This window comes from Mytilus californianus, unplaced genomic scaffold (assembly GCF_021869535.1).
Source record: "Mytilus californianus isolate M0D057914Y unplaced genomic scaffold, xbMytCali1.0.p SCAF_6, whole genome shotgun sequence".
Lineage (NCBI taxonomy): Eukaryota > Metazoa > Mollusca > Bivalvia > Mytilida > Mytilidae > Mytilus > Mytilus californianus.
The window spans coordinates 28,856,654-28,920,386 of NW_026262712.1; the positions used below are offsets into that span (position 1 = coordinate 28,856,654).

General features: G+C 33.1%; 2 protein-coding genes across 5 annotated transcripts in view; one reads left to right on the plus strand and one right to left on the minus strand.

Annotated features, from left to right (window-relative positions):
* LOC127704394 (tetraspanin-7-like) overlaps positions 1-6,975 on the minus strand; it is an 8,457-nt gene extending 1,482 nt beyond the window's left edge. For 2 of the 3 annotated variants that reach the window (XM_052208433.1, XM_052208435.1), the window contains exons 1-8: positions 6,877-6,975; positions 5,556-5,648; positions 4,500-4,560; positions 3,483-3,692; positions 2,914-2,988; positions 2,254-2,361; positions 1,349-1,414; positions 257-352 (exon numbers count right to left, since the gene is read on the minus strand). In XM_052208433.1, coding sequence (XP_052064393.1) covers positions 257-352; positions 1,349-1,414; positions 2,254-2,361; positions 2,914-2,988; positions 3,483-3,692; positions 4,500-4,559 — 615 coding nt within the window. In that variant the 5' untranslated portion in view covers position 4,560; positions 5,556-5,648; positions 6,877-6,975. The remainder of the gene's footprint in view (positions 1-256; positions 353-1,348; positions 1,415-2,253; positions 2,362-2,913; positions 2,989-3,482; positions 3,693-4,499; positions 4,561-5,555; positions 5,649-6,876) is intronic. The other variant, XM_052208434.1, reaches the window with a different exon arrangement.
* Positions 6,976-15,640: 8,665 nt separating this feature from the next.
* On the plus strand, positions 15,641-58,617 carry LOC127706280 (low-density lipoprotein receptor-related protein 6-like). 2 transcript variants are annotated; one of them, XR_007984354.1, is made up of 17 exons: positions 15,641-15,843; positions 28,090-28,483; positions 29,069-29,469; positions 34,583-34,720; positions 35,840-36,040; positions 37,138-37,333; positions 37,675-37,925; positions 38,764-38,904; positions 39,958-40,250; positions 41,753-41,979; positions 44,037-44,221; positions 45,727-45,930; positions 47,171-47,311; positions 48,243-48,457; positions 49,556-49,755; positions 54,828-58,316; positions 58,376-58,617. XR_007984354.1 is itself a non-coding variant. In XM_052210790.1 (16 exons), exons 1-16 carry the CDS (start codon positions 15,789-15,791, stop codon positions 56,365-56,367), a joined length of 4,782 nt encoding a protein of 1,593 aa, XP_052066750.1. In that variant the 5' UTR covers positions 15,641-15,788; the 3' UTR covers positions 56,368-58,617. The 2 variants fall into 2 exon arrangements, 1 of the variants encoding a protein (XP_052066750.1); XM_052210790.1 differs by having other exon boundaries at positions 54,828-58,617.
* The last annotated feature ends 5,116 nt before the right edge of the window (positions 58,618-63,733 follow it).

Consider the following 63,733-nt stretch of genomic DNA (forward strand, 5'->3'; position numbering starts at 1 on the left):
CCTCAACTTCATATTTATGGTATTCAAACTAAAGTCACAATGCAACATGTGTAAATCCTCAACTTCATACTTATGGTATTCAAACTAAAGTCACAATGCAACATGTGTAAATCCTCAACTTCATATTTATGGCATTCAAACTGAAGTCACAATGCAACGTGTAAATCCTCAACTTCATACTTATGGTATTCAAACTAAAGTCACAATACAAACTATGTAAATCCTAAACTTCATTTGGACAATTGATCAAACTTACCTCGTAATACAAGTTTTTATATTTTTTTGGTTTTGTCTTGGCTTCATTTTGGCATTCCTGTTTATTTGATCCGCAGCATGAATCCGGAACTAGTTTCTAAAAAAGTTTTAAATATTTCAGTGAGAATCGTAATTGTTTTCAATGTTATGAATGCTTTTCGAATTCAATAAAACTTCAGATATAATTGTGGTATCTATGAGGATGTAGCTTGGGGTTTCCAGGATAGAGAATAATGGGCGAAAAATATAAAGAATAGAGAAAATGGACCAAAAAATAAAGAATAGAGAACAATGAGGTGCTAAGATATAGAGAATAATGGGCAAAAAGTATAAGAATAGAGAAAAATTTCCTAAAAAATTAAAGAATCTCATCTACCGAGTTAATTGTAAGTACCATCATATAGATTTCTTGTGATTAAGAGCTAAACATATTCTATGGTGTTACAATTCAGCATTGCTGAATCATTTGGGATTAATAAAGACGTACTTTATTGAACTATTGCAACAACTATTTCAGGGGGTAATGAGGTGACACGTTGAGTCAATATTCATCAGAATTTCCATTGGGGGGTCCAGGGGGTGTTTCGGTGGTGGAACCCCCTTTTATTTCCTCTATTTTTTTTTAATTATGCGAACGTTTCATGGTGTTCCGGGGGTTGGAATTCCTCCCCCTTTCACTGAAATGGCTGTATCCGCACCTGGCTCCAATTTCGAGTGGCAGTCGAAATTCCCGGCCTATATCCCGGTCGACACACTTCGTAGAACCTGATTATTGGATTTATTGTTAACTTGTTTGTCCTGAATATGTATGGAGTATTAGCCACTTGATATTTTGTAACAATCAATCAATCAATCAATCAATCAATCAATCAATCAATAATCAGAGTTTATTCAAGCTTGCTCAAGGAGCGATAATAACTCCTCGTTAAAACTATTGTATCTTTTCAAGAATATCAGACAAGCGATTATGGACTCGGCAGATCAGTAAATGAAAGGTGCTCTTTTCACATTAAAAATGAAAGAAAAATCCTGCTCAGTTGAAATAAATGGTATCATATAACAAATAAAGTTTTAACAGAATTTTTTAACTTACGTTATCTGCAAGCGGTATTTTCATGACAGCATAGTCTGTAAAGTTGTGTACTCCACAACATTGTAACTGAAATAGAAAAATGGAGGTGTCGAGAAAAATATTTGGGCATCCTTTTCTGTCATTCAACATAAGTCAATGACCATTTAAATTTCGACCATCAAAAAGTTTTGATTTGCGATGACGCTATTTCACAGTACATATGAATATACTGTAAAGTTTCAGTGGTAGTTTTTAACTTTGTGTGTCCTTGTGAATCAGATAGTATTTCAATTAGCCATGAAAAGTATATACAAAAATGTCCATCAACTTTCCATTATAAAACCTTGATTTATCAAAGGAATTATACCCATGCATATAGTATATCCAAAAGAAATGCATCGAACATGCCTATAAATGATACAAAATACTACCTAATAAAAGTATCAAAATAGAAATATTCCATATTCTTACAATTAAAGAGTACAAAAAAAGTAAAACAACAAAAATACCGAACTCCAAGAAAAATTCAAAGCGGTAAGTCTTTTATAAAATGGCAACATCAAAAGCTCAAACACATCAAACGAATGGAAAACACCTGTCATATTCCTGACTTTGTACAGACATTTCCTTATGAAGAAAATAGTGGAGTTAAACCTGGTTTTATAGCTAGTTAAACCTCGCACAAATATTCCCTAGTTCAAGGTGTTAACGATATGCATGTTAACTTCTATGTCATTTGGTCTCTGGCGAAGAGTTGTCTCATAGGCAATTATACCACATCTTCTTATTTTTATATGTCTTATATTTCTGAAACCCTCAATAAAGATATTTGGTGATTTTATATCATATCAGGTTTAGCTAAAACTTAAAGAAGCGAAAGTTTACAATTATTTTTGTGGTCTATATGCATTGAACTTTGAACTTACCCAGCCCTGTATACCGTCCCATCCTTTATTTATTATTTCACTCGTTTGATTTTTCGAATCATACTCCAACAGAGATTCTTTTAATATATTCTGTAGCGTATCGTCTACCTAAAAACCAAATAAGCTAAGTGTAGTCAAAGTTTGACACAATATAATATGACTGTGTGGTTTTTAACAACCTTGACTGGCTGTTAAGGCCTCGCATTGTCGACTAAAACAATATTATATGATATATTTTAATAGTTATTTGTTTTAATGCATTCATTTATAGGAGTGAATCGTTCTTCATTTGTTAAAATTAATTGTTTTATAATTATTTCATTTCTTGATTCATAACTGATTGCAATAGCAAAGAACATTTCATTGGGAATATTCCAAAATAACTACTTGTAGTGACTGTGATCCTGTGTACTCATTCATTCATTTATTCATTCATTTTAGGTCGGTGGTTTTCTCCGGGCACTCCGGCTTCCTCCACCAATAAAAACTGGCCGCCACGAAATAGCCCAAAAGCGGTGCTTAAAAGTGGCGTTAAAACACCAAAATTCAAAAATCAATTATTCATTCATTTTATAACTGTTCTCTTTTCATTTATTTATATGTTTTGCTTTTTATTTATTTACACATTATTTATCTACCAATTTAACGTGTTAAACTTACTTTGCCTTTGTAAACGGCAGCAATTATTCCTGCAGAAAATTCACCAAGGAACACAAGAACCACGCATCCCATATACTAAAAATAGATCATACAAACAAGAATAACAGTAGATGTCCAGATGCGAATCCCGTATTTTGAAAAAAAAGGGGGAGGCAAACAAGGCAACTTTAGTAATGGGACTTGAAAAAAGTCTATGAATTGACCATATAATATGTTGCTTCATAAATTATTATCATACTACGTGTTAGTCCTAGCTGGTTTAGCTGCATTAAAACACACTTATTAGTATTCACAGTGTGTCATTTTTTAAATATATATTCAGTAACGATATAAAAAGATCTGTTCTTTTCTGAATTTTGTACAGAGGCAGGTTAGCCAGGATTATTCAAACAGTGACCGTATTTGTCGTGCTGAAATCGTAAATTAGATTGTATACATATTGACCCGAGGCAAAGTCGAAGACGAATTTCCAGAATACGTAACTTTTTTACGTATTTTGCTTAAATTTTCAAAAAAGTGTGCATGTATTATTTATTTGTTCTATCATTTTATATTGTACGTTGACTTACCAGTGCCAAAAAGAATTTGATCTGTTTGCATCCACCAATAAAACCAAACAGACCGACAAGCAAAACAAAGACACCGAACCCTATTAATATGTAGGCAGCAGTAGATATATACTTGTCTCCAGAGTTCAGTTCTATTACATGTTGTATATTTAGTAAATTAGGATTTACTTTAAGAAATATTCCTACACCAAGTACAAATATGCCTGTGAGCTGAAACAGAAAGCAATTGATAAAATGTGGTGATTTTTGTTACTTCAAGTGTACAATAATATAATAACGGAAACTATTAATAATGTGAATATTCATATCTAAAGAAATATATTAGAACCCCTTTGTATCTTTTATACAATTGGCAGTGTTTAAGATCCTTCTGCATACAATGGAAAAAGTCATGAGTGTATCTGAGACAACGATTTTGTAAAATACCGTTTTTATTTTGGTTATTCAAAATGAGCTGAAGTGTTCACATCTTATGAAAAGACTAAGACGTTCCCTAGCGTCGACTTGCGCAGTGCTCTTTGGTACACAGAGAGAACTGATATACGATTTTTTTTTCAAGACTTTTATGTGGATTATAATCAGTAAGTAATTTCGAACACACAACAAGGACTCTCACAAGTTGCCCGACAAAAGTCACGATTAAGCATCGACGATAACGAAAAGGAAATATTTGTTGTATTTTTGTTTCCGTGTCTGTAATGTCTACTTTTATAATTGTTATGTCACCTCACTTCTGTGTAGTTAAAGCATCGCTCAAATACAATATATCCACATTCTCCCATTAGAAGTTACCTGCGCGTAGTTGTTATTCCGATTTGTATCGTCGTCAGTGGCGGATCGGGGTGGGGGGGGGGGGGGTGGGGGGGGGGAATCCCCCTTTTTTGACGATCAATACATTTGAATGGGGACATATAGTTGGAACCCCCCTTTATCCTGGGTTAGGACCCCCCCTTTTATAAATGGTTGGATCCGCCCCTGACTCATTGTGCGTCTAATGCTTCAAACTTAAGTACTTACAACAAAAAGTATGTTGAATGTCACAAGGACACAACGAGCAAATCCATCGCAACAACCCATTCTGGAAATAAAATTAATACACATGTTTCAATAACTTTACGAACATGTAATTTGTTTTGTATGATAACATAGTTGATGGGACACAAACAAAGAAACAAGAATAAAACGCTGATTATATAAATAATATAAAGTTTGAGTTTTCAACAACTTCGAATTGTTAATTTGTATGCAATCAATCAGAGTCTCTCTGCCGCTTCGTTACTCAATCATTAGGTGCAGTATTACATTTTTTCTTTTATACATCGTTTTGTTTTTGTTTCCGATCCTAATAGTATACTTATATAATTAGCATTAATGATCTTTTAATGTTTTTCAATTTGGGGAATTTGGTGCTGAGGGTAGATGTATGATTGTTTCTGCTTAATTTACGTAAAAAAAGTTCTCTTAGTGCAAAAACTTATACCAAAAATGGCATTTCAAAAAAAAAAGTAATTAACATATACACAGCACTGATAGAACAAACATATATATGTCTGGTCCCTCGATATTTCTTGCTCATCTCAAGGTTCTGTCGAATATGTTTGAGATACCGAAATTAACGAACATTTATGAGTAGAAAAATGGTGTATGATACACGTTTATAAATTGTGTTTTTTCTGTCACAGATATAAAAAAAGACATGTAACGAATGTCTTTTACATATATATTTAAAATACTTATACATGTACATATAATTCGAATTAAATAAAATTTTAACTTAATTAACTTTCCCCCCTTTTAAAACTGGATATACTTACCCGTTTCCTACAACTTTCTAAACAATAATTCTAGCAAATATGATTTTTTTTTATTGATATAATCATCAGACATAACTAAAGTCCAATGTCCTTATTAATGTACGTAATACGCGTACGCCCCTTGCACTTTTTTCACGAAAGGTAGAATTGCAGGAGTCCATTAACATTGATAAAATACATGTACATTACATGTTTTTCCAAGAGATAAAATTTTTATTCGGTAAAATTAATTTATAATTTTAAAGTAACCAATACTTACCTAAAACTTATACTGAAAAGACCAGATGTCCGTAAAATTCTCTATATAACCAATTAATCAGGTCAACACTCCGAATTATGTCGTCATTAATATCTAATCATAATTATACAGATATGAATAACTATCCGGTGGTTTTTAATCAGAAAATTTCATATTTGCACATATATAGGGTTCACAGATAAGTTTAATATGGCGCATTATCTAATTGGTCCCCTCTCCATAGGTAAACGGACAAAAAGTCATAGGACAGAACGTCACAAATTTTATAGGACAAAAAGTCACAAACAAAATCTTTATAATTGTTTGAATACATTAGAGAAAGTTCTTGAAATCATTCCTTTTATTACATATATTCTTTTTAAAGTTTAGGAAATTGTTCATAAGCCTGGCTAAATGAAGATTTATCAAATTTTAATCATGCAAAGGATATTTTTTGGCATCATGAAGCCATTACTAAATTCCACGCAACTTTGACAAAATGTTTTCTTAAGAAATTTTTATCAATATCGATTTTTTTTAGAAAAAAAAATAGTTTACAAAGTTGCTTTATATATAAAAGTTGAAGAAAAATACAAAAATGTTTTAGAAAATAAGTGTTTCTTATTAAAAAAAATAATCTCAAAACTGGATTGTGACTTTCTGTCCTGTGATGTTTTGTCCGTGACTTTTTGTCCTGTGATTTTCTGTCCTACATACATGTGGACCTAAAAAAAACCTTTAAAATTTCAACTGTATTGGCTATTGGCTATGAACTAGCTTTCAGTTACTTCGAGTACTTTTATTTCGGTGCTTTGCGTCTATTGTTATTATGTTACTTGTTTTTGTACCTCGTATCACTCTTTTGAGTTAAGCCAATAGCAACTGATTTTACAGTTTGTTCTTACACCACGGGCGGGTTGGTCGCTAACAGACATGTTTAAACCCGCCACGTTCTTTATGTGTCTGTCCCAGGTAAGAGCCTGTAGTACAGTGGTTGTCGTTGGTTCATGTCTGTCATTCTATTTTCGTAAATTTTTTTGTAATGAATCAGGCTGTTAGTTTTTTCTGCTTTGAATTGTTTCACATTTTTCATGTCGGAGTCTTTTATATCCAACTATACGCAGTATGGTTTTTTTTCTCATTGTTGAAGGCCGTACTGTGGCCTGTTATTGCTTACTACAACTTAATTTTAACTCTGGTGGATAGTTGTTTCATTGGCATTCATACCACATCTCCTCATTTTTATATACATGTAATACAAAATTTTAAATAAAAAAGAAATTTTAATAATTAGAAAAGTAAAGTGTGCAGAAAACAACTAAGCAAACAAACAAAATCTTACCGTAGCAAGGTTTTTGTTTGACCTCAATGGTCAATGGCCCTGACTCCCGTCCGTATTTCAAATATAAGTCTCTATAGTCACTTTGGTCATTGACTGTACGCACTCAAACGAATGAAAAATAGATCATTATAAACAACTTGACTTATATCGTACTAAGTAGGAAACGGAATCATATGACAAATTAGGCAGAGTTTGAAGGTAAAGCAATATAAGAACTACAATTAGATGATCATTTTTGTAATTTTTATCCGCGTTTCACTTTACTTCTTTTTCCATCTCTCACTTTCGTTAACTCCTATATCCCACATCCCCACTTTTTACCTCCTATAGCCAATATCTCAACTTTTCTACCCCCTATATCACACAACTACACCTTTTTCTACCCCCTATATCACACAACTCCACCTTTTTTTACCCCCTATATAACACAACTCCACCTTTTCTACCCCCTATATCACACAACTCCACCTTTTTCTACCCCCTATATCACACAACTCCACCTTTTCTACCCCCTATATCACACAACTCCACCTTTTTTTACCCCCTATATCACACAACTCCACCTTTTTTTACCCCCTATATCACACAACTCCACCTTTTAAACCCCCTATATCACACAACTCCACCTTTTTCTACCCCCTATATCACATAACTCCACCTTTTTCTACCCCCTATATCCCACTTCCCCACTTTTTTTACCCCCTATATATATATATTCCATATCTCAACTTTTTCTACCCCCTATATCACACAACTCCACCTTTTCTACCCCCTATATCACACAACTCCACCTTTTTCTACCCCCTATATCACACAACTCCACCTTTTCCTATCCCCAATATCACACAACTCCACCTTTTTATTTACCCCTAATGTCCCACAGCCAAAAAGCGTGTCATTCTCCTTTGGCGGTCAGAAACAACCGCCTGCATCATTACTCTATAGTCAAAGTCGAACTTGACCTGTATATCATGGTTCACGACATTGAATTTAGATTTTTAAGAAAAATAGAACGATTGAATATTTCCAATAATCCAGAAACCATTAAATCCTATTTTAAGCTACCTGTCAAAACCTGTAGCATATGGTCCTTGTCGTCATGGTAAGATTTATAACGATTCTATCAAGAAGGAACTTTAGGTCCCAGCCGGAAACAGTTTTTTTTAAAGATAAATAAGGGGAATAATCATTTATCAGTAAATGTCAAAATAACACTTCACCTGTTGTTTATAATCTTTTGCATCATGATGATAGTTATAAAGATTATGTCAAGTGTTACTTTAGTTATCACCATGCAATAAAACATTTTTTATCAAAGATAATTAAGGGACATAACTCTTGGACGGTTGATGCAAAAATTGCCAAAACCGAACTTGACCTGTATTTAATGGCTTTACCTGTGTTTAAAGTAATTGCAAATGGCTGATATTTTTGTTCAAGCATATTGTTTTTCTTAAATTGTTTAACATTTCACAGCGGTATAACATGCTTCTTTAATTATTCTTCCCTTAGTTTATTTATTTTGTATTTACAGTGCATCATAGATCAAATGTGTTTGTTCAGTGTATGTTCACTGGTGTTAATATGTCTTTTGATTGAGTTAAGCCATTTTAATTGATATTTTATAGTGTGTCTTTCTATGTTGTGATGTTACACTATTGTTTCAGATAAGGGTGAAGGTTTGGTATCTTTAAAACGTTTAAACCCGCTGCAATTGTTTGCACCTATCCTAAGTCAGGAATCTGATGTTCAGTAGTTGTCGTTTGTTGATGTGGTTCATAAGAGTTTCTCGTTTCTCGTTTTTTTATATAGATTAGACCTTTGGTTTTCCCGTTTGAATGGTTTTACACTAGTAATTTTTGGGGCCCTTTATAGCTTGCTGTTCGGTGTGAGCCAAGGCTCCGTGTTGAAGACCGTACTTTGACCTATAATGGTTTAATTTTATAAATTTTGACTTTGATGGAGAGATGTCTCATTGGCACTAATACCTCATCTTCTTAATCTATTTGATACAAATAAGGTTTTACCGTAGACGAATTGAAAATTATATAAAAGGACCACTGGATTCGTAGATAATCAACTATACTCGTGCTAATGTTTTTCGATGACATAGCATATATGTCAGGAACTGTAAGGTAATTGGTTTATTGGTATTGCTGTTGTTTGCGTAACGTCCAGTGGCAAATGTTTCATGGATATTCAGGAAGAGAACAAATTAAACAATGAATTCGATATTTAGATTATACAAAATGGGTGGCCTGGGATATAGGATGCTTAATATGAATTTCGTTAGCAGGGTCCCACAACGTACAGAAAGCACACTACCTACTAGTACACGAGTCTTTAGATTTAATTCCCAATTCCGATCGGACGAGGTTGTGTGTTTATACATGTATATCCCCAACTGCCAAACGAACGTACTCAATCTCTGCATAGGTTTTACTGCCGAACGGGATCAATATAGAAGACCATATTTCTATGTTCTAGTCAACTCTTTGAGTCTAGCAATTGCTGACTGATTATTTTTTTGCGATTTCTTTTATTCATTCCTGTCAAGAGCGAGAACCAATTATATATCAAATCAAATTAAAGTAAGGAAGTTTATCAAAAGAGCCATAAAGAAGAATTTTAAGTGTTACCGGCAAATCAGGGCATGTTTGGTATGTTATATTTTGTCACGCAGCCGAGGGCTCCTACGGAAAAATTCGAAGAGAGACTGCTGTTGAAAGGGTTCGTTGGAAATATACCGAAATCGCAATGAGTAACGGATTTTACCCCTGAGTATCGAGAAAGCACTTCACATGTATTGTTCGTGACTGTATATCGTCCTCTAGATGTATTTTGCTTGGTTAATTTTGACGTTGGGTTGCTGTCCCATTGACATTAGCTCCTTATATTTATATAGTTTTATTTATATATGACTGCTATAGATTATTTTGCCTTGGTTTTTTATTCGTCCTGAATATGCATTGAATATTTACCACTTGAGGTGGGGCAAACAACAATCAATCAATTAAGAATAATCTTGTTTGTTTGATTGATTCATGAGGGTGTGGATGGGGTTTACAGAATATAGTACCAGATCAGACATTATGTAAGACCAAAAAACAATCATAAGTTACAAAGTACGAAACAGTCTGAACATGCATTATACATTTATCTTTTATCAATATAAAAAGAAGAAGATGTGATATGATTGTTATGCAATGAGACAACGCTCTACCAAAGACCAAATGACGTAGAAGAGAGGCGAAAGATAACATGGATAACAAAGGGACATTCAAACTCGATCATTAGTCAAAAATAAACTGACAATGCCTTGGATTAAAAAGAAAAAGACAAACAGACAAACAACAGTACACAAAACACATCATAGAAAACCAAATCAGGGCATGTTTGGTATGTGATATTTTGTCACGCAGCCGAGGGCTCCTACGGAAAAATTCGAAGAGAGACTGCTGTTGAAAGGGTTCGTTGGAAATATACCGAAATCGCAATGAGTAACGGATTTTGCCCCTGAGTATCGAGAAAGCACTTCACATGTATTGTTCGTGACTGTATATCGTCCTCTAGATGTATTTTGCTTGGTTAATTTTGACGTAGGGTTGCTGTCCCATTGACGTTAGCTCCTTATATTTATATAGTTTTATTTATATATGACTGCTATAGATTATTTTGCCTTGGTTTTTTATTCGTCCTGAACATGCATTTTAATATTTACCACTTGAGGTGGGGCAAACAACAATCAATCAATTAAGAATAATCTTTTTTGTTTGATTGATTCATGAGGGTGTGGATGGGGTTTACAGAATAGAGAATAATGGGGGAAAATATAAAGAATAGAGAAAAATGGACAAAAAAAGTTAAGAATAGAGATTAATGAGGTGCTAAAATATAAAGAATAAAAAATAATGGGGGGAAAGTATAAAGAATAGAGAAAAATGGCCTAAAAAAATATATAATAAATAAATATAGAAATGAAAGACCCCCCACTAATCCAGACCTTCATTCATTGCGATTTAAGGATCGCTTTAGTGTCGCTCGTCTCAACAATAATGGTTTGCTTTTGTTGCAGAATACACGTAAAACTATAAGATAGATAAGATAAGATAAGATAAGAATTTTATTAATCTAATCAAGAACCCATAAAGGGCATCATTTACAACAATATTAAGCACAATATGATTGGAAAAAAGAAAAACTATATCCTAATATAATACTATCATATATTGGACAGGATCAGAGCCTAACACATCATGTGTCTTACATAACATTAACAATAATTGCATAATAATTTTATATATTTTGTATCCACCTGGATCTTATTTCTAAACACTTAATTATATAATTGCCTAGGCACATAAGAGTTGGTAAATGCTCATTTGTGAACAGCCAGAAATATTTTTTATCCTAAGGTAATTCTTTAAAATTATTACAAAAACTGTTTACTTTATCCCATAATAATTTTCTCTGTTCGTTATATAAAGGACAACTTACTGTGAAATGGGTCTCATCTTCAATAGAATTTGATCCATGTGATAGGCAGTGATGACATAGACGCTGACTTCTCTCTATGTATTTTTTACTATACCTATCTTTCTCAATTTTAAGATCATGTGCACTTATTCTCAATTTACATATAGCTCTTCTTATATTAAAATCTTTAATTGATAAATAAGCCTCCTTTACGAAGTCAGTCTTGAGGTTGAAATAATTTTCTAATTTACTATTTCCTTGTGATAAGGTATCAGATCTTTTGACCCCCCAAAATGTTTTAAAACTGTTACAAAGTTTACATTTTACAAATTTAATTAATCTATTGAGCTTTGTATTCAAATTTTGTATATCAAGTGATTGAAGGACATATCTCATAGATGAATACCAACAATTAATGTTTCCTGCATCTAAAATTTTATTACAAACATAAGCATGATAAAGTAACCCATCATCATTTTAAAAAGACTATATGTTTAGTCTTTTTAAAAAGAAGTTATAAATTGAAAAATATTTTTCATTTTACCTTATAATTTCATTTATACATTGTGCAAATATAGATGTGGTAATCACAATCAGCCGATTGAGTCTGAAAGAAGACAGAGTCCGATAGAAAACAGAGTCTGCCGTCTAAGTCACCCAAACGACATTTGTGACGAGTACCATTACATAATGAATTGTAGAACTTTTGAGTTAGAAAGATACAATATATTTACCACAGTACTGTTGGTCAAACCCTAATATCTATAAATTTGATCAACTGTTTAACTCATCAAATATTGCGATATTATGTCAAATTATCAAAGTTATAAATGTAAAAATCAGTCCTCCTTTCATTGTATTGTTCACACATGCAGGGCCGTAATTACATTGAAGCAAATGGGGCAAATGCCTCGTGTTGGAAATTTCTAAAAAAAAATAATAAGTTGAAACTAAAGCTTTTGTCTATATTTAAAAACTACTTTAAATTGTAAAAATATTTGAAATTAGCTCTCGCCTTTTGTTCTGAGGCGGCGTTAAGCGAACACCAATCAATCAATCGATCTATATGACTATGGCTGCAGTTGTCTAACATTCCTTGTTGTGAACGTTCATTTTCTGCTTTGCGTAGACTAGTGAACGGTCATGTGTGTTTTGGCAATATTACATGCCCACCGATGTCCAGATATTGTTCGAGAAAATGTCTTGAGAAGATACGATGCTACTGGACATAGAAAAAATTGTCGTTTTTTCATGGAAAATTAAACTTTATATAAAAGAATACAAAACTGGCTCCTTTTTTCTGTAAATAAAACTAAAAAGCTGACATGGATTAAATTAAAGTAAGACAGCCCAATTTCCAGAAATTAAATCATTTAAAAAGAAAATAATGTACTGTCATATGACCTTTTACATTGAAGGGATAAACTTGCTTTAAGCCGTGTTCAAGCTCTAAATATAAAATAAAGGGATATGGGGTACATGTGCATGGGACAAAATCGCAGACAATGCATAGAAAAAATACAAATTATCAATGAACAGGGCTGTATTCCTATTCTTCATCTTGACAGTCGCTGTAGTTTCTTCAAACATGAACCAATCATTGATACCCTATAAGTTCAAGACAGCCCCTAGTGTCGACTTAAGCGATAAAAATATAATTGCCAGGTATAATACGTTTTTTCTGCAAGCCAAAATTCAATAACAAAAAAAAAAAAAACATCCACACACTTGACTATGTGATTTACAATTTTATTTTTTATCCTACATATCGGTATTCTGATGCTGTCCCTAAAAACTAAAAAGTCTTACACTGAATCTATATATATTTTGCTTTGAGATCATTTTTTTCAAGAGCTTCTGGGGGCCTTCAGTGACCCCAACACCCCTTGTCGATAATTTTTTTCGCCTCGCTCCGCTCAGCGAATATATATTTGCCTCACTTTTAAAAGAGTCCAGTTACGGCCTTGACATGTATGTAGTAATTGTACCTTATAGTTATGTTTATATATGTTCTCCATAACTAGTATGTAATTGTAGTTTTGTGAGAAATTAATTATTCGTAATCGTAATCGTCCTGCGTTTTAAGTTGATTTACGTCCCTTTGTATATGTATAATAGACTTTCACTAATCTTGAATTATAGTCCGATTTCTCGTGGTAACGTGCTTGCCTTTAACGCTGGACTGTGTTCTGTAACAAATAATAGGAAGAAAAGGTGCCTTTTCCATTAAATGAACACACAAGGAGCATATAGTACCAGATCAGACATTATGTAAGACCAAAAAACAATCATAAGTTAAAAAGTACGAAACAGTCTGAACATGCATTATGCATTTATCTTTTATCAATATAAAAAGAAAAAGATGTGATATGATTGTTATGCAATGAGACAACGCTCTACCAAAGACCAAATGACGTAGAAGAGAGGCGAAAGATAACAAAGGGACATTCAAACTCGATCATAAGTCAAAAATAAACTGACAATGCCTTGGATTAAAAAGAAAAGGACAAACAGACGACAATGCCTTGGATTAAAAAGAAAAGGACAAACAGACGACAATGCCTTGGATTAAAAAGAAAAGGACAAACAGACAAACAGCAGTACACAAAACACATCATAGAAAACCAAAGACTGAGCAAAACGAACCCCACCAGAAACTGGGGTGATCTCAGTTGCTCTGGAATTATAAGCAGATCCTGCTTCACATGTGACATCCGTCGTGTTGCTCGTGTTAGTACAAACCCGGTGATAAGTCTAATTTGGTAGGTCACATTTCCGCCATGAGGAAAAGGGGAAGGGATTGTAGTTACGACAATTGGAATATATCCGTTGTCATCTGTGAAACGGGACAACCAACTCGTGATGGCGTCCGTAAAATTTACGAAGGGACGATTTACACGTCCCCACTTGGAACTCTTGGTTAAACCAAGAAACGTCACGGGCAAAGCAGTGCTTTACATAAAACAAATCATCAAATATACCAGGCTTGTAAATATGTACGTCAGACTCGCGTTTGGACCAGTGACACTTGATTCCAAAAAGTTAACAAGCCTAAATTAAATGTAGGAAGTTGAAGAGCATTGAGGACCCAAAATTTCTTCAATTTCTTAATCATTTTTCTTCGACTTATAGTTATTGGTTGCCCCTTTTGGAATCTTCTATATCCTTCTATGAGGGTGTGGATTGGGGTTTAAAGGATAGAGAATAATAAGAATAGAGAAAAATGTCGGTTCCAAAAAAATAAAGAATAGAGGATAATGGGCAAAAAGTTCAAAGAATAGAGAAGAATGGCCTAAAAAAATAAAGAATACAGAAATAAAAGACCCCCCCCCCCCCCAAATCCAGACCCTCTTATATACTTAGTTCGAAAAAAATATTTTTTTTGCAGATTAGTAAATAAAGCAATACAAGTCATCTCTTCGTGTTGCACCAACTTGGACTGAGACTCTTGGGAAAATGGACTGAGACTCTTGGGAAAACAGTGGCGGATCCAGAACTTTTCATAAGGTGGGGGGGGGGGGGCGCTGACTGACCTAACGGGGTCCCGCTCCAGTCATGCTTCCGTGATTCCCTATATAATCAACCAATTGTTACCCACAAAAGGGGGGCCGGGCCCCCCAGGACCCCCCTGGATCCGCCTATGGAAAATCGTACGTTTATTAACTGTTCAGAGTTTACATTAATTAGGGGATTGATGACCCCATGGGATTCGGCGAGGGGGGTGACAGGAGGAATGTAAATAGGCCTGGTACGAAGTGGAAATAATGTCCATCCTCGTCCGGATAAAAATCTTCCTTTATTGGATTGCTCATTGTCTGTTAGGGTTTTTTTTTATAGTCATCCTAGCTTTGTCAATCTATTTTTGTCCAACCCCACGGTTCCTTTTATTAATTGAAAGTGGCAACGAATATCCTATAAATCTGTTTTCACATGCAAAAAATATGTAATAACACATATGATAAATATGTGACTAAATCTTTTTAAGTAATTACGATTTTTCTATAATCTGATTTCAAACAAACCCCCATTCTTTATTTTTTGACAGGTGCCAGTTATGATTAACCTTTTCTTAGACATGCAAATAGTTCTAACTAACTAGCTTCCTTTTTTGACTGACTTTTCTTTTTGATTCTCGTCTGATATTTTTTCTGTGTGCATTTAATAACAAAAAATGTAATATTTGACTTGTTTTCGTTAATGGATTGGAAACAAAAATATTTACTTAACGGTTTACAACAAAGGCGAATCACGGGCACCTGCCAAGCGCAGTAATACACAACATGTTTTATAGTTCCGGTCAATTTTGTAATGGCTGCCAATGATCTCAAAAAATACAAATGTGACCTAAATAAGTTTACCGTTCCTAAATTTATGGACATTATTGATGTCTGGGACCGGACTTTCTTGTTTTTACAGACATTCATCTGTCCGTAAGGATGGGGATGGTGTCAAAATTATATTTAATAATAGGATGTCTGTCCATAATCAAAGGTAAGTTCATCACCTGAGATGTACACAAAACATCAAAGATACCGTGTGTATTCCGTCCTCTTGTTAATTTAATGTTAATTAGATAATTAGTGATATTACAGAATAGATCGTTCAAAGTTAAACATTTAAACCATTGTATTTTACCAATCACTTTATTCTTGCAATCAAAATACAAATACGCAATCAAAGGGTTTGACCGTTCCTTTGATCTCGCCGCCATAATGAGAACTGTAGTGATTTTGTGTATTCGCTATGAGCTTCGATCATTTTAACCAGTTACACTTTTATCATTTTACAGTGTTTTCTAACTTTATTGTGTTTGTAAACATCAAAGAATTCTTAAAATGTGGATTTGAAAAGTAAACAAAATGTGTTTTAGGGCAATACACAAATTCCCTGTTTGGTCACGTGACCGTTCTCTGTCCCTCTTGATTTATTTAAACAGTGAATTAAGATATAATTGACAATGTTTTATTTTAAAATGAACCAAAAAAATGAAATTAAATAACATATTTTTTTTTATTCAAAATTTATGCAGAAATCAAAATGAAACAGGAATGCCAGATTTTTTTTTGTTACCTTGACTCCTACTGACCCCTCATGACCCCTCAATAGTTCATTCAAGGGTTTTTTAAGCATCCAGATACAGTTGTACTCTCCCTTAATGATGCATCAGATTTGAAGTCTCCATTTAGTCTAAATTATTACGACATCTTTTAGGCCAAGTAAATTTAATTAGTAGATTTTCATCCAAATTTTTGAAAAAAATGGGGTGGGTGGGAGGATTTTATTTGTTATTAGATATGAAATGCTCTTGTGACGTGTTCTTCATATATGCAAGTGTAATAATAAGGTTCTATCATGTATATACATGTATAACGAATCAAACACAAAGAGAAATGCAAAAACCAAAATTTGAAACAGGAAGTTATTAATGAAACGAAATTATTGCGGTTACCAGTAACGAAAATGAACAAAATCCGGAAATCATAAATTTTTCAAAATAAAAAAAATTGGGGCGAAACGATTTCAGAGGGGCGGGCGGGGATGAAAATCTATCAATTAATTTTAATTGGCCTTAACAGGCTAAAGTATCTTATTTTTTTGCTGTGACAGCTTCCTATATAGCTAGGACATCATAACATGGAAGCCATCATTTTCGGCCTGAATAACACAGGAAACTTCAGTTTTGAGACCTAATTTTGCCATGAAATCTTCACTGAAGGCAAGAAATTTTTGCATATTTTAAAATATTTACCGTTTGTGTGCTCACTCAAGTGCTGGGGTTTGTGGGTTTGAACCCAGGCTATGTCAAACGGAAAGACTTGAAAATTAGTATTTGCTGCTTCTCCACTGAGCACACAGCATTTAGGAGTAAAAGCAAAGACTCGTACAATTAGGCTCAGAATCAAAATAATGTGTCCTGGAAGGGTGACATATCTTTCTGCAGACTAGCTGTTCCCCTGTGAACCAGCATGTTAATAATCTGGCTCAGCATCTCAGTTTAGTACAAAGCAGAGTTTGTATTCATATCACATTATCTTGTTCTCGGCCTGTATATGCATTTAATTTACTACTGGATGTTATACAGCCAGCCATCCTTCCATCCATCATCTGGTAATAAAATGATAACTTATAGACAGGTCATAGAAACTTGTATGTGTGACCATATCATTGTATTTATTAACTACAGTTGCAATGTAACTCAATATCTTAGTACTAACAGTCACTCCTAGAATATATTTGAGGACTTGTAAAAAATTGTATATATGCAAGGCAAAGAGCAAAGGCATAACTTTATAGCTGCACAAAAGAGTCGGTGAAAAAGACCTTTTGGATTTTAAGATACATGTATAATATATTCTATTCTAATGCAATTATTTTGTATCAATGGTTCTGATTGGATGGCAATAATTGTAAGATTCTCTATCTCCCTGTTTGTAACAAAGAAAGCCAACATTTTGATTTCCTGAATGTATTGACATGTAATTTCTCCAGTAATAAGCAAAAACTCACATTTTGCACCTATAAATCATCTTTTTATCAAATTTTATTACACTCTGGAGTGGACAAGAAGCCAGAAAACCTGAAAGCCTGGAGTTTACGTTTGATGCCAGTAGCATACCTATGATGTCACATAATTTAGGCGCCAAAGAAGATAACATTATTTTGCGGAATTTTCGTTTAATGAAGATTTTCATTGAAATAATGACTAAAATTCAATGATTTGATTATTTTGCATTAGAATAGAGATAACTATATTGTATTTGAAGGTTTGCGGACGTCCATTAGTAGTTTTACTGTCGCAAATATCCGTTTAACTCAATTTGCGACAGTAAAACTACCGATGGACATCTGCAAAGCTTCAAATACAATACAGTTATCTCTAAATTCAAAGCTACTTTAGCTAATATCTTTACAAAACTGTATAAGCCAATAATTTTTTTGTATTGTTCAACTTGTTAAGATGTTGTCTCATTTATTTGTCGAGCCTTCGACTTTTGTCGAAAAAGCGAGACATAACGATCCTACATTCCGTCGGCGTTGTCGTTGGCGGCGTCCACAAATATTCACTCTGTGGTTAAAGTTTTTGAAATTTTAATAACTTTCTTAAACTATCCTGGATGTCTACCAAACTTGGACAGAAGCTTGTTTATGATCATAAGATAATATTCAAAAGTAAATTTTGTAAAAAAAAAATTCCATTTTTTCCGTATTTTACTTATAAATGGACTTAGTTTTTCTGCCAGGAAACATTACATTCACTCTGTGGTTAAAGTTTTTAAAATTTTAACAACTTTCTTTAACTATTCTGGATTTGTACCAAACTTTGACAGAAGCTTGTTTATGATACAAAGCTAGTATCTAGAAGGAAATTTTGTTCCATTTTTTCCGTATTTTACTTATAAATGGACTTAGTTTTTCTTCCAGTTAACATTACATACAGTCTGCAGTTTAAGTTTTTAAAACATTTATTAGATTCATAAACTATCCTGGATTTTTACCAAACTTGGACAGAAGCTACTTACAATCAAAAGATAGTATAGAGAGGAATATTTTTATTATTTTTTTTCCTCATTTTTGTTGAGTCTGTGATAAACAGCAAAAGTAGGCGAGACACTGGGTTCCACGGAACCCTTCGAATTTTCTAAATGTATACCACGCATCTTCTTTAATTCAAAATTATTTAGACTAGTACTAGTGCACTTGAATTGTTGCAATTTAGAGGTCATGTCTAATTATTGGCATGACTTGTATAAAACTTACATTTTGATACAGGTAGTACCTTTTTATGCCCCACCTACATTGTACTAAAGTAGAGACTTATGCTCCTTCCTGTCTGTGCGTATTACTGTCCTGTTATAGGTTATGTCTTGTTTTGTGGTAGTTTATGGTTACATACATCGACTTGTGACTTACGTGTAGTACACATGCACATTATAAAGTGAACTGTTAAATATATATGTCATGGCTTTTGATTTTATATGCAATACACTCTCCATGAATTTCCTGCTATAAAGGTCACCTCTCTTCAACAAAAACCTGTTTGGTTAGGTCATCCTAATCTTGTGGCTCTTGTCCCATTTTCTATAATACCCTGTCTGGTTAGGTCATCCTAATCCTGTGGCTCTTTTCCCATTTTCTATAATACCCTGTCTGGTTAGGTCATCCTAATCCTGTGGCTCTTGTCCCATTTTCTATAATACCCTGTCTGGTTGGGTCATCCTAATCTTGTGGCTCTTTTCCCATTTTCTATAATACCCTGTCTGGTTGGGTCATCCTAATCTTGTGGCTCTTGTCCCATTTTCTATAATACCCTGTCTGGTTAGGTCATCCTAATCCTGTGGCTCTTGTCCCATTTTCTATAATATTCTGTCTGGTTATGTCATCCTAATCCTGTGGCTCTTGTCCCATTTTCCATAATACCCTGTCTGGTTAGGCCATCCTAATCCGGTGACTTTGTTCCATTTTCTATAATACCCTGTCTGGTTAAATAATGTAGGTCAACCTAATATTGTGGCTCTTGTCCCCATTTCATTGTACACTACAATGTTTCAGTCATCTTGGTAGTAAATGTTCACAGTGAATGGTGATGAATAGGGGTGTTTCACTCTGAAGTATTATCTGTAGATTTCATATGTTTCATACTTGTATACATGGTATATGGATAATTCTAGATAATAAAACAATTGATCCTGAGCTTACTTGTAAATGTTATCCTAAAGATGTCAAAGATAAAAGTAAGCCTTCAGGCTTGGTGGCTGAGTGGTCTAAGTAGTTCAACTACTTGATCGCTAGCCGGTTAACACTGAGGTAGTGAGTTCAAATCCAGCACATGGCAGGTGTTCTCGACCCCAATCTAAATTGATAAAGATTGTCAGTTTTCCTACCTAAGGTTGTAATTTTTTGGAGCACTCTGGCTTTCTCCATCAACATAAACTGACCCCTACAAAATTGCCAATAGTGCTGAAAGTGGTGTTAAACTTTAAATCAATCAATCAGTCTTGCATGTTTTTTTTATTTTGGTTCATTTATATGTTTCAGAGTTTAGTGTGACATCCATTTTCGCTGAACTAGTATATAGTACGTATATTGTTTAGGGGCCAGCTGAAGCCCGCCTCTCGCTGTGTTGCCTTGAGCTGTTTTCTGCTCTTTGGTTGGTTTGTTGTCTCTTTGACGTATTCGCCGTTTCCATTCTCAATTTTAATCTTAAAAAGAACAATAGGAATCAACGAGTTCTTGAATCTGTTGTAGCCTGCATAGTGGTAATTAGGACCACTTAGACAACATTGTAGCCTGCATAGTGGTAATTAGGACCACTAAGACAACATTGTAGCCTGCATAGTGGTCATTAGGACCACTAAGACAACATTGTAGCCTGCATAGTGGTCATTAGGACCACTAAGACAACATTGTAGCCTGCATAGTGGTCATTAGGACCACTAAGACATCATTGTAGTCTGCATAATGGTCATTAGGACCACTAAGACATCATTGTAGCCTGCATAGTGGTCATTAGGACTGCTAAGACAACAATTTGAGTACACATCTGGTAGTCCCATTGGTAATCTGATGGTCCTGTATTTGAAGTAAAATTCGTTTGCTATAGATTTAATTCCACATGTTTACTGCACCAAAACCTTTTCCAACTACCAGATTGGAGACCAATATGCAGACATTCTTCTTCTGTCTAAACAAATTTGTGCAAATACTTACTAGTTTAATTGTATTAGTCTGGGGCATCGGACTAGTCATTCTAGTGGCTAACGGTACAGACTGTTCAAATTAGATAAGGCCTATTTGCACAATAATTACATGGTTTCTTATCAAATATTGATATATATGAATACCGGGTACATTGTGATTAGGACCTTTCTAAATACAGGAAAGCCTAAAAAGGTCTAAAACCATTACAAACTTTTAGTCAGACATCAGAACCACCACTACATTCAAAATTGGTGGACCTACATGTACTTTGGTCTATGGTGGACATGACCAAACTTATCCAGTACACCAACAATGACCGAGGAATTGCAAAAAATATACAACAGACCTTCCACCACCCCAGACTCCTCCAAGAAAATAAGACATAGATTGTACAAATAATGACAACAATGAACAACACATGGTCCAGATACCCCCACCCTATCAAAACCATACATGTCATAAAATTAGAATAGACAATAAAAACCTGCACAGTGCAGTGTGTCGTGTACACTGAAGTCAGTATTGTACCAATATTTGATAAGCAGAAATTTCTGTTGGCTTAAGATCTAGGTAAACAAATTAATTACAGCATTTCAAGCTATAGTAAATAATCTGCCAGCCACATGACAGTTTTGACATTTGATTAAACAGTTTCTTTCTGATTAGCTTAAGTGTCTCAAATAAGTTGTCATTGGGTGGACATTAAGCCCTTTACTAATGAAATTGTACTTTGTCAACCCCCAAGTGACAAATGTATTAATGATCTTAATGTTTTAAATATAGTATCCTTGTTACATTGTCAGTTAAAATTTATTGTCTTTTCTTTACATTGTGTTTAAAAATAGCATTGAAGTCAGTTGAAATTACCATCTTTTTCCTATACATTATGTTTAAAAATAGCATTGAAATTTCAGTCAGATGCGTCAGTAAGGACAAATTTAACAAGTGTTTATCGTCTGTATTTGATGAACAAATGTGACTCATATGAGAAAAGGAGATGGAGGGTATGTACCCCTGTGTGATAGCAACCCAACAATAAGACAAAACATGACAGATCATTTGTTAATCATTTACAGAAAGTAAGAACTCCGTCTTTACTTTGAGAACAAGAGAAAATGGAACATACATAAGGGAGGGTCTGGATGGGGGTCCTTTGCATCTCTATTATTTTTAGGTCATTTTTCTCCTCTTTATATTTTAGCACCCCATTATTCTCTATTCTTTATTATTTTGACACCTTTTCTCTAGTTTCTTTTTCTTTTGTTGCCCATTTTTCTGCAGTATTATTCCATTATTCTCTATTCTATAAACCAAATCCACACTCTCATAATTGGTACAGTGCAATCATATAATAAATCATCAATGGTTTTTCTAAACTCTTTGTAAAACAACAACTATGAAATATCATTCAATAATGGTATATGTGCATGTTAAAATTATTTCCAAATTTTGTTAAACGAAATCAAAATGGAAAAATAAAAGTTTTCAAGGAAATTGATTTTTGAGGGAAGCTCAGGGAAGGTATTTTCAGGAGTCTGACAATGTAAATTTCATAAAAACTGCAAAATACCATCTTTTTATAAAAGTTTTAATGCCTTAAGCTATCTTGATTATCTCAAATGCATGTATTTTAATGCAATATTTTGATAATTTCCTTTATCATGAAACACGAGCACACATATATATATCATGCATGTCATGTATACATGTATATATATGAAGAATATTTTAACCCCAGAACATTCGAAATTTAAATTTTTCCTTGTAAGTTCATTGATATATTACATTTTTTTCTAAAATCGCAAGTGATAACAAGTATAAATTTTAACCTGAAGTCTTTAATCAAAACCACCTTCAAGTTAAATCTGCCATTGATTTATCGGCAGAAGAAATATCCCAGACTTATCTACTTATTCACGGCTGTGTATTGCCAGTAAGGTGATCTGCCTGATGTAATATTTAAATTAATTGCTAATTGTAATTATTGTCACCTGTAAAGGTATGGCAGGGATGATTGACAGGTGTTTGTTTATCTGTCAGGTGTCAAAACAAAGTTCATCTAAGTCCTGGTGTCTTACAGAGTCTTATTAAAGAAAGTATATCTATGGCACGGTTATTTACATCTCAAGACAAGAATATATATATCTACATTTTCTAACATGACTAAGAAACAAGATTGAGATATTAACTGATACACTTAGAAACAAGAGTGCTTTTACAGTACAGTGTCGACTTTTGTACAGGGGTTCTTATAGAAAAACGAAAGAGTTTTATTTTGAAATATTCTATAATTGTTAGACTAATTTAATGTGACTTTATTTAAAGCGTTTGGTATTCAGGATTCTTAAATGATTGAGGAGGAAGTTTTTTATGCCCCAGCCCTAGCGGAGTGGGCATTAAGTTTTATCCTTGTCCGTCTGTACGTACGTCCCAAAATTGGTTTCCATTCTCGAACTTTAGTTTGACTCAACCAAATGTTATGAAACTTATACACAATGCTTATTACCACAAAACACAGATCAAGTTCGAATTTTGGTGGCGTCACTTTTACAGTTCTAGAGTTATGCCCCTTTACAAATGGAAAAATTGCTGAATTTTTTGTTTCCGTTCTCTAACTTTAGTTTGCCTCAACCAAATGATATGAAACTTATGCACAATGCTAATTACCACAAAACACATATCAATTTCGAATTTTGGTGGCGGCATTTTTACAGTTCTAGAGTTATGCCCCTTTACAAATGGAAAAATTGCTGAATTTTTCGTTTCCGTTCTCTAACAAATTAAGTTTGCCTCACCAAAATGTTATGAAACTTATAATCAATGCTTATTACCACAAAACTCAGATCAAAGTACAATTATGGGTAGCGTCACTTTTACAGTTCTTTAGTAATGTCCCTTTATTAAGTTATATGCAAGCGTGGGCATCATCTGTGTCCCATGGACATATTCCCCATTTATTTTTTATTATTTTAATTTTTTTTGTGTTTTTTTTGGAAAGGGGGATGCATAAAGATGTGATTTGTAAATGTTAAACTAGTAGGTCTTAATAGTCTTTTTTAAATTTCTAAACTATGACATACTGGCTCTTTGGTCAGGTTGTTGTCTCTTTGACACATTCCCCGTTTCCATTCTCAATTTTATTGTCTAGAGACTAGATTTAGAGCTTTGAATTGACTAGACTTGTCTAGTGTTTAAGACAGAATGTTGACCTCTAGATGACCTTTCAATGGTCCCATGTGTTGTTAGATTACTGTCCTTGTTATAAAACAGAAAAGTTGACATAGGCTTTTTTGAAGGCTATATGGGTTCTTCAGAATGTATTTGAGTTGGATGCATGTGTATACATTTTGTACATTGTATTTTGTCATGACCATATGCAATATGAGTATAATCAAAATAAAAAAACTACAACTGGCGACCTTATACATTTCGTAACTACATTCCTTATACAACTTCTTGTCGGATGCCAAGTTATTCTGTAGCCCACTTTTCATTTTAATATGAATAAAAGAGACTTTTTATAATTTGTTTACATTCATGACATTATGGGTTTAAAGTTAAATCTGCAAGGTACATGTAACCCTTTTATGCATTAAGAAACATATGTATATATATATTGTGTAGGGAAAAAAGGCTACAAATTTTGCATAATATTAATACAGGACAATAAAAGGCTATTAGAAAGTCGTAAATCTTTCTGAATAAATTTCTGTAATGATGGGGGAAGTGTACTTTAAATGTATAGTAAATACTTAAGAGCAGGTAAACATGGTAAAAGTGCCAAAGACACGTCTAGATTATGTGTAAACAAACTTGAAGTCAGTTAGTGTCATATTTATTGGACCTAACCATATTTTATTTTACACACATACCTTTAATATACTTTAATATACCGGTTTATATGTACATGTGGTAGATAATTACAGTTTTACCCTCATTTTCCTGTGGCATTGGGAATTCCCATTCATTAATCCCAGTCGATACATTTTGCAGATTCTGGCATATACATGTACATGTATTTAGTGGTGATTTGTTATTGTCCTGAATATGCATGAAATATTTGCCACTGGACATCAAACAAATAACTATAATTGAATCATATTGCATTCATATTTGATTTGTGAAGTGAGCTAAGCAAGTCGGTACTCCAAAACTTTGTTAAAATTTTGATAACATGTATCAGGAGTCAAACTTGATTTTGGGTGAACATTTAGGCACTTATGATGTGTACTAAGTTTTTTGCATATCATTGTGTGTGTCAGGGTTAGAGGGGCATTACATTTCTTACAGTTTTGTGTCATATAGCATTATATAGTTACTTCAAAAAGGAAAAAGTAGTGTTAGAAACTATTGTGTTCTGAAAGGAATGTTGGTTCTTAATACATGCATGACATGTGTGCATTTGGAAAAATTTAGCAGATGTCTCTTTTAACAATAGCTTCAACAAATATGCTTCCACACTTACCTATAATATATACTAACACTAATCAGGATTTTAAGTAAAAACATGTGAGGAAATTTGACCACCAGATATTTTGTATGTAGGGTTGAGTTTAAAATTAATGTAAAATGGCATGCTGAAAAAAACCTGCCAACTTTACATGTGGAATGTAATTAAAGAGTTAAAATTAAATTAAAGAATTGTATTCAGTTTTCAACAATGTTCAAAAGAGCTATTTAAATCTTAGTTTTAATTAGAATTATAAGTAATGACATGTTTAGTTGAAATTTTTGACACACAATGTTTGTAAGTTCATGTTGACAGTTGCATTAGGTGCATTTTTTCTAATTTATGTGTAATTTTTATGTTTGTCATTCTTTATAATTGAGATGGATTTGAATAGTTAATAACTCTCTTAATGCCAAGCTTCTCTAAATGACACAATAGTAAATATGTATCAGCTTATACCTGAAAAATGCAAAATCATCTCAGAAAAAAAGTCTAAAAGTTCAAATACATATTAACAAAATTTTGAAAGAATTTCTTGAAATTTAAGTTGACCTCTGACATGTCTAAATGTCTTTTGTATGTTTTGAGTTGTTGAGTTGCTGTCTCGTTAAGTAATGATATAGTAATGTTATATAGTGTTGTCTTTTAGGAGCTACCATTTGATTTTTAGGGGGAGGGGGGTGGGGGGCTAGGATGAAATTTGAAAAAAATAGGCAGGACAGGAGTTTTGAGTAAAAAATGAGATTATTTGCAAAAAAAAAGGCAGGATGACAATTTATGTAAAAAAAAGTCAGGATAAACTAAAAAAAAAAGGCAGGACCAAATAGAGTGAAAAATAAAAAGGCAGGACCGAATAGAGGGAAAAATAAATAGGCAGGACAAAAGGTTTCATCCTAGCCCCCCCCCCCCCCCCCCCCCTAAAAATTAAATGGTAGCTCCCTTATTCACACACTGAAACACTTGCACGAGGGGCTGGATGGGTTTACAGAGTAGAGAATAATGAACCAAAAAATAAAGAATAGAGAAAAACTGGGCTACTAGTAATCACAGAAAGGAAATAGACGAACAATTTGTATGTAGGGGCCCACGTGCAGCCTTAAAGAATTTAGTAGTCTTGACTACTGGGTCTATGCTAGTCTGTTTTCCTGCTAAAAATATGCCAGGCAAATGGTCAAACAGTCTCTGAAAATAACTGGTATCCGACATGCTCAAATACCATCTGCCTGACTCATTACATAATTTTTGGCAGTTTTGTAATATTATCTCAGGCATTTGGTCAGATGCTTAACATGTTGATTTTTGGGGTTCTTTATATTTTGCTGTTCGGTGTGAGCCAAGGCTCTGTGTTGACCTATAATGGTTTACTTTTATAAATTTTGACTTGGATGGAGAGTTGTCTCATTGGCACTCATACCACATCTTCTTATATCTATGAAGAAAGCATGTCTGTAGACATTTTCCTGACAATTAGATGGTTAGACTGATTTAATGACTTGTTTTTTTCCTACGGTCTTTTTAGATAACTATATTGTCATCAGATACAACATGTTGACCTGCATGTACATGTACGAATGAAAGAAACATGTATGTACGAATTATAATTCATGTTAATTGAATGTTCATATTATTATAATGGAAACATAAGATTTTTTGCAAGTTTTTGATTCATTAGTTGTAAAATTTTTTTTTTTTTTTTTAAATTGATACTAAAGTTGAAAAGATCTTTCAAATGTTGGATATTTTGACAGAACAATTTGACACCTTCTTGATAATTTTATGTGAGTCAATGTAAGTAATGCCTTAAGTCATGTAAGTTACTCATGCAAAATCCATTTTGTACATATGTACATGTACACACTGTTTGGGTGTACTGTTTTTATGCAGCTGTATATTTGTGTTGTTATACTTTTATATATGTTTTCATTCTCTACTTCAAATAGGGGACTCGTTGGTCAAGTGGTCTTAGTATTTTATCTACAGTATCACTATCCTGTCAACACTGAGGTTATGAGTTCAAACCCAGCACATGGCAGGTGCTTTCGATTTCAATAAAAAATTATTGGGATTGCCAGTTTTCCTAGTGAAGGTCATGGTTCTCTCAGGGCACTCTGGCTTCCTCATCCAAAAAAAAAATACTGACCGCCACAATAAAGCCATAGTGCTGAAAATTGCATTAAACACCAATACTGGATCAATCAATCTACCTCCAAGAAAGTACATGCCAGACGAAAAATCCTGACACATCTGATTTCAGTCAATATTTTAATTCTTCATCTGTTTGGTTCTCAAAACATGCAAAAACAAGCACTCTCATTAGTTTCTATGAAAACAGGATTTAATAGCTCCCAATATAGCATAGATCTCTCAATGGCAGATTCTGTAATTGAAAATAAAGCTTTATCAATTTTGTGTTTTTAATAAAATGAATTACAACTTTTTTAGACTAGAGCTTGACTTAGAAAAAACTATTTGAGACTGTATGTAATGCCCTCTAGTTGTCTTTTTTTATGTCTTGTTTTAGCATAAACCCTTGCATCTCTTTTTATTCATACATGTTATTTAAGAAAAACAATTTTGTGTATTTTCAGGAAGTCCCTTGCTGCTTTTTGCCAATCGTAAAGATGTCAGAATTGTGGATGGTAACAATTCTCGAGGTAATTCCACCGTTGTCGCAGGAAACCTCGAGGATGCTGCAGCAGTGGATTTCCTTTATGAGGACAGATCGGTCTTCTTCACGGACGTCAGCCAGGAAATGATCAAAAGAACATGGTTTAATGGCTCGGAAATTACGGTAAATGTCATAACAACAGGTCTCATCTCTCCAGATGGTCTGGCTGTTGATTGGTTAGGTAAAAAGATATACTGGACCGACTCTGAAACTAAAAGAATTGAAGTCGCCAACTTGGATGGAAGTTACCGAAAGGTACTTTATTGGAACGACCTTGACCAACCAAGAGCTATTGCACTGGACCCGTTAAATGGGTAAGTTTATCTGAGTTATACTTCACACAGGGAGTTTGTGTTAAACATTACTTGTATTTGTGTTCAGTGAAAGACTAAAAACAGGGAGATAACTCTTGATTAAAGTTTATAACACAATCTTATTTACATGTACAACCCAATATTAATATATAGAGAGGGTATGTCTGAGTAAATCACCAAGAATCGCTAGTATTCACTGTGAAAAAACCACTACCAAGAGTGTTGAATTTACAGTTTATTGGTATGAGTAATGAGTTCCAATGGACCCAATACTAAAAGACATCCATTAAAATGGGCTTTTCCTTTGCTCTTTGTGTTTTGCTGTGCATGTACTGATTTTGTGTCGTGGATGGATATCCCATATCCATTCTTTTCTATTAATATGAAAATAAGAAGATGTGATATATTGCCAATGAGAAAACTCTCCATCAGAGATCAAATGACATAGCAGTTAGCATCTTCAACATTGCTAACAATGGCTTAGTTTTAAATGTTAAAGTCGTATTGATTGAAATATTGAAATAATGTCTAAAATTATCATCATTCAATGAGTTAAATATTATATAAACTATCTTATGTTAACAGGTACATGTATTGGACTGACTGGGGAGAGACACCAAAAATTGAACGAGCTGGAATGGATGGAACTCATGCACATCGATCTGTCATTATAAAGGAAAATATTCATTGGCCAAATGGACTAACATTAGATTACGAAGATTCACAAATTTATTGGGCGGACGCTAAAAATGCTTTCATACACAGCTGTAAGTTCGATGGTTCTGATCGCCGTGTGGTCGTTGAAGGAGAACTGCCTCATCCTTTTGCCTTGACATTGTATGATCGAACGTTATATTGGACCGACTGGAAGGAGAGGTCCATTTATTCCTGTGATAAAATTACCGGTAGTAATCGGAGAGTTATACTTGAAGAGATATATTCACCAATGGACATCCATTCATTTAGTGCTAGAAGACAACCAAAAGGTAAATAATATAATAATTTAGTGAAATAAAACTAGAAGCATAGCTCCCTATTATTTTCAAATAGCACAATGGGATATATTAAAGCAATTTTATCCTAATTTTATAGCATATTTATGAAGCACCATGGTAAAAAATATAGTACCTGTAACCAATCATGACCATGGTGCTATAACGCGCTGGATGAACACTGAGTAGGTTGGTTTTACACACCTGTTAACACTATGTTTGAAAATACCATTGAAATTTGTTCATTACAGATAAATGGAGGATAAGGTATTACCCATATACTCTTTTTCATTGTAAAATTAAAATGAAATGGACTATATAAATTTGTTAACATTATAATATGCACAAAATGTCTTAAAGTACAATCTGATCATGTTGATCAACAATTGGAAAGTGGTATTTTTAAATGCAGTGTATTTGTGGTTCAATTAAGAATCTTTGCAGAAGGTTACTTCAATCTATAATATGAAGTTTAGGATTGGGGGTTTTTAGTTGGAAACGTACAACAGTACAGGGTCTTATATGTGCTTGTTTTATATAATTTGTGAACAAATCTTGTGGAATATTTTCAATGATTTGAATTTAATGGGAAGTGATGCTAACAACTCACATGTATGAATATTGTTGAGAGAAACTAAGCAGAACTTCTCCTTAAGTGAAATGTTAAGAATCAATGCCTCTGTACATTGTAAATTTGGATGGAAAAAGGCCCTTTATGAAAACTTTAGAAAAGTATTGATGTCGCAATATGTTTCTTAAAGAACATCAACATTCCAAAATTGATAAAAAAAACTAAGACAACTACATTGTACTTGACCATGTGACATACAAGGCCAACTCACAATGAAACCTTAAGGGTCTGGATGGAGTTTACAGAATAGAGAACAATGGACACCCCAAAAAAAAGAAAAGAGAAGAATTGGCAGAAAAATAAAGGATATAGAATAATGGGGTGCTAAGATAGAAAGAAAAGAGAATAATGAGCAAAATTTATAAAGAATAGAGAAAACTGGTTTAAAACATTGAAAAATACAGAATTTTTAATGAGGAACTTTGCATTACATTGATTTACATTGATTTACATGTTACATAACTTTATATGTAAAACATGCTGAAAATTTGAAAAACCAGGCACATCTATATAATACTTTTTTTTCAGCAGCTGTTGTTTCAAATAAATAAAACAAAAACAATTTACATCTTTCATAACATTTCGCTGTGGGCTGATAACAATTAAGACAATAAATTGCTTAATGTAATGTAAATGTTAGGATAGACACATTAGAGAAAGTCGTTTGTAGATCTATAGTTGTATTGGGCATGATGGATATATCATTTATCTTTTTTTTTGCCTGCCAGTCAAAAAGTCACAAGGTATGCATGGATGTTGTACATGTGTTGGTGTTTACATGTGTTGATGTGTACATGTGTTGTTGTTTACAATTAGTTAATCAAGCTTAATGAAGACCATTTATTTTTCTATTTTCAATTTTGTTATCTGGTTATGGAGAATACATGTATTTTTGATTGCATTGGTTTTCTTGTCTATCTGAGGTCACATAGTGATCGAGAATAAATAGATTCGAGAACCAATGTCATGAATGTCATGAATAGTTTCAGTTTTATGTGTAAGGAAAGTAAATAATTATTTTCCTGTAGTTTTAGTGATAACATGTTTGAATTAGAAAAACAAAGCTAGAGACATATTAAAAGTCAACGTGTTTTGCTCAGCTATTCAGGAATTTTTTTTTGTCATAAAAAAGAGTTCCTTTATCTGAATCACTTTGGCTTGTCATGCTTGTGTACTGTACGTATCATAGATAAACAAGGAAACATGACGTAACCGTAACAGTAAGTGAAATCCACTTCTCCAAGAAGATGACCACATCTCCCTCTTAAAAATCCTAGATTAGGCCCTGCAGGTAATTTCTAAATTGAATTATTAGATGTCTTAGTAGTAGGTTAACATCTGTGGTCCTTTGCTGTAACATGTTCACTGAAGCCTAAAGCAGTGAATTCTTGTGAATTACATACAATGTAAGATCGTTTGTGAAGCTGTCAAGGTGCAACAGGGAGATAATTTGTCAGCTTCATTAATGGTTGATGTGTTATTCCTCTAGGCATTCCTCTTTCCTTATGTCCTCTTTTATAACACAGAGAAAACTGATTCTAAATTTAAAAAATAGACTATTCTATACATTGGTACATATTCAGAAATGTTTGCAATGTTTTTAAACTGTTAAAATTGTGACCGGATATACTTTTGCAAATAAAAAAATTACATATCTGAAATCGAAATAATACTCTCACATTTATTTTGGTTGGCAGTCTAAATGACATCTGACTAATCAAGTTTTTATCACTTTAATTGAAACGTTGAATAGAAATACTTGACGGCATGCTTAAATCTTGTTATAATACAATGTACATGTTATAAAAGTAAATGGCATTTACAAGTATTTAAAATTAGGAGATGTGGTATGATTGCCAATGAGCTTGATGAGACAACTCTCCACCAGAGACTTTATAACAAAGAAGTTATCAACTATAGGCAACCTATCGTCCTTCGACAATGGGCAAAACTTACACTGCACAGCAACCTATAAAAGGCCTAGAATCTCAAATGTAATACAATTCAATCTAAAAATTAATTGGCCTGATTTACAAGATTTATGTACAGAACAATGGACGTAAAGCAAATATGATCTACAGCACTTAATTATAGGCTCCTGACTTGGGACAGGCACATACACAGTGTATGTCCACTTCATCATTTTAAACATTTGAGGTATGTTAAAGATTAACCAATAACTTCACAGGGTGGAGTACCTTTGAGATCAATACATGTAGGTTGAAGCTATTTACCCAAGAACAATCAGAATTCACTATATATCAGAATTTCATACAGATGCATTATAAAAATTTAGAAAATTGAGAAAATTAATTGTAAGCAAACAGAATCAATAGAGATTTGTTGGTATATATTTAGATTGAGATTAATCAGATTCATCGCTGGTAGATTACTTCTTAGAATAATCTGTTTAATTTCAAGATAATAGATGGCTTTATTTATCATGGTTTTTAATCAGTTGGCAGAAAATGTAAAATTTGGCATGGTAGTATTTGACAGTCTGTTACCTCCCAGATATATATGTTGTGTCGTAACAAAGCATGTTTTATTGTTATTTTCCCAGCCTGTCTTAAGGCATGTTTTTGTTACGTAACTCTTGTACCATATAATGGCTGTTATTGACTTTTTTCTTAAAGATTATATTTTTTATCCAGTCTGCAGTTTACTTAATTGATGTCAATTATGTTGATGCATGTTTATAAAAATAAGGAAACGTGGTATGATTGCCAATGGGATAAATATCCACCAGAGACCAAGTGATGTGGATGTAATCTCCTTAAATTTTAATATAATGTAAAAATAAGGAGATGTGGTATGATTGCCAAACAGACAACTATCCACCAAAGTTCAACTGAAGTGGATGTAAGCAGTTTTAGGCAACCTTACAGCCTTCAGCAATGAGAAAAATCCTTAGCTATAAAAGGCCTGACATGAAAAATACGAAACAATTCAATTGCGAAAAACTAACAGCCTACTCTGAGTCCCTGGAATCTCGTAATTTTTACCATTTTTTTGAGTCTTATCATTCCAAAACAGATCACAATGCTATTCAAGCAAATAGACTTCAATGATTTCTTTTTTAGTGTTTGATTTTGTTAGGTTGCTGTCTCCCACATATCCTTTAAATTTCACATATGAATGTATTTCAAAGGTGCTTTGGACTGCAATATTAAACTAAAAAAATTGACCTTACAATGTATGATCAAGACCTTTAACCGTAACACATATTTAACCCTTGCCCTGCCCCTAAGTCTGATAGTAGAACACATGTTTTAACCCCTGCCCTGCCCCCAAGACTGTTAGTTATTTAGTTCAATATATAAGTACTGTAATTTCTTCAATAAGTCCAACTACTATATCATTCTCTCTTGAGAGTAAAAGGAGATGTGGGATATACTTCAGTAAGATTGAAACCTTAGCAGAGACAAGAAAAAAATTGAGATAAAGACTACAATTTTATAAAATTATGTCTCTGTATGCTATGTATAATAACTATCAGTTACATGTTCAAATGTACAAAGTGCAAACAAGAGCCGTGTCACACGCTGGGAAAGATGAAAATCGACATTACATTCATAAAAAATGTTGATACTTAACTAAAGCTAAGTACAAGACAAGATGACGTCTTAGAAAAAGGAAATACTTCATACATAATACTAATTAAAATTGGAAATTTGAACAAATGGAGTGTGTGTCAAGTGATACCAATTTGATCATGTGGAAGTATTATAATTGTTATTTGTAATATAGATATTGTTCACATGCTAAAATTTTTAAACTCATATTTTAGCAAATCATGACCTTTGTCATGTTTGTGTTATTGTAAAATATTATATTAAATTAAGTTGTTCTGGTGTTTTATAAGTGCAATAAACAATGTCACTTACAGTTTGACAGTGACTTATTATAATTTACTATTGGGTTCATTACAACACACACCTCCAAGCATTGCATGGTTGTTGAGAGAGAGGGGTCACTTTTTTTATTTCCATGCCAGGGCAACCCCAAAACATAATGATTGGTATAGACAACTTATCCCTTAAGCTCGTATCATATAGGAGTAAGAACAAAGACTTCTGGCTTATACAGTTAGGGGGAAATTTCTTTGGAGATATTTAACTAATGAAAAAATTACTGATTAAATCCTGATCAGAGTCTCGAAAAGAGTTAATCCCTAATTTGAATGAAAATAAAGGCCAAATCCCGAACTCCCCCCAAAAAACAATTTTGAAGGATTAATCCCATCTTCCAGAAAAAGGTCCTTGGGCCCTCCAGTAACATGTTATTATCCTTAATAGTTTGTAATATTTGCTGCCGGACAATCCTTAATAGTTTGTGATATTTGCTGCAGAACATTAAGCAGCCAATTATCAATCAGTCAAATGGTATTTTACTTATATCAGAGCTGTGAAAAAAATGTCTGTAGTTTTATATGTATTTTTGCATTGTAGTAATTTTGTGTGGTTTATTTTACAGATACAAATGAGAATGCCTGTGATAAACATAATGGTGGCTGTTCACACTTATGTCTTATGTCACCAGCTCATCCTTTCTACACATGTGCCTGTCCCACAGGAATCAAACTTAAATTGGACAACAAAACATGTAATGAAGGTAGGTATCCACACAGCTCATCCTTTTTACTCATGTGCGCATGCCTGTCCCACAGGAATCAATCTTAAATTGGACAACAAAACATGTAATGAAGGTAGGTATCCACACAGCTCATTCTTTCTACACATGTGCCTGTCCCACAGGAATCAAACTTAAATTGGACAACAAAACATGTAATGAAGGTATCCACACAGCTCATTCTTTCTACAGATGAGCCTGTCCCTCAGGAATCAAACTTAAATTGGACAACAAAACATGTAATGAAGATAGGTGTCCACACAGGAATCAAACTTAAATTGGGCAACACAACTTTAAATGAAGGTAGGTTTCCACACAAGGGTTGAACTTAAAGATATGACAACAGAACTTGCAATGAAAATAAGTTTCCATTCAGAGGTTGAACTTAAAGATATGACAACAAAACATGTAATGAAGATAGGTGTCCACACAGGAATCAAACTTAAATTGGACAACAAAACATGTAATGAAGGTAGGTATCCACACAGGGATAAAATTTAAATTGGGCAATGGAAAAGGTAATGAAGATAGGTGTCCACACAGGGAGCAAACTTAAATTGGACAACAAAACTTGTAATGAAGGTAGGTTTCCACACAGGGATTAAACTTAAATTGGACAACAAAACAATATGTCATGAGGATAGGTGTCCACACAGGAATCAAACTTAAATTGGGCAAAAAAACCTTGTAATGACTGTAGGTGTCAACACAAGCTCAATCTTAAATCTGACAATATAACTTGACAAAAGGTAATTAGATATTAGAATATGTTTAGTTTGTCAATATCTAAATAGCTTTGGTCATTCAGATACAGTAAGCAAGTGAACATTGATAAGATCAGGCTAAAAAGTAAAAATTGTTTGACAATGGGCTGTTGGACAAGCACTGTTTTACCTTTTTGACGGTACTGGACTTCACAATCAATAATATACATCTCAAAAATTAATGAATTAACACAATAACAGCATATGTTGATATGGAATAATGAACAAGTCAATGCAATTTTTACTTTTAAAAAAAGTATCGAAGTTTGGACCATACATTGTACTTCAAATACATATGAAATACTGTATGTAAAATATATAATTTTGTTATTTGTAGGATATGAGCAATTATTACTGCTAGCCAGAAGAACAGATTTAAGGAGGATATCACTAGATACACCTGACTACACAGATGTGGTATTGGAACTCACTAATGTACAGCATGCAATAGCTATTGATTTCGACCCAGTGGATAACCAAGTATATTGGACTGATGATGAGGTGCATGCAATTTGGAGGGCGAATATTGATGGAACAGGTAAAGCTGGATGTTTAAGTCTTATTTTCAGTTTTTCTTGGCTTTAATATTAGAAGGAGTTATTTCCCTTGTTGGCAAATTTTTGTATAGGTTTCATATTAAGATAGGAAGATGTGGTATGAATGCCAATGAGACAACTCTGCACCAGAGATTAGAAGTTGGCAATATTTCATGTTTTAGGCTTTTCAAACAACTTTGTGGATATATTTCTCACACCTCACTCATTGCTTAAACAAGATATTTTAGTTTAATATAATTTCTACATAACTGTTTTCAACTTCTGCTGAAAAACTTTTCTCTGGCCTAGACTTGACAAATTTGTTTTGATTTTCCAGTATAAGCCTGATAAATATATATATGAAAAGAGAGACAACTCTTGCCATTCCAGCACATTTGAAAGTGAATAAATTTATAATAGCACATCATCATTTGTCTTTTTTGTTTGCAGATGAAGTGCTTGATAATAATCCATCCTTTGTAATGCCCTAACAGAGTAATAGATGCCTTGTTATTTTAGCAGTCAGTCAGTCAATTCATTCGAGACGTATAACAATCTTATGTTCTTATGATTACCAAAGAACGAGACTTATAACAATATTATATTCTTATGATCACCAAAGAACATGTGATCACATAAAGAGTCCTTATATGTTTTGGATCTAAAGTTGGCATGGTGCCTCAAACTTCCATATTAGGTTTTCATTACGCTTACTTATGGTTTAAACAGATAGTACTTATGAAACTTAACACACTATTAAGTTTCCTTTTTTGGCAACTTTGATGATGAATTTTTGATGTATTTTTGTAAAAAGTAAAATAACAAAAATACCGAACTCCAAGGAAAATTCAAATCAGAAAGTCCCTTATCAAATGGCAAAATCTAAAGCTCAAATACATCAACCGAATGGAAAACAACTGTCATATTCCTGACTTAATACAGACATTTCCTTGTGTTGAAAATGCAAGTTTGTGCTTTTTTCTGAGGTAAGGTTACATGTCAAGAGGAAACTGTTAAAGGGGAAAAATTCAGACTTTTAGATTATGGATTTACATTCTTGAGAATGTAATGGATTGATAAATTTACACAATGTTTTTAGGTCAGGAGAAGGTCATTGACAACCATTTGATGCATCCTGATGGTATTGCAGTAGATTGGATTGGTCGTAATCTGTACTGGACAGACACAGGGACAGACAGAATAGAAGTGTCAAGGCTGAATGGAACCTCACGTAGAGTTCTAATAGCTGAAGATTTAGAAGAACCAAGGGCAATAACTCTTGATCCAATCTCAGGGTAGGTTTAATTTGTAAATTTTTTATCATTGATTTATGTTTTAGATAATAGAAATTTGTCTGCTTGTAAAATTATGTGCATGTTTTTGTCGTACAATTTTAAAATAAAGACAGTTGGTATATTTGCCAATGAGACAACTACAATGAATCAGTCAAGACCAAAGGATAAAGATATGATTTTTTACAAAATTGTGTTACACCTAGTTGTTGAAACAATGAATTTAAAGATATTTGTGAACACATGTTTACATTTCATTTCATTTACTAGAAGATGCTGTATCCGCTTCTTGAATTTACCTTGGAGTTTGATATTTTTTGTTATTACATTTTGTTCTATTACAGATACATGTACTGGACAGACTGGGGAAAGAAACCAAAAATAGAACGAGCTAATATGGATGGTTCTGGTCGATTAGCTCTGGTTAATGCATCATTAGGTTGGCCTAATGGGATCGCAGTAGATCATGCCGAGATGAAGATATACTGGGGGGACGCTAGTCTTGATAAAATAGAAGTGGCTAACTATGACGGCACAGGGAGACGTGTACTAGTCAATGAAAATCTACCTCATTTGTTTGGATTTAGTTTGTTAGGTAAGTTTATGAGAAAACTTGATAAAAAATGTCGACATCATTATTTAGGTTTCAGTTGTTTAAAAAGTGCATATCATTATGGTAACAAGTTATTACAATATCCTACTATTGATAAAAGAGAATGTGGCATTTATAATGATAATGACACTTCAGAAACAGGGCAAAAAAGAATAATACTTGTTTCCGCTAACATGCCAAAAAAAGAGGGTGGATAGGCATGCAAATAATTTTTATGCCCGGACAGTCACTGGAGGGGCATTAAGTGTTACCCTTGTCTGTACATCCGTACGTATGTCCTAAAATTGGTTTCCTTACTCTAACTTTCTTCAACCAGATGTTATGAAACTTACACACAATGCTTATTACCACAGAACGCAGATCAAGTTCGAATTTGGGTGGTGCCACTTTTGCTGTTCTGGAGTTATGCCCCTTTACAAATGGAAAAATTGCTGATTTTTTTGTCTGTTCTCTAACTTAAGTTTGCCTCAATCAAATGATATGAAACTTATACACAATGCTAGCTTATTACCACAAAACTCAGATGAAGTTAGAATCTGGGTGGTGTCACTTTTACCGTTCCTGAGTTATATCCCTTTATAACATTATATGCAAGGGGGGCATCATCTGTGTCCATTTATTTTTTAAGGTTTTCCTGGTTTTAAGAGGGGGGAAACTGTCACTTTAATAGTGCTTGTCCAAAAATGACAAAAATATCTTAAGGGTAGGCACTAAAAATTAGGGTTGATCAAGGAAGTGGAAACTAGATTTTTTCTTAGGCCTAGTCACTTTCATGTGTATATACTGGTTCAAATTAATAAAAAAAAAATTAACATTACAGGTGATTACATCTATTGGACTGATTGGCAGAGACGGTCAATAGAGCGTGTTAATAAACGGTCAGGAATTGATAGGAAGACCATTGTTGACCAACTGCCAGATCTAATGGGACTCAAGGCAGTCAACCTAGTCAAAATTGAAGGTAACATCTTTTCTTGAGGATAGGATATACTGTAAATTATAGAAATTATTGTGCACATTTATTAGGGCCCTGCCTAGTGGCAGGTCGCCCTATCATGATCAGTCTGTCCGTCTGTAACAAATTGTGTCTGCTCTATATCTAGAGAACCGTTATAATTTCATACTTTAGACATGACATGTATATTAACCAACACCAGAGGGTGTGTCATAATGTTTGTACAACTTCCTAGGTCAAAGTTCAAGGTCAGCGGGGCCCACAGAGATGGCTTCCATCTCAATGATGTCTAGTTATTGCTATTGTTGAACAAGAAACAAAATTTCGAGATTAATAATCACCATTATAGGAAATGATGCATACAAATAATGCTATCAAAGTTTGAAATGCAAGATTTAAAATTTTTTTTGCTAATCTTACTGTAAATTCAGAAATTATTGCGAGGTTTTTATTAATGCGAATAATGCAACTTTGTGAGTATCGCAATGATAAGAACTCGCATTCTTATATCTGATACAAATATCTGTATGCAGATTTTCCTGAAATCACAATAATTAATCTCACACTTTGGTCCATTTTTCAAAAATCGCAATAATAAAAGCACACAATAATTTCTGAATTTACAGTATCTTGTGGCAGATTTCACGATAATAAAAACTAATAAAAAATTTCTGAATACACAGCACTACACTACACTGTACTCATGAGACAAATAATAACAAGATATGTTTTCTTTGCCAGTTAAGGGATTTAGGTTCTTTGAAGCCTGTAGTCTAAATTTACAGGAAACATGAGTCAACTGTAGTTTACTGAAGTTCAAAACTTATATACCTTAGATTTAGTTACTCTCCCAGTTTTTACAGACCATAGAAAGCCGACTCAAGCAACTATAGATCACTAGAAGGCCTTCAACAATGAGCAAATCACTTACTGTACAGTAAATTATTTAAGGCTCAAACATGACAAAATCTGAAACAATTCAAAAACTGTTTTTACGATCTTTTGTACATATTGCATATATGATATTTCAATAATATATTTTAACAATTTTAATTCTAGGCACCAACCCATGTGCTCACAACAATGGTGAATGCAGCCATCTTTGTTTGATGACCCCTAATAAACCAGTATGTGCTTGCCCAATGGGGCTAGAGCTTAGTGGTAACAGTAAGACATGTATAATACCCGAGGCCTTCCTAATATTCAGCGGACAGCAGAACATCAAGAGACTGTCCCTTGAATCAAATCACAGAATCAGACCGATTCCAATCAGAGGGATCAAGGAAGCTCCTATTGCCATTGATTTTGATATTAATGACAATAGGATCTATTGGACAGACGCAACAGAGAGGGTATGATAATTTTTTTCTTCTATTTGTGGGTTGTAAATGTATATTGTTATGACTCTGCTGTTACAAATATAAATGTGTGGGGAGTCAGAAGACACTTTATTTTTTAAAATATAAAACTCAACAAAAATAATACTAAAAAAGACAAATACTGTAATTGTTCAGGCTATCTTTCTAAAATAATCTCTACCCTTAAAATATCAATAGAAGTGATTTCAACCCCTTTCCTCATCACAATCAATTTTGGAACAGCCCTTACCAATAAAATGAAATTGAGAAGAAAAATTGAATTTAAATTTAACAAAAAATAGTCAATAAGAGAGAAATAGTATGAACTGCAGTTACATTTTATACTAAATAAATTTTATTTTATTTATAGTGTTGAAAAAAGTCTTTCTTTTGAGTGTAATCAGGAACTTTACTTCTAGATATAAGAAAGGGCCTGTATGCATAAAGCTACTTAAGTTCAGATTTGTTCCGAACGGACATTTTTCTACATGTCCTACGATAAATTGGTATTACGATTGGATATCTTAACTTAAGTATGGCGTTGTCAGTTTATTTTTTCGACTTATGAGTTTGAATGTCCCTTTGGTATCTTTCGCCCCTCTTTTTTAACGTATGTAGCTTTATGCATACGGGCCCAGGTTTAGTTGATTGAAAGCCACAAGTGTTGTTTTACTTTCATGTATTCAAAAAATCATTCTTGTGAGTGTAATCAAAAACATTAGTCTAAAAGACAGATTAAAATCCACATTATCTATGAAAAATGTCTATATTGTTATGTATTAGGCAAAGTATAATCTCTATTTTCTTTGTCTCAACTGCCCCAAGAAAATATCTAAGAAATATTTTTTTTGGAGTAGACTATGAATCCATATAAATTTCCATTAATGTTTTTGGTCAAAATTAAGACAGAATTGACCATGTTTATTTGAAAATGTAGTCAAACATTAGAAATTGTAACATATCAGTTTTTCAAGACAAATAATTATGTATTCACTATTCAATGAAAAAATTGTATTTTTATGCCCCCGCTGTAGGTGATGGGGGCAATAAGTGTTACCTTTGACTGTCCGTCTTTCTGTCTTTCTATACGTCCATTCATCCCATTTTCGTTTGTTTGAAGATTGAGTGAGGCATTCATGTCCTCAGACACATTATTGTTTTATTTACTCTAGGATGAAATAATATGTATTTTACTGTAGGATGACATTATTAGGTATTTTACTGTCAGATGAAATAATTAGGTAATTCACTGTAGGATGACATTATTAGGTATTTTAATGTAGGATGACATTATTAGGTATTTTACTGTAGGATGACATTATTAGATATTTTACTGTCATGAAATAATTAGGTATTTTACTGTAGGATTACATTATTAGGTAATTTACTGTAGGATGACATTATTAGGTATTTTATTGTAGGATGACATTATTAGGTATTTTACTGTCAGATGAAATTATTATGTATTTGAATATGTATTTTATTGTCAATTGTAGACAATAAGCAGAGCTTTTATGAATGGAAGTGCTGTAGAAAAGGTGATTCAATATGGCCTGGAATATCCTGAGGGCATGGTTGTAGATTGGGTGGCTAAAAATATTTATTGGGTAGATACTGGATCTAAGCGAATAGAAGTGTCCAGGACTGATGGGACATCTCGGAGAGTTATTGTTTGGAAAGATCTACATCAGCCAAGAGCTTTAGCTATTGATCCAGCTAATGGGTATGTCCATTTTGTTTTTGGTTGACTTTGAAATACTGTGGAGAACTAATTTTTGTTGGTAAAGATGTACTACAAATTAAGAATAATTAAAAAACGAAATATTTTGTGCACGTTTGTCATAAACACAAATAATAGTATTCATTGGATTGTAATTGTACCTCAATACATGAAAATTGGTGTGCACAAAAAAGATGCGAGTCAATGTTTGGTTAACAGCATGCAAAATAATCACTCAAAAAAATAAAGAAGAGAAAAATGGCAAAAATATAAAATTAAAGTATACAGATATGAAGACCCCCTCATCCAGATACTGTAAATTCAGAAATTATGGCGTGCTTTTATTATTGCGATTTTTGCAGAATGGACAAAAGTGTGAGATTAATTATTGTGATTTCAGGAAAATCTGTTTACAGATATCTGCATCAGTTATCAGAATACAAGTTCTTATTATTGCGATACTCAACCAGTCTCATTATTCACATTTATAACAACCATGCAATAATTTCTGAATTTACAGTTCTCTTAAACAAATCGACTGTATGTTATTTTATAGTTATAGTTTTATTTGAGGTGACTTTTATATTTTGATATTTGATAGTATCTGTCAGAAAATTGATGGTTGCAAATTGTGTCTAATGGACCAATGAACTGTTATATGTAATCATCATAGCATAAATAAGTGCCAGCAAAAACCTAAAAGTTATCTTTGTGATCAATGAAACTGAAATATTAATGAGGCCAAAAAAAAAAAGAATATGTCTCCGGGTGCAGGATTTTCTCGCTGTGTTGAAGACCTATTGGTGGCCTTGGGCTGTTTTCTGCTCTTTGGACGAGGTTGTTGTCTCTCTGACATATTCCCCATTTCCATTCTCAATTTTACTGTTTAGGGTTTTCCCTATTACCAGATTTTAGCTCCAAACTTGAGGTTTATGTGCATTTCTTTATCATAAATTTTTCACCAACAAATTAATTTCATTAAAATATGGGACAGAATTCGTCAAAAAAGATCGTCCTGAATATGCATGAAATATTTGCCACTGGACGTTAAGCAACCAACAATCTTAAAAAAAGAGGCGAAAGATACCAAAAGGACATTCAAACTCATAAGGCCAAAAAAAAATATATGTCTGTTTACGGTTACCCGACCGACCCCACTTTTGAGCGCCGACCCTAAGTCATTTTATTTCCGTCGTAAAGTGAAAAATAAACTGAAGTCGTGTCAAAAGCCAAGGTAGTGTTGCAAATAATATAAATCAATTGCCTGATACATCTCAATGTTTACAATCGTGAATATGACAGCTGTTTTAAGGAAATTTGCAACTCGTGTGATGAAATAAACACTTTGCCGCCATTTTTTTCCAACCAATTACCAAGGGAAATAATCCAATCATTAAAAATATTGGTAAACTCGGCCCATGATCAACTCGGACCACGACAAGACGAAACGGCATGACTCATAATCATGTCACAAAAAATAAAATGAAAAAATAAAATAAAATGGAAATACCGACCTACCTACCCTATTTTTTTAAAGTATGTAACCTTAAACAGACATATATTTGTTTTTGGCCTAAGTCAAAAATAAACTGACAACTCCATGGCAAAAAAAGAAAAAGACACACAACAGTATACAAAACACAACATAGAAAACTAAAGACTGAGCAACACGAATCCCTACAAAAACCATCAAAGTCACAGCCACTTAGGTCAATAACTGATGACAAATGGCAAACATACTTTGGATTCATTTATTTTTGTCTGTATCAATTTTCGTGGATTGATGAAAAAATTAAATTTTGTTGATATTTGATTTCATGGTTTTGCACAAGTCTGCAGACAAGCAAGCCTATAGAAAATGTATATTTCGTTGAATATCTAAATTTGTGGTTCACAATTATACACGAAATCCGCGAAAATTTATATATAGTGAATACTAATGAATGCACAATACAGTAAAACGATTTGTATGATATTTTAACCAGACTTTGTGAAGATACAATATTCCAGCTGATATTATACAAGAAATGCATGTAAACTTTGAACTTTCATTTTAACAGGCACATATACTGGACTGATTGGTCAGAACCAGCAAGGCTTGAGAGGGCAGCATTAGATGGTACAGGGAGACAGATTGTTGTTGAGGACATAGGCAAAGTCCATGCCGTAACAATAGATTTTACAGAGAAAAAGATCTTCTGGGCGAGCATTGACAAAGCTATGATTGAATCGGCCAACATTAATGGTATGTTAAACAAAGTTATGAGGTCATGAAAAATTGCAATCTTAATGAAAAGTTTACAATGGCAGGTTGGCAAAGAGGGTGTATCTTTGATCCGAAAGAATATCACAATAAAAAACTTTGCCTCCCACACTAACAATGCAGACAATTAACACACACCACACTATCCTTAAACTCTGGATCCACTTCTATCTTTCACATTTTATCTGCTAAAAGTTGAACAAAACATAAACCCATATCTTAGTAGAATAAACATGGAATATTTAAGGAGGGGTAAAGATTGGAAATGCAATCAAAACCCAATGGTACTGATTTGATATCTATATCTTCCAAGGTTCCCTTGATAGTTCAAACAAAATAGTGCAGTGAAGTGATCATTATTTAGATCCTACCCTTACTTTGATATTTAAGTTACAATATGATCTGTGTTTGAATTACCATACTTGTCAAGAAAACATTTTTTTATTAAGAATTACATAAGTAATGTATGGTGTATAAATCTGTAATAAAAATAGGTTCAACAATGAACAAAGGAAGATAACTCCAACTAAATTTTTTATTTTATTTAAAAATTCACAAAATTGCAAAATGAAAGCAATCTTTACTCTTCAGTGCTCAAAAGCACTTTGATTGTTTAGAAGTTATTTAAGTGCTGTAAATTCAGAAATTATAGTGTACATTTGTTATTGCAATTTTTTAAGAAAGGACAAAAATGTGAGATTAATTATTGCAATTGTATGAAAATCTGCATACAGATATACATGTATGTATCCCATATCAGAATACAAGTTCTTATTATTTCAATACTCACCCAGTTGCATTATTCACATTGATTATAATGAACCTCGCAATAATTTACAGTAAGTTATTTGCAGGTGGATGTATTTTTTTGAAGAAATATTGTATTGATATTTATTAATTTAATTTGGACAAAAAGATTTGACTGTCAGAGTAAAAATACATGTTTTTATATAGTAGTTACAAATCATATCACTTAAGTACTACCAGATCTATAAATGTATGTGAACAAAAATCTGAATGTGAGTTGATATTAAATTTGATAAGTGCAAGACAAGTTTCTAAAATAGCCTGTATTAAGATGCCAATAGTTATGAAGGACAAAAACACATAATTCAAATTAGAGAAAAACAAATCTGAACAAAATAGTTAAAAACTAAGAACCAAATGAATATCACAAGATTTAGTCTTGAAAGATTTTTTTATAAAACCTTATTCATGGTATAACTGCAGAAACCTTTGAGTTTGAATGTGTAATTTTTAACCAGATTTTTTCGAAGGAAATATTGGTTATTAAATTGGGGATGTTCGGCGGGCGGCTGGGCTGGCGGCTGGGCGGCTGCCAAACAGTGTCTGCACAATAACATGAATAACAAATTTTTTCAAATTTAAATATGTTGTTTCCTGGTAAAAGCAGTAAATTTTATGAAACGCAACAAACCATGAAAATTGACAGAAATAGTTGTAACATTTTCTGTTTTTTTTTTCAGGTACTAACAGAACTCAGATTATTACAAACCAGGTACCCAAACCTATGGGTTTAACTCTGTACAATGACTTCATATTCTGGGCTGACTGGGAACAGCAGACAGTAGAGAAAGCAAATAAGACCAATGGAAATAATCGTACCACACTTCGAGATCACATGGGTGTTGTCATGGATATATTGGTCTATCATTCTTCAAGACAAGCAGGTAAGAAAAACATTTGTGTAGAATGCTGAAATTATGGGGTTTATATTCCAGTGTGTGATTATTTCATGATTCTTGAGAACTATGTTTCTTGTGATGAATCACAATTATCATGTTCAGGGGGCGGATCCAGCCAATTTTAAAAGGGGGGAGGGGTTTCAACCCAGGATAAGGGGGGAGGGGGTTCCAATCATATGTCCCCATTCAAAAGCATTGATCGTCAAAAAAAAAGGGAAACCCCCCTCCCTCGTGTACTACTGACAAGATTGATGTCATTTGTTATCAGCATCTTGACAGTGATGAGTTGTAACTTTGATATGTCAGACAACTACTTTCTATTTCCCCATACTTTGAATTTTCAATATGCTGAACAGAACAGAATGGCTTCATGTTTGGTTAGCAGCTTGACATGGGTGATTTGTAATGCTTGAGTGCTTTTTTGGTTGGTCGGACACCTAATTCCTATTTTCTGATACTTTGAGTTAGGTGTGGAGAATATTTAACACAACACATATAAATTCTTGTTTTACCTTTACCACCATTTGCACATTTAACACTGTAATTATTCATAGTAAATGTTTGCTCAAAATGTCAGTAAGAATCAAGAGTTTCGTTTCAGGTTTAAGGGTTAGAGATAAGAAGTTCTGTTCTATATGAAACTAATGATAACAAATCAATGGTCGTTACTATAGAATCATTATTATTAGTGGGATACCCATTTCGTGGATTAAGGTGGTACCTAACACTACAGGGAGATAACTCTGTAAAAATCAGCTAAACGTTTTAATTACGTTGTATTGTTAAGGAAATATTAAGCTTCTCAATGATCAAAATAAGTGTTTGTCAAACTGCTATATAACCAAAGAAATTTTTCTGATAAAGTGGTTGGTTCAAATTTTTTGAAATTTTTATATTTTTGTCAAAGGGTCAAAGTAAACATTTTGTCAAAATTTTATGAAAATTAAACGAGCCAAATTAATATTAGTCAAGGTGTTGGGTACCACCTTAAGTTGTATTGGAAAATCACAGCAGCACAAATTTTCTATAGGCTTGTATTGAGATTTTGTAAAAACCTCAAAATCAAATATACACAAAAATGTCTTTATTCCTCAATCCACAAAAATTGATATCCACGAAAATAAATGAATCTACAGTAAAGATCACAACACAACTTTTAAACTCTGTGCCTCAAAATTTAGTTTCTTGCTGCAGTAACAACTGTATTTCAATACTGTTTTTACAGGAACCAACAGTTGCCATGACAAAAATGGAGGATGTTCACACTTGTGTTTGGCACATCCTATTGAAGATGGTAAAAATCTTAGTCATCACTGTGCTTGTCCTACTCACTACAAATTGAATGCAGATAATAAAACATGTTCAGGTAAGTACATCATAAAGAAGAAAATGAATGTATGTGTCATTAGTATTTTTGTCGAACACTAAAAACCAAATGTTGACTGAAGAATGTGATTTGAATTGGTAATATACCTTTGCCAGACGTGCAGACTTTCCAGATTTATGAGGGATTTCCCAAGGGTTGATTGCAAACATCATTACATACCTGCCATCTTTTCATAATATCCATGAGGGATTTTAAGGGCAAGAGGACCTAATGCTCCTCGTATATTGTCACAAGTGTTCTTAATCTACTACTATATTGTTTGAATGAGAATATATGTACTTAAATACCATTTTAACTCATTTGAATGCCTGTTTTAAGGTGTTCAGTGTATATAATAAAGAATTTCGGAACTCAAGTCACCTCTAATCGGGATAATTGGCAGATCTGAACATAATTTCGTGTATCACCTAAAATTCACCATGGACCGCACCATGCATTAAAAATTATCTGATTATGTGGTATGGGATACATATGTACTTAAAGGTTTTGTGTTATTTCCTGATTCATAAAGAGAAAATATTTGAGTAGGTTTCAAAATAACTGTAAGAAGGAAGTGGCCGTAGATTTGAGGTGACCTTTAGAGAATGTTGGACTAAGTTTATTGCAAAATTTACATTTTTCGTAAAATTTGTTGGACAAAATTTAGAGAAATCCTGATATTAGGTTGAACTAATTAAGATTTCTTAAATATGCGTTCTATATATTTATATCTCAACTTTACTAATTGTCAACCAAAAATTTATCTCGGACCTTATAGAAGTTAAATTAATATGCTCTATTATCATACAAAATATCATAAATCATGACGGATAATTGATTGCTAACTTTATATCTGTGCACCTGATATAGATTTTGAATGCATTTATGATTTCAACATGACAGTTTATTTTACCATTTATTTCTATTTCAGCACCAAAGACTTTTCTTTTGTTTAGCCAGAAAAATGTGATTAGTCGTTTAGTGATTGATAATGATGATGTTGACCCACAAACGCCAGAAGTAGTGCTACCTATTCCTCATTTAAAGAATGTGAAAGGACTAGCATACGATCCAGTCGATCATTACATATACTGGATAGAAGGAAAACAAAACAATATAAAGAGGTCAACAGATAACGGTACTAATGTAAGTACATAAAGACGTTCATATGTGTGGTATGATTGCTAATGAGACAACTATCCACAAAAGACAACTAAAGGATGTTGATGATGATAGTGAAAGCAACTATAGATTACTGTATTGTCTTCAACAATTAGAAAAACCTATACTTGTATAGTAGGCTATTAAAGGCCCTGACATGAAAAAATGTACCCAAATAGACCTTTTGTACTAATTTTAACTTTTTTCACTATTTTGGGGAATTAAAAAATCTACCAGGAAAAAAATTCATTGGTATTATACTGTTATTGTATAAAAGAATTATGGTCAGCAGTGGTCATTGTGTCAGTTAGGGTAAGATTTTGCTGACATCAGGAGTAAAAATTGTAAGTACTCTTTGTTTATACACTTTTCTATTAGTAATTTGGAATGAGTTCCTATTGGAGTAAGTGATTTTATAAGAAATTGAGGTCAGTGCAATCATCAGAAAAGGAGAATTGAAAATTTCAACTAAAAAAGAAATTATGATTTAGTTAGGTTTGCAACAGATAATGAACTTTCAAAGGTATTTCAACTGCCATCTTGTAAGGGTCATCTCCTCAAGTGCAGGAGGTAGTAGGTTTGATTTCTGACCAGCTCAAACCAAGGACCAAGTGCAAGAGGTAGTGGGTTTGATTTCTGACCAGCTCAAACCAAGGACTTGAAAATTGATTCTCTGCTGTGAAATGCATGCTGCATTTAGGAGTAAGACTGATCAGCTTGATGTCAGAATAATGTTTTCAAGTAGAGTGACATGTATTCATTGTGACTCTTACATTGTGAACTGGCATGCTAAAAACTCAGCTCAGCCTGTCAGTCTTGTACAAGGCAGGGTTCATATTCATATCACATTAACATGTTCTGGTCCTGATATATAAAAATAAGAAGATCTGGTATAATTGCCAACAAGATAACTCTCCACAAGAGACCAAATGACACAGAAATTAACAACTATAGGTCACCGTACGGCCTTCAACAATGAGCAAAACCCATACTGCATAGTCAGCTATTTATATATTGATGTTAAACACCAATTCATCATCATGTAAAGGTATTTTTAAACCTTTTGTATATTTTGTTTTCCAGGTACAAGTAATAGTCCGTAATGATAATGAAGCTTACAAGCCGTACGACATGGCCATCGATCCATACTCTAGAGTAATATACTGGACAGATGCCAAGAGAAATGTTATTAACATCACAAGGCTAGATGGAAAATCTCTTGGTGTGGTCATCGAGGGAGAGAAAGAGAAACCAAGATCTATCGTGCTTAATCCACTCAAAGGGTAACTTTATCAATATTTTGAAGAAGAGGGTCTTTGGGGATGGGGAGCTTGAACCTAAGATTGATTGATTGTGTTTTAGGCTACTTTCAGCACACTTGGGCTATATTATAAAGAATTGCCAGTTTTGAAATATTGATGGAGAAAGCCAGAGTACCCAGAAAAAACCGGCGACCTTTGGAAGGAAAACTTAAAATCCTAGTCAATAAAGATTGGAGTCAAATTTACCTTGCTACAAGTGGATTTGGAACTCAATCGTCAATGTTGATTGGTTATTGAATACTGCAGATGAAAACTCAGACCACTTGCAAAGCAGGCTGTATAAGACTTTAGACAAGAATCCTGATAACTGAAAAATTATCAAAGAATTAAATCTTTTATTGTTTTTTCCCCAATTGTCATGTCATTTACATTAAGATCTCCAGCAATGGTTAATAGAGGCTACTCCCTAAGATACCTGACAATGAATAAATAAGATCTCCAGCAATGGTTAATAGAGGCTACTCCCTAAGATACCTGACAATGAATAAATAAGATCTCCAGCAATGGTTAATAGAGGCTACTCCTTGAGATACCTGACAATGAATAAATAAGATCTCCAGCAATGGTTAATAGAGGCTACCCCTTAAGATACCTGACAATGAGTAAATAAGATCTCCAGCAATGGTTAATAGAGGCTACTCCTTAAGATACCTGACAATGAATAAATAAGATCTCCAGCAATGGTTAATAGAGGCTACTCCTTAAGATACCTGACAATGAATAAATAAGATCTCCAGCAATGGTTAATAGAGGCTACTCCTTAAGATACCTGACAATGAATAAATAAGATCTCCAGCAATGGTTAATAGAGGCTACTCCTTAAGATACCTGACAATGAATAAATAAGATCTCCAGCAATGGTTAATAGAGGCTACTCCTTAAGATACCTGACAATGAATAAATAAGATCTCCAGCAATGGTTAATAGAGGCTACTCCTTAAGATACCTGACAATGAATAAATAAGATCTCCAGCAATGGTTAATAGAGGCTACTCCTTAAGATACCTGACAATGAATAAATAAGATCTCCAGCAATGGTTAATAGAGGCTACTCCTTAAGATACCTGACAATGAATAAATAAGATCTCCAGCAATAGTTAATAGAGGCTACTCCTTAAGATACCTGACAATGAATAAATAAGATCTCCAGCAATGGTTAATAGAGGCTACTCCTTAAGATACCTGACAATGAATAAATAAGATCTCCAGCAATGGTTAATAGAGGCTACTCCTTAAGATACCTGACAATGAATAAATAAGATCTCCAGCAATGGTTAATAGAGGCTACTCCTTAAGATACCTGACAATGAATAAATAAGATCTCCAGCAATGGTTAATAGAGGCTACTCCCTAAGATACCTGACAATGAATAAATAAGATCTCCAGCAATAGTTAATAGAGGCTACTCCCTAAGATACCTGACAATGAATAAATAAGATCTCCAGCAATGGTTAATAGAGGCTACTCCTTAAGATACCTGACAATGAATAAATAAGATCTCCAGCAATGGTTAATAGAGGCTACTCCTTAAGATACCTGACAATGAATAAATAAGATCTCCAGCAATGGTTAATAAAGGCTACTCCTTAAGATACCTGACAATGAATAAATAAGATCTCCAGCAATGGTTAATAAAGGCTACTCCTTAAGATACCTGACAATGAATAAATAAGATCTCCAGCAATGGTTAATAGAGGCTACTCCTTAAGATACCTGACAATGAATAAATAAGATCTCCAGCAATGGTTAATAGAGGCTACTCCTTAAGATACCTGACAATGAATAAATAAGATCTCCAGCAATGGTTAATAGAGGCTACTCCCTAAGATACCTGACAATGAATAAATAAGATCTCCAGCAATGGTTAATAGAGGCTACTCCTTAAGATACCTGACAATGAATAAATAAGATCTCCAGCAATGGTTAATAGAGGCTACTCCCTAAGATACCTGACAATGAATAAATAAGATCTCCAGCAATGGTTAATAGAGGCTACTCCTTAAGATACCTGACAATGAATAAATAAGATCTCCAGCAATGGTTAATAGAGGCTACTCCTTAAGATACCTGACAATGAATAAATAAGATCTCCAGCAATGGTTAATAGAGGCTACTCCTTAAGATACCTGACAATGAATAGATTAGATCTCCAGCAATAGTTAATAGAGGCTACTCCTTAAGATACCTGACAATGAATAAATAAGATCTCCAGCAATGGTTAATAGAGGCTACTCCTTAAGATACCTGACAATGAATAAATAAGATCTCCAGCAATAGTTAATAGAGGCTACTCCCTAAGATACCTGACAATGAATAAATAAGATCTCCAGCAATGGTTAATAAAGGCTACTCCTTAAGATACCTGACAATGAATAAATAAGATCTCCAGCAATGGTTAATAAAGGCTACTCCTTAAGATACCTGACAATGAATAAATAAGATCTCCAGCAATGGTTAATAAAGGCTACTCCTTAAGATACCTGACAATGAATAAATAAGATCTCCAGCAATGGTTAATAGAGGCTACTCCTTAAGATACCTGACAATGAATAAATAAGATCTCCAGCAATGGTTAATAGAGGCTACTCCTTAAGATACCTGACAATGAATAAATAAGATCTCCAGCAATGGTTAATAGAGGCTACTCCTTAAGATACCTGACAATGAATAAATAAGATCTCCAGCAATGGTTAATAGAGGCTACTCCTTAAGATACCTGACAATGAATAAATAAGATCTCCAGCAATAGTTAATAGAGGCTACTCCTTAAGATACCTGACAATGAATAAATAAGATCTCCAGCAATAGTTAATAGAGGCTACTCCTTAAGATACCTGACAATGAATAAATAAGATCTCCAGCAATGGTTAATAGAGGCTACTCCTTAAGATACCTGACAATGAATAAATAAGATCTCCAGCAATGGTTAATAGAGGCTACTCCTTAAGATACCTGACAATGAATAAATAAGATCTCCAGCAATGGTTAATAGAGGCTACTCCTTAAGATACCTGACAATGAATAAATAAGATCTCCAGCAATAGTTAATAGAGGCTACTCCTTAAGATACCTGACAATGAATAAATAAGATCTCCAGCAATAGTTAATAGAGGCTACTCCTTAAGATACCTGACAATGAATAAATAAGATCTCCAGCAATGGTTAATAGAGGCTACTCCTTAAGATACCTGACAATGAATAAATAAGATCTCCAGCAATGGTTAATAGAGGCTACTCCTTAAGATACCTGACAATGAATAAATAAGATCTCCAGCAATGGTTAATAGAGGCTACTCCTTAAGATACCTGACAATGAATAAATAAGATCTCCAGCAATGGTTAATAGAGGCTACTCCTTAAGATACCTGACAATGAATAAATAAGATCTCCAGCAATGGTTAATAGAGGCTACTCCTTAAGATACCTGACAATGAATAAATAAGATCTCCAGCAATGGTTAATAGAGGCTACTCCTTAAGATACCTGACAATGAATAAATAAGATCTCCAGCAATGGTTAATAGAGGCTACTCCTTAAGATACCTGACAATGAATAAATAAGATCTCCAGCAATAGTTAATAGAGGCTAATCCTTAAGATACCTGACAATGAATAAATAAGATCTCCAGCAATAGTTAATAGAGGCTACTCCTTAAGATACCTGACAATGAATAAATAAGATCTCCAGCAATGGTTAATAGAGGCTACTCCTTAAGATACCTGACAATGAATAAATAAGATCTCCAGCAATAGTTAATAGAGGCTACTCCTTAAGATACCTGACAATGAATAAATAAGATCTCCAGCAATAGTTAATAGAGGCTACTCCTTAAGATACCTGACAATGAATAAATAAGATCATGAATAAATCTGAATTAAACTTACCTGTTAGGAGACAATTTGTAAAACACATTTGCCTTTGAAAAAAAAGATGTGGGTTATACATCAAAAAGAATTCAACCCCAAAACACAAAAAAAAAAACAGGACGCTGAAGGTAAAACTTGATACTTATAACATTTATGTACAAAAAAAATAATGATATGAACGAATGGTAACAGTAGTTCATCGAGGTTCAAATCTGGTAAATCCATTAAGAATAATTACTGATCAAAATAAAAACAAAATTTGAGGGAATCCCATGATCTCTAAACAGAGTGGATCAAGTGTGTTGTCAACAGGTTAAATATTTCCTGCTCTGCATGTATTACCCATCATGCCGTGTAAATCTACAATCTGTCAAAATGTAACAATGGAATAGGATACAATCAGTAATTCTAATGCAACATCGTTTGTAACGTTCATTTTGATTGGATAACTTCACCAATTTTCATGGTATCAATTCATAATTGATGCTATGAAAACTTACACACAAGGGCAGACGACGTATGATAGATTTCAAATGTATGATTATACATTGTTTTCTGTCAGTTTCATTAGAATGGAGATAACAAATATTGTATTTTAAGCTCCGACGGCATCAATTGGTGATGGTTGAAAATGACCGTTTACTTAATTTGCCACTATCAAAATCACCAATTAATGGCGTCGGAGCTTAAAATACATTACAGTTATCTCCTAAATGTACAGATCAGACAATCATTCTGATACCATGGATTCATTATTATTCGTGGGATACCAATATTTGTGGATTTCATTTGTGAAGGTGAACCACAAATTTGAAAGTTCAGCGAAGTGTAAATTTTCTAGAGGCTTTTCTCGCTGTGTTGAAGACCCATTGATGGCCTTCGGCTGTTTTCTGCTCTTGGGTTGTTGTTTCTTTGACACATTCCCCATTTCCATTCTTAATTTTATATTGTATGCAGAATTTTGCAAAACTATGAGATCAAATATCCACAAAAACCAGAGTTCTTGAAAAGTGGTAGTCTGAAGGTTTTGACCACCAAAAATGATATCCACGAATCGAAAATAAATGAATCAACAGTATCTTAAGATGTGAGACTTAAAAAAAACCTTTCTCTTGGGAGTTGAGACAATCTATAACGGCCAATAATATTTTATTTATATTTTCTCAGGCACATGTATTGGGTGAACATGGTACAACCACCAACAATTGATAGAGCGGCCATGGATGGTACAGAAAGAATGACATTGTTTTCCAAAGCTTTAGGAAAACCTGGTCCACTGGCAGTGGATGTTCAGAATTCAAGGTTGTACTGGGCAGATGGAAATCTCAATCGAATCGAATGCTCGGACCTTTCGGGTGGTAACAGGATAGTTTTAGTTGATGGTCAGATAGCTAGTCCCAAAGGAATGGCTGTTCTAGGCAAATATTTGTACTGGATTGACCGGGACCATATGCTGATGTCAAGGGCCGACAAAATAAATGGGAAGGACCGTACTTACATACAGGGTCGCTTGAAGGGCCTAAGTGACCTTCATGTTGCATTGAACGTGTTGCCAAAACATATGGAACATCCGTGTGCACATAACAATGGAGGTTGTTCACATATCTGTGTTGCTAAGGGAGACGGCAGTTCGCGTTGTGCTTGTCCGACTAATTTAGACCTAAAAGATGACTTAAAAATGTGTGCCGATCCTCCCACCTGTTCTCCCGTTCAGTTCGCTTGTTTGAGTGGAGATATACAATGTATTCCGCGTACTTGGCGCTGTGATAAATCTGAGGAATGCCAAGATGCATCTGACGAATTGAAATGTCCCATTTGTCATGCCGATCAGTTTCGTTGTAACGATAATCATTGTATCGATCAGAGTTATGTTTGCGATGGGACGCCACAGTGTCATGATCATAGTGACGAGGAACATTGTTGTTTGGAGGGGGATACAATGTGCCCTAATACTACCCCTCCCCATTCATGTAAAGGGCCTAACTGCCTAGGAACTAAAGCATCATCAAATCCATCCACAGCACATTATACTATTATCATAGTCATCGGCCTTATTGTTCTCGTGTTAATTCTCGGAATCATTTTCGCTTGCAAGAGGAAGTCACAGCCACCGGGAGTGATAATTTATGAAACTGATATGAGTGTAGTTAAACCATTAACCGATCAGACAACTTTAAATTCATTATCATCTCATGGGAAATCTCATGAAACAGGATTGTCGCTTGGTTCTGTCGGGACAACTGGCATTTACGACAGAAACCATGTGACCGGTGCTTCCTCTAGTAGTTCTACAGTGACAACATATCCACACGAGACGTTGAATCCCCCTCCTAGTCCGGTCACAACAGATAGGTCTGTGTGTAATGGGGAATTCTATGGATATTCATCTAACAGTCCATCTACTGTCAGGTCGTATCGACCTTATAAGCTCCGCCCAGTGCCACCCCCACATACAACGCCATGTAGTACGGACGTTTGTGAGGAAAGTGAACCTTATCCGTATAATGTACGGAGTAAAAAACATAAATCGAAACGTTCTATAATGGAATTGTTTTCAGACTATGATCCTTATCCTCCGTGTCCTACCCCACGGAGTCATTACTTCTCAGACGAAATGATCAGTTGTCCACCATCACCATCGACAGAAAGAAGTTTTTCAAATCCATATCCCCCTCCCCCATCGCCAGTGGCTAATTCTGATTGCTAGAGTTTGTTAGTATACATGTTGAGCATTAGGTGTGTGTCGGTGTTTAAGACTGAGTGTGTGTGCTTGTGTGGATGAGGTGGAAGTGTTAAAACGATGTCAGCATTATCTAGATATATTGTTAAAACTTGTACTTGGCTTTATTTTTTGTAGGTCAATATTATATGGCAATATAGATATAATACATTTACTGTACAAATTGTAATAATAATAAAAGAATTCAATTATACAAACAAATATCTGATAAAGCTGATGTTGGGTATAGAATGTGATGCAAAAAATATATAACAATAATAGTATTAAACTTGGAAGGGAAATTGGTTTTATGAAGTTTACCTGCATAACTGACAAAGTGCTCAATTTAAGTCGTTAGGTGAGGTAAAGGGGCAGGTTCTCTTTACAAAAAACTATCTCTTCCTGTTGTTTGCCAGGACTAGCTTTTTATCGAACTAATGATATTGAAAAATTATTGTTAGGTCAGCTCAAAACAGATTTCTAGATTCTCGTCCCCATGGTCCCAGCACTCAATTGAAATTAGCCCTGTTTTATTATAATCTTTCCTTTTTGCATCAAAGTGACTGAAGTTGCTGACAAATTATGAAAAAAAAATTGCAGGGAAGAGGGGGGATAATAAATCATATTTTTACACTTTTGCACCCAGGCATATGCTTCCTTAGAAGTGAGTATCTTAAAGGGAGATAACCGAAGAAAGGAGTAGGCCCAGTAAGACCCCTTTTTGGCCCCAAAATATAGCAGTTTTACAAAATTGTTAAAATGTAGATTTTTAGCTATTTATTGGAAAGAAGAATACTTCTGTTACATAAATATGGGCTGTTTTTGACAATGCAATGCACATGTATCGGGTACTTAAGCATCATTAAGTCATGCTAAATTACTGAAATCTTCGAAATTTTAGCATTTTGGTTAATTTTTAGACGGTTTCCGTCTGAAATGGAAGTGGCCTCATTTGTGTTCATTCTTAATATTTAAATGTAAGTTGTATTTGATGATAATACATAACATATATAAAGGTTGAGAATGAATACGGATGCGGCCACTTTCATTTTTGACAAAAACCATCTGAAAAGTGACATATTATACCATATTTGATAGATTTTTCATATTTAAGCTTGAATTTGAGTGTCTTTCATGACTAAATCAGTTCAAATCCTACACATAAACTAATTGAATTGACTGAAGAAGACACTTAAGTGTTTAAAAAGTTACCAAAATCTTTCATCAGATGAACCTGAATTTTGAGGCCAAAAACAGCCCTTACCAGACCTACTCCTTTGTTAAAATTATTATACATTTGTATCAATTGTAAAAATGTTACTGGTAATTTTAATCTGTCAATTTTTATTATCTGCACACCTGACATAAGCCACAAAAGAAAAAAAAAAGAAAAAACATTTTGCATATCCAAATTTTCAAACTAGTTGAATGAGAATCTAGAAAATATTTTGTTATGGCCATAGTGGTAGATCAAAGCATCTTATATGATTCATTGCATTACTTGTATCTGTGCATTAAGAATATGTGCTACCGCTTTACATGTATATTATTTTTGGTGCTCAACACTTTAAAAAATGGGCATTTTATAAACAAAAAAATAAAGCCATGTATAAAGTATTATTGTATAGAAATGATATTTATACAGTGTACAATATGTATATAAAGGTCAAAAGGTCAACAGTCACCAATCACTGATACAAAATCTTCAAATATTAATTGGCATTCACAAAATTTCAAAAGTAAACATAGCATTCATAAAATTTCAAATTTAATCATAGCATTTACAAAGTTTCAAATGTTAACATATAGAATTCACAAAATTTTAAATGTAAACATGGCATTCACAAAATTTCAAATGTAAACATGGCATTTGCAAAGTCCCAAATGTTAACATATAGAATTCACAAAATTTTAAATGTTAACATAGCATTCACAAAGTTTTGAATGTAAAAATAGCATTCACAAAGTTTCAAATGTTAACATAGCATTCAAAAAGTTTTGAATGTAAACATAGCATTCAAAATATTTCAAATGTAAAACATAGCAGTTGCGAAGTTTCAAGTTTAACATTTAATTCACAAAATTTAAAATGTAAACATAGCATTTGCAAAGTTCCAAATGTTAACATATAGAATTCACAAAATTTTAACTGTAAACATGGCATTCACAAAATTTTAAATGTAAAACATAGCATTTGCAAAGTTTCAAATGATAACATAGAATTCACAAAATTTTAAATGTAAACATGGCATTCAAAATATTTCAAATGTAAACATGGCATTCACAAAGTCTCAAATGTGAACACGGTGAACATGGCATTCACAAAATTTCAAATGTAAAACATAGCATTCACAGAGTCTCAAATGTGAACATAGCATTCACACGAAGTCTCAAATGTAAACATTGTATTCATAACATAATAAAATTTTTTTTTAATTATTTCACATGTCAACTGAAGTGGATGACTTACTATCAAAACTCAAAATTGACAATACATAAACTCCTAATTTTTTGTCAGGGTTAATGTTGGTATGTTTTATCTAAAATTTATGTTTTAATTGGTGAATTTTTAGAAAAATCTGAATCTATAATTGCATTCTATATTTTTTTATAGGGCTGATTTATATGGGTCATTGAATATAGGGCAAACAAACTGTTTTGAATTATAGGTCCTGGTGAACTGGGTACTAGGATTCAATCTTTAATTGTATCATTGATTTGTGACTTTTGATCTGTGTACATTTTGTAGATAGAGCTATGTAACCAGGGCACAACTGCCAAAAATATCTTGTTGTTATTGTGTTGATTCATTTTTTTGTTCATGACCTTGTTTACCGATTTTTCAGTTTTTTTTTACTTGGAAATGGCAGAAATTTTATTCCCTTCGCGTAATGATGGGAGAAATAAAAAAAATGTTATTAAGGATTTGTGCTATTGCTAAAAATAGATGCCTTTTTAAACTGTATGATTTTCAAAAAAGGGATTGTTAGTTTTATTCTACGAAATCCTATTTTTTAAATCTCAAATTTACAAAGCGATAACAATATTTGTTTGAAAAATTGATTGTTTTAGTTTCAAATCATTGGTCAAGGGTTTTGAATAATTTAAAAATTTTTAAAGTAATTTGATTATATCATGGGTTCCAACAAAACTTAAAAATATAAGTTTTGGCAATTAACCCGACAAAAATCAAGGATCGTACTACCTGACCTTAACTCCTGAATCGTCCTGAACATGCATGAAATATTTGCCAGTGGACGTCAAGCAACCCACAATCAATCAATTAAATCCTGGATCATTGCCTGATATGCTTTTTGAATAAGATTACTATCCCTTTTAAATTTCGATGTTAGGAGTTTTCTTGTATCTCTTTTCTATTCCTGATCTCTCTCAACTCTTTCTTTGTTTTATTTGTTTGTGTTTATGTTTGTTAACACACAAAGGGAAGACTTCCCCGTACGATTAAAGAACTTTTTAAAAAGTTTCACAATTTTACTGAGAATAGTTTTTGTTATTGAGTTTTGAAAACTTTTATTGCATGCTGTTGTAATCTTAAAAAGATTTACAAATTTTGAAGATTACACACTTTATGGAGCAAAGATGCCATTTTTTTAATTTTTTTTTGAATGCAAATTAGTAGTTTACAACAAATATTTATATATTTACAATTCTTAGAATTTGTTTGTGTGATACTTATTTTATATTGTGATCGAAATACAAAGTAGTGCTGAAAAATAACAAAGGAAGGTTGTCAAACTTCACTTTTATATGAGAAATATTTTGTTGTTTTATAAAAATTTTAGGTACAATGTTGTTACTGACTTTTTTTTATTATTTTTAAGGCTGTTTTTGAAAATACCAGAATTGAGCTGCCAACATCTTGGGCAATGTAAAGTTTTCTTTTTTTTTGCCTAAATAGAAGACTAATTTCTTTGTTAAAACATTATGATTTAATGTTCCATGTGCATTTTTTTTTAAGAAGAATGAATAGTTTTGATAATGGCTTTGCAAATGTCATCTTGAAGTGCATGAAATATTTGCCACTGGACATTAAGCAAACAACACCTTTATTGATCGTTTACCATTGTTAAAGAGTTAGAAATTTTTTCTTGTAAGATTTTTTGTGAAATGAGTCATTTATACATGTAAGATGTGGCAGTTGAATTCTGGGAAATGCTGTGCATTTAAAACCAAGTTTTAGAAACTTCTCCGTTTTGTTTTTTAATTATGAAGGTTGAATTGAAATGAAAAATATATTGCGTGTGTTTAATAGATTTCATATCTGGAAAAAAAATACATGTATGAAGATGTATATACATGTACCTCTACTTAATTATACAAGGTGAACAAAGTTTTAAAATAACTCAGGAATTTTGTTTATGTAGCCCTGGAAAATTCTGTTTCTGAAAAATGTCACATTATTGGTAATTTGTTATCAAATACTAAGGACAGTTTAATGATGTTTGTAGGAAGAAGGAGTTGGGGGTGATAAAGTAAGGGAAAAATTGTTCAGTTCAAATTTTTTATGTCATTAAAGAAAATTAATTAGTCGTCTCTCTGTCCCATGGAAATCATGCTTAGAAAATAGGAAAATATAAGATAAAAATCAATGATTTTTGAAATACGGGACTAAGTACAGAAATATTAGGATCTACATTCAAGAAAAGAAAACAAATACTTTTTTGTAGTAGTTGAAAATTTTGAGATTTTCAAGACTTCATTTGACTTCCTTTTTTATGGGGGGGGGGGGGGGGGGGGAGACGAGAGACAGGGGATAATTTTTCCTGTAACCTTTTTCTCTCCATATATACATGTTGAATTGTCTCGAGCTTTTACTGATGATTTTTTTTTCACATACTTAGGAGTTCGCATACTTCAAAAACACATATCTGTTCACATACTTCAAAAATACATATCTGAAGGGAGGTAATAGATATATGTACTTGAATAAACCATGTTAATTGGTAAAAATAGATAAATTCCAGAAATGCTTGATGAGAAATTATTGTTAGAATTTCATTCAACTTTATTAACATGATATGAAACAATTGACCAATGAATGAAACATTGTCAAATTTTGTGTAATTTATCATATCCAGTTTTTATTACCTCCCTTTGAAAAGATGTTTCATGGACAGAGTACTGTGTTCATAGTTTACAGAAAGATGTACTTATATTTTCCAGGGCTTCATAAGATCATTATTCAAATTGATTTGAATATTCATATCCACCTAATACTAGTAGAAATTATAATTTATATGAATATTCATGCTCAATTATCATTTGTTATATGAATATTTATGTTCAGTCTCATCATTTAGTTTTATGTACAGATTTTTAAGACGAGAATTTGTTCTGTGTAATTGCTTTATTCATATTGTATGTTCTTTAGATATGTGTTTATATACTATTTAAGGGGATACCCCAGATCTGCTTTTGTGCTATTTTTAATTAAACGGGTAAATGTAAATTTTTTTAATTTAATTTTCAACAGATCTGATGCAGTAGAAGGCTGGTAGTCATGTTGTGATTTGGACACACTTATAATTGTAATCTCAGACTTGGATGAGGGTTGATAATCATGCTAATATGAATGAAACTGGAAAATTTTGGTGAAAATTGTGAATTTATTAACTAAGCTTTAGGTTTAATTATATTTAAGCTAAGATTTAGGTTAAAATTGTGAATTTAACAAAGCTGTAGGTCAAATTAAATTTAAGCTAAGATTTAGGTCAATATTGTGAATTTAACAAAGCTCTAGGTCAAATTAAATTTAAGCTATTAAAGATCTAGGTAAAATTTGTTAATTTAAGTATGCTTTAGGTCCGATTAGATCAAAGGAGTAGGTCCGGTAAGGGCCGATTTTGGCCCCAAATTTCAGGTTCATCTGATGAAAGATTTTGGACACTTTTTAAACATTTAAGTGTCTACTTTAGTAGAATCAATTTATTTATGTGAAAGATTTGAACTGATTTAGTCATGAAAAACGCTCATATTCAAGCTTAAATGTTATAAATCTATCAAACATGCCATAATATGTCACTTTTCAGATGGTTTTTGTCAAAAATGAAAGTGGCCGCATCCGTGTTCATCCTCAACCTTTATATATGTTATGTATTATCATCAAATACAACTTACATTTAAATATTAAGAATGAACACAAATGCGGCCACGTCCATTTAAGACGGAAACCATCTAAAAATTAACTCAAATGCTAAAATTATGAAGATTTCAGTAATTGAGCATGACTTAATGATGCTAGTACCCGATAAATATGCATTGTATTATCAAAAACAGCCCATATGTATGTGACAGAAGTATTCTACTTTCAAATGAATAGCTAAAGGTTTACATTTTAACAATTTTGTAAAACTGCTATATTTTGGGGCCAAAAAGGGGTCTTACTGAACCTACTCCTTTAAGCTAAGATGTAGATTAAAATTGCTAATTAGTGAGTTAAAAGTCCACAGCTTATTTGTCTTTCTGGATAGAGAAAATCATTGGAAAAATTTATATAGAAGATTTTAAATGTTTTGTTATTATATTCTGGTAAAAATGAGCTATTTGAAGTAGACAACAAAATTTGGTTTAACAATAGACAAACCAGCCTTCTACTGTATATATCCCTACACTGGCCAGTAGAACTTCTACACACATGGTAGTTATTTAAAAACAAAACTATTAATGTTTACAAATGTATGTATTTATTTTTTATATTGAACATGATTGAACACTCAACATGCTCAAAGAAATACTTGAAACTTTTAAATTTTGTATATCTATGAAATTATTAATATGGATAAAAATCCAATGAATCTAAAATAATATTTTACTGTTTCCTGCCTCCTGAACACAAAAAAAACATCTTATTGCCTTCTCTCCAAAAAGAAAATACTAACGAAATAGCATTCTGTACTGTTCAAGGATACTATAAATCCTATATCCTCTGACTTGACTAAGCAAATCTGTAATAAAATTTACCAAAATAGAAAAAAAGTTATGAAATTTGAAATTTATAATTTATGAAAAATTGTTTGGCATGTGTGAATTTCTCAATAAAGGTATAAATCCAGAGTGGATATCCCTAAAAAATGTGATTTTTCTGGAATTTGTTGTTAGAAATGATAGACTAAAAAAGTGGAAAAAATGATATTTCCAACTTACTAACCCTATATTCTAGATAGCAGGAGGAAGGAAACCTGCATATTTTGTTATTTGCTTTTTTTTTGGCCCAAGTTTAGATTGTATTTTCAAAATTGACAATTTAATATTTTTAAATTTAATTGTAATCATACACATTTCAATGGAAAATCTGTCTAAGTATCATTATAAATATACCATTGCAGTTCATAAT

Coding starts and splice junctions, on each gene's coding strand:
- LOC127706280 (XM_052210790.1), top strand. CDS start 15,789: ATGGGGATGGTGTCAAAATTATATTTAATAATAGGATGTCTGTCCATA. Junction 34,721..35,839: donor CAACAAAACATGTAATGAAG/GTAGGTATCCAC, acceptor TGTTATTTGTAG/GATATGAGCAATTATTACTG. Junction 38,905..39,957: donor CAACCTAGTCAAAATTGAAG/GTAACATCTTTT, acceptor TTTTAATTCTAG/GCACCAACCCATGTGCTCAC.